Source organism: Saccopteryx bilineata, chromosome 6, assembly GCF_036850765.1.
Source record: "Saccopteryx bilineata isolate mSacBil1 chromosome 6, mSacBil1_pri_phased_curated, whole genome shotgun sequence".
Lineage (NCBI taxonomy): Eukaryota > Metazoa > Chordata > Mammalia > Chiroptera > Emballonuridae > Saccopteryx > Saccopteryx bilineata.
Window position 1 is genome coordinate 177,158,148 of NC_089495.1, and position 72,089 is coordinate 177,230,236.

Here is a 72,089-nt window from a genome sequence, read left to right on the forward strand (position 1 = left end):
GGAGATATTCTCTTACCTGCAAATAAACACTTCTTGGAAAATGTCTTCAAAAGGTCTAACACTCCCTATGTGCTGTGCCGCACAGCTTTTAGAGTAAGTTTCTGAGAAAACCCCGCTGATACTGAGCACAGGAGGCAGCTGATGTGCTGGAACCCTTCTACACCATTTGTCGCTCATTAACAAAGCAGCTCTGAAATACTTCCTAAAAATTCAGTTAAAATACGAGAATTCCATAATACAGCTCTTTGTAGCTCTTACTCCCTAGCTATTGACCATAGTGATTTAAAGGAACCGCAACAAAATGACTTTTTGTCATTGTCTGCATTGATAGTTTGTTAAATCAGTGTGCAAACTAGAAGTAAACTGACTTTCATGAGGGCATATATGAGGCAAATGCATGGGTTTAATTTGTGGCCTTTTATATTGTTCCACTTAATACTTAAATGGCACTTCCTATTTGCCAGGTACAGTTACAAAGTGCTTTAGAAATACTGACTTATGTACCTGTCATAATAACCCTGTGAGCAAGGTGCTATTGTTACCATTGTCTTTCTTGAGAGAACTGAGGCTCAGAGAGATTAAGTAACTTGCCTTAAGTCACAGGCAGGTATAGTCTGTAATTAACCAGCACACTGTCATCTCTCTTGTGTTCTCTCTCCCCTCAAAGAATCTTAAGATAAAGGGTAGGTACCTATAAACTCATTACCTACTGACAATAGTAAAAATGATTCTTTCTCATAAAGGTAAGGCAAGAGGTCTTACTCCAACTCTGGCAAGACCTCTCTCTCTCTCTTTTTTTTGGTAATTTTCTGAAGTTGGAAACAGGTAGGCAGTCAGACAGACTCCCGCATGCGTCCGACCGGGATCCACCTGGCACGCCTACCAGGGGGCGATGCTCTGCCCATCTGGGGCGTCGCTCTGTTGCAACCAGAGCCATTCTAGCACCTGAGGCAGAGGCCACAGAGCCATCCCCAGCACCCGGGCCAACTTTGCTCCAATGGAGCCTTGGCTGCGGGAGGGGAAGAGAGAGACAGAGGAAGGAGAGGGGGAGGGGTGGAGAAGGAGATGTGTGCCTCTCCTGTGTGCCTTGGCCAGGAATCGAACCTGGGACTCCTGCACGCCAGGCCGACGCTCTACCACTGAGCCAACTGGCCAGGGCCTGACAAGACCCCTTTTAACAAGATGTGACAGCCACTGCCCCCGAGGGATTTCCCCTTCTCGCCTCTACAGTCCTTACACTTCTCCCTTGCCTCCGTCCTCGTCCTCATCCTCGGCCCCTTCGGTCCTCCTCTGCACCACTCCCAGCCCTCACCTCTCCTCCTGCCTCCCGACTGATCCAGTTCATTCTTCCTAGAGTTCAAGAAAGATGTTCCTGAAACACACCACTGTGGTCTCATCTACCTCTAATCTCTTCAACGTCACTGCTTTATTCTGTGGATAAAAGCCAGAGATTTTAGCCTAAGAGATGAAGCACTTCCCGTCCCTGCCCTGTTCATTATCACGCTACATACCTGGCACAGTCAGCGGCCTTGTCCTTATACGTGTACCCTTCACTTGGACCCAAACTTAACTGAGCCCTTTGCCCTCTGTCTCTCCTGCTGTTTTCCTTCTGCAATTCCCTAAATCCCCAACCCCTCCCTCCCACTGGCATCATCAGTCTTCACTGGTTAATTCTAATGCATCCTTCAAAACCCAGCCCAGGCATTCTTTTTAATCCCACCCCAAACTGAAATAGATGCCCCTTCTCCATGCTCAGGTAGTTGTAAAGGCATTTCTATACCACTCCTTAGCAATGTGGATTGCTGGACAGGCTCCTGCCCCACACAGCTGGATAATTCAGCTCCCCGGGGGAGGAAAGAAAACATACAGGTAGCCTGTGGTCTACTGAATCATTCCAAGGGTTAACTCAAGGTAATTCACCACCCATCCTTTGCTTTATATTAGGCAGTAGGAGACATGCCAGGGAGCCACAAAACACTAAATATTCTTTACTGTATTAATGCCTCCAAATATTCTCCGAACTAGAATTTTTCTTTCTTTCTTCTTTCTTTCTCTTTCTTTCTCTTTCTTTCTTTCTTTTTCTCTTTCTTTCTTTCTTTCTTTCTTTCTTTCTTTCTTTCTCTTTCTTTCTTTCTCCTTCCTTCCTTCCTTCCTTCCTTCCTTCCTTCCTTCCTTCCTTCCTTCCTTCCCTCCCTCCCTCCCTCCCTCCCTCCCTCCCTCCCTCCCTCCCTCCTTTCTTTCTTTCTTTCTTTCTTTCTTTCTTTCTTACTTTTTTGTGTTTTTCTGAAGCTGGAAACGGGAAGAGACAGACTCCCGCATGCGCCCGACCGGGATCCACCTAGCACGCCCACCAGGGGCGTTGCTCTGTTGCGACCAGAGCCACTCTAGCGCCTGGGGCAGAGGCCAAGGAGCCATCCCCAGCGCCCGGGCCATCTTTGCTTCAATGGAGCCTTGGCTGCGGGAGGGGAAGAGAGAGACAGAGAGGAAGGAGGGGGTGGGGGTGGAGAAGCAAATGGGCGCTTCTCCTATGTGCCCTGGCCGGCAATCGAACTCGGGTCCCCTGCACGCCAGGCCGACGTTCTAGCGCTGAGCCAACCGGCCAGGGCCTATATTTGTCCCTCTTGATTTCCCTTACCCCACCCCCTCCCTCTGGTAACTACTTCATTTTGTCTATGTCTACAAGTCTCATTTTTATATCCCACCTGTGTGTGAAATCATGATGTTCTTAGTTTTTTCGGATTTACTTATTTCACTTAGCATAATGTTCTCAAGGACCTTGAGGACCTTGCCATTCTTTAAAAAGTCATTTCTTTCCACCATATTTTAAATCTAGTAATTTAGGGAGGAAACTGCAAATTGCATAGCCACAGTAAAGACTGCTGCATATCACAGTAGTATCTCATAGACTTTTCTAGTCTCTCACAAAAGTCTTTATGTCATATGCTGCTCCTAAGTATTTTTTGTTGTCCTTCAAGTTAGAATGAACAAGACCACTAGTGTGACTTAGTTTAGAAGTATTTCAGTTGTAATTTCAACCCTTTAAAACAAACTGATGTAAAGGAGATAGTCTATGAAGTATAAACTATTCACCAAAGTCATAAAAACAAGAGAATGCCTTGATTTTGAAATGATTTTATGTACTGTTGTTACCTGACGTAAAAAAGGGCACCATCCTTGAAGTCCACCAGAGCCCCTGCTCCATACCACTCAGACTGGTCACTACCAAGAACAGCATCAAGAAAACTCAGTAGGAAGAAACTAAAGTTTAAGTACTAGTACTTTAATTATATCCTGTACAGATTTGTTTACAAAGTAAAGATTTGACAAATAAAAGAGTGGGTGTTTTAACCATGTACCTTGAGGTTAGGGATTTTTCCGATGGTAGAAATTGTGGCATTCTGCCTTGAAACTGCTGTCCAATGGACATGTAGGTAAATAGGCAAACAGGAAACAACAGCTATGAAGTCCTCCAGGGTCTACAGAAGTGGGGATCACACCCTCCCCACCGCCAGTTTCAGAAGAGGCAACAGGGGTGAGATGCCCAAGCTGGCGAAATGCCCCCAGAGTTTCTTCTGAGGTGGGTCTACAGCTGCTGGCCTCTTCCACTGCTGTGTGTGTGTGTGTGTGTGTGTGTGTGCGCGCGCGCGCGCGCGACCAATTAATTATCTTCGTCTCTCCTCACAGAGATTTTCCTCCCACTTACCTGACAATGTCTTGGCTGAGAAGCTCTTTCCATTAGTGCTTATGTTTGTTATGGTTAACTTAACGAAGAAATTCTATTTTTGAAAATTTGCCCTGGTTCTAGTTTCGGGAGAGGATATATCCTAAGAAGTGGAGGATAATGGCAAGTGTTCAGCAAAGGCAGTAGCTGGTCAACAACTACACACACGGCTCAGAGAAAAAGGGTGAAATGTGTGAATGAGGAGTGTAGGCAGCTCGAGGCCCCACGAGGGAGGCAAAGGCCTCCTTCACCACGCAGGGTGCTGCAGGCTTCCAGGGCCACTGCTCTGACTTTGAAGTGTCATATTCTCCAGCTCTCCAGGAATGCTTTCCTGCTTTGTTTTCTCCCCCAAGTTTAAGTCCTTGACTTGTAGGCTTGCCAGCGAGTCCCAGAGTCAACTGGGAAGAAAGTGTTATTTCAGTGACACGTTGATCCCGAGTGCTGACAAAGGAGGGAGGTCACTGCCAAGTGTCTTGGGATTTTGAAAACAAACATATTGCGGCTTCAGCTTAAGACAGCAGCACTGAGGAGAGAATGGCTAAGACTCTCCTGGACGAAAGAGCTCTGCAATCCAGGTTCTCTCTGCAATCACGCTGACGGGGATGTGTACTTCCAGTTCTCCTCGTCGCTGAAACAACTCTGAAAGGCCTTGAGCAGGCATGCTAGAGAAACTGAAGTGGTCAAGCAAAGACTCAAGGCTTCACAATAAACTCTGCTGTGAAAGCAACAGAAAGTTACAGAAACATAATATATGTACATGTGCATATAATTATAAATGTGCGTGTATTAGTGTACTTGATATGGGGAAATAAAAAACTAGTTCAACACAAAAATTATATTCAAAATTCTTATATGATATATATATATATATATATATATATATATGGTGACAGAGAGAGGAACAAATAGGGACAGACAGACAGGAGGGAGAGAGATGAGAAGCATCAATTATTAGTTTTTTGTTGTGGTACTTTAGTTGTTCATTGATTGCTCTCTCATATGTGCCTTGACCGTGGGCCTTCAGCAGACCGAGTGACCCCTTGCTCGAACCAGCGACCTTGGGTCCAAGCTGGTGAGCTTTGCTCAAACCAGATGAGCCCGTGCTTAAGCTGGTGACCTCGGGGTCTTGAATCTGAGTCCTCTGCATCCCAGTCCGACGCTCTATTCACTGTGCCACCGCCTGGTCAGGCTATATATACATTTTTAATTCCTAGACTTCAACTACTATAATTGGGCAGGAACTAGCAGCACTGGTCACATCTAAAGCTAGATGTATTCAGTATCACCCCCTTAGTATTTTATACAACCAGAGCCACAGACATTTGAGCAACTACAGCACCTGAATGCCAGCCAATTACAAATTCCATAAGGGAAACATAAATGCATCCATCAACTCCTTCTCATTAACTTAAGAGTCAGGCTTTGAACACGCAATTGATTAACACAGTCATTGCCTCAAATTCTTACTTCTTCAGGGATCAGAGATATCTGAATACTCAGCAAGCAAATGCTCCCGCAAACATCTCTGGAAATGTATCAGCACCAAAAGTATTAGAAGTAATTTTTTTTTTTAATATTTCAAGGGACCTACAAAAATGCTCAGGAAAACAAATTTATGAATCAGTTTTATTTTTATTTGCATTTAACATGATTATACACATTCATGTGTCTAACAAGATCTGCACTGTTACATTAAAAATACAGTACAATAACATTCAAAATGAGGTACTTCATATTTATATATTTTCCTTCATAAATAATGCTGTAAGCTACATAAATTCAAGCACTCTGATGCGTAAGTGGCTAGTGGCTTGAATTAGCCGAGCTTATTTCAACACCTTAAAAAACAAAAAAGACAGTTCAGTGCAATAATGATGTAGAAATGAGACCACTGACTTAAATACTATATTAAGATATACTTAAAGAATGTTACATTAGAACTGCTAGCCTAATTCCCCTTCGTCCCCAGCATGAATGACCACAAAGACTGCCAGACACATTGGGAGAAGCATCTACAGAGTACTTTGTTAATAAAGTTGTGTTTATATGCTAGAGTTGCCTGCCTCATCGGAACAATAGTTTCTAGTTTTAAAAGCTGTAAAATTTAAGATTACGAAAGAAAATAAAGCAAGCACATTAGCCTTTATACCATGTTGCTGTAAATGCAGAAAGGAGACTAGGATTTAAAATAGAACATTTCTTACTATAAATACAATTTTCAAATTTAATCCACAGCTCTCGGCACTAGCCAATCAGGTAGGTGGTAAATGTGTCTTTTATTTTAAGTAACAGTGATGAACAGAAAGTTAGGTTCTTCTACACCCAGTGTTCAGGCTCTCGAGTAGCTTTCGGCCATGTGGAGGCAGCTAGGGAACAGGAGCACTGACAGGAAGTGCTGCTGAGCGAACCAGCTTTGCTCTGAGGTTATCGTGCCCACCTCACAATCCAATGTGATGAAATTAGTGCTAAATAAAGTTTCTTCTCCTCTGGCTTAAAAATGAGTGCCTTCTAATCAGGTATGGAATCTACCAATTTGCATGGTAGCGATGAATTCCTGAAATGTTTAATCATAATTTAAAACTAAAATCATTTGTAGAGTATTTTTAAATTGAAAATGTACCTGTGTTTCAGAGATACTTTGCCAAAACTGCTGTCATTTCCTTAATAAGAAATAATTGTTAGATAATTTTGGAAAGCTGTCCTGGGAGCACTCATTTATAATTACCAGTTAACAGCTTCTGATCATCTATGCTAACAGACATAGGTAATGGCAAAGATGATTAAAACATTTCCCATAATCCAGTGTTCTCCTCCATCAGGGAAGCCGGCCAAAAGCAACAAGCCCTTGTCTACAGGGGGAGTCGTGGCCCAGAAACGCAGTAAATGTGATAAGGGCAGTCACTCACTGGGGCCTTGCTGGGGCCAGCAGGGGGAACACTTCTGTCCCACCTCTCGCTGGCCGGGCAGGGAGGAGGCAGCTCCTGAGTAGGCAAGCGCACTTGCATGCACATGGGCACCACGCACACACAGCCACCCCAGGACTAACCCCTGGCTCCAGGCAAGCCGGCCTCAGGCTTGCAGAGCAGGAGAAGGAGGCGGCCAGGGACCACACTCTGGGTGGCGAGGGAAGCCATCTCAGGATCACACTGAGCAGAACAGCTGCGCAGAAGCACTTGGACACTTGACCTGGAAGTGAACATGCTGGACACTACCAGGGTCATGGTCATGGGCACTAAAAACCATCACAAGCCATTGTTGAAGGAGAATTTTTTGATGAGCTTTTCTGTCCTTTGTTTACATTATTCATGGACAAATAAGAGAGCTGGATGTGATGCTGATGCAGATAATATTAGGTAGAATCAGGTGTGAAGCTGCAGATCATTTTTTTTTAAACCCTGCAGGCACATATTGGCACTTTAAGATGGCCAGAGGCCAGCTTCTAGCAGTCCAGAAACAAAACAGAATTATAATTAAGAAGATAGTATGTGATCAAAGTAGAACAGGTAAAATATTTTTCAAATTTAAAAAAAAATATCAATGAATAAAGGTATTTTATTCTATTAACATGTAGTGCTACAAAACTAATTGTTCTTCCATTCATCTAAAGAATTGTTTGGTCCTCTTTTCATAACAACAACAAAAAAACCCACAAAAAAACAAAAGGGAATAGGAATCGTGTACAGTACAACTGATGAAAAGAAGCCACCGGTGGGTCAGGAGCTCAGTGGAGAGAAGAGTCTGACTGTTCACTGTGCATTCTACTGTGCCACCAATTAACCCATCTGTAGGATGGGACAGTTTTAGGTTTCCTTTTTCACCTGCTTTAGTTTAAAATAATAGCCCTGCAACGTTTTTCTAATGACAACAAAATTTTAAAATAGTGTCTGTATTGCAATATTTTGTCTTCTGATCTAAAAGAATGTACCATCTGCTAATAGCAGAAGTCATGGCCTAAATAAACATCCAATTTCTTATTTTCCCTCTTAACACAGACACTTTGCAGTGGTTCACATTTAACAATGTTACAAATTTAGGATTTAAGAAAAAGCCATGCACAGAAGTAAAATATTTAAAAGAAAATATAATGAGCTAAACATGACTACGGTTTACTCTCTAAATTATTACTTATTATGAAGCAAAACTTCTTTCAAAATTGTACACTGAGGTTTATCTGTTTTTTGGGGGGGGGGTTCTGTTTAAAAATAACTCTTGTCGATATTATTTTAGACTATTTATTTCTATCTGACAAAATAAAGCCCTAAAGGAAATTTGAGGTGATCCAAAAATTCTCTTCAGCGGGACAGGACGGGAGGTGGGGGCGGGGCAGCAGGGAAGATGCACAGCTCTCCCAGCCGTACAGACGACGCGATTCTAAAACCCACAAAACCCTAGCAAGAACTTGGCTCTTTTAAGCATATAGTTATAAGCTGAATGCTGCATTTTACCTGTACATAATTAAAAAGTTGAAAGAAATTAGGAATTGCCTATAGCTCACTCATTACAAATTACCTGCGCTGATCATGTATCTGCGGATGAGCTAAGCATCAAGCGAGCAGGAACCAGATGTGCACCTCCGAGCTCACACTGCTGGGGAGGTGTCGTCAAGCATAGAAGATAAGTTCAGGGATCTGCCCTCCCTGTACCCCGGTGCCATTGGTGCTGTCCGAGGAGCACTGAAACTGGACGGTCACTTTGCCGCACTGAACCTCTGTCATGCCTTCCTGTCCGAAGTAGCTGAGTTCATTGCCGTCCAGTATCACGCTGGCTGTGTAGAAGGTGTCTGGCTCGATCTGCACCGGGTACTCAAACCACACGGGGAAGGTGTTGCTGGAGCCGTCCGAGAAGTACTTGCTCAAGTTCTGCCCCAGAACCACGCCCTGCCGCTTGAGTTCGATCTTGGCGCTGTACTCCGCGGAGCCGCAGCTGGAGCCATACAGCCCGAAGCCAGCAATGAACACTCGCTTGTCCACCGCAAACTGGATGCTGTCACAGCGGCCCCGGTAGCGCCACTGATTGCTCCGATAGGCACACGACTGGAACCGGTGGCAGCGCTGGGGGACGAGGCCCTTGCGGGCTTTGCTCACAAACTGCAGCTCGGGCTTTTTGGCCGCAGTGTACCAGAGGAAGATGTCGTTGGTCTCATTGAGAGTGAGAACTCCGGACTGCGCAGCACCATTTGCAAAATCATCCAGGGCCATCGTAGGTATGCGGATCAAGTAAAGCGCCTTGCCCAGGACCTTGCGTTTATTTTCAATGCTCAGAGCAAGATCCTGCCGCTGGCATTCGACCTCAGCCCAGTTGAGAGCTGCCTCAAAAACAACGATTTCTTTGGCATTCAGAGTTTCCCTGCGAAGGATACTTTCTAGTGTCTGGAAGTCGATATCACAGAATCCCTCCGACTTGAGCGCTAACTCAGCCTGGGCGTCGATCACCTCCCAGCAACGCTGCGTCAGGTCTGGCTCCTCGAACAAGCAGCTCTGGGACAGGAGCACGCAGGCGTTCTTGGCACTCAGGCTGGTCTCCAGGAAATTAACGCAGGCTCTGGCCAGGTGAGGGACAATGTACTTTTTGGCAGCATAGAGAGTAGCCAGCACTGTGTCAGCAGCCAAGTCAATTTCATCACAATAGATATATCTGAAAGAAAGTGCAGAGCATGTAAATGGAATTTTCACAAAATGGGTACATCCAGCAAGAAAGATGCAACTACTTGCGGGCTAGTTCCAAAAAAGTAATCTTCAGTGACAATTATTACAAAGATGATTAGGGATTTAAAAACATCTGAAATATGTTGATAAATTAATATTTCAACTCAGTGGTAAGTTTGTATAATTAAAGACATTAACTTTGTGTCATCATTCTAGCCTCTATGTTATTAACTGCATTTACTGTCTTTTCAAAAAAAATTAAAAGACACTAGAATGGCATATCAGAAATAGTTAATATTATTATAAAACCAGCAAAATTCTATTACATGTACTACTTTGTATTTAATGAAAAAAAAAACTCCTCTGTTTCAGAAGCAATATATATATGTTTTACTTTAAATTTTTTCTGTACATTCAAATAAAAACAAATGCTTTTAATACTACGTTAGCAACGACTGTATCTTGATACTTTTAACTAAGTATGACTTGAATTTCTCCTAAACATAAAATAAAACCTGAGATTAAATAAGATATTTTTCAAATAGTTCCAAGTTCAATGGATTATAAAATACGGACTTCAGCGCTATCTTCCAGTTACCTTTACACAGACTCCAATATAGGCTTTGTAGTTGGGTTTTTTTAACTTTAAACTCTCTTCCCCCCAACACGTTCCTTCCACCTTCAGAATTAGAGACTATACTGTTTCCAGATATACTTGATTAAAATATAAAGGCTGCCTCTGCACTATTTCTGTGATCCTGTGAAGCACCCCAGTGTCAGCAGAGAGAACCCCTCTTGGTGTGTCAGGGGCAGTGCCGTATCTCGGAATGGCATGCAGATGCAGAAATCATCGGCTTCTTTTAGCTTGCTGTGGTTCACCACGTGAATCCATGAGAGCTACATACGATGAAAAATACATGCTGATAACACTTTATTTGTAAATCTGTCTAGCTACCCTTAGCTACTCTTTCTAGCTACTTGCTGTGACGTCTTCCTTCAGTTATATTTCAACTTAGTGAAACACACATAACAAGAAATTAGTAGTGGCTTCTGTAAGAAAGTCACACACAGTAACGGCAATAAGAAAAATGTCCACAATCACAAGTGGAACCAGCAGTTTTGCTCTCAGGAAGCGTTTTCTCTTCTCTGATCAGCTAAGCCATCTACCACTGTCAAGACCTCTTGACAAAATAGCTGGAGCTTAGAGACACTCTAACCAGAGAACCAGGACTTCGGGGAAGATTCTGAAGCACAAGTGGCATCTGGCTCTTACCCTGGAACTGTCAACTGAGCAGTCTTCCCTTTTTCTTGACAGCCCCTTTCCAGGACTGCTAGCTCCTCAGCCACCGTGCAGGTGTGAGGAAAACCTGACCTCCACTATACTGGGACAACGTGGTAATGGTCAACTCTGGCACAACAGGCGCCACACTGCTTTTCTGACTTTTACCACCTTATGTAGATGGCACGTCTAACTTTATAAGTTATATTGAGATATACTTCCTCTGTGAGAAAGATGCTTGTTAAATAACCAATCAAATGACTTAGGTGGAAATATAAGTCTAATTCTTACTCATGGTTCCTAATTATGTAGACATCTGGAATGACACAACACTGCTCATACTGTAATGGAGTAAATATGCTAAAATAATGTTAGCAATCCCCTCTGCAACAGATAATGTTAAATACACAAAGCTGACTTGACGAAGAAAAAAAAAAGTCTTGCAGGTAGAATCAGTTCCTATGTTTTTATCTCTAAAAGACTACAAAGGTCATGAAGTACTGGTTAGTTAAAAAGTGGTGGATTAGTTTATATTTTATGCTCACTTGCCTTTAATTTCCCTACCTTCTTCTGTGAACATTCAAGTTAGCAGCAATTAGATTTCAAAAGTATAATGCAGATAAATAATTAAATACCCTAGAACTCTAGAACTCTAACAGAAATGCTAGGCCTCTCCGACTTCATCTTGTTCCAGCCTGCTTTGTTGCCATGGCCTTTAGGTTAGTAGCTTCTACTTAATCTTGCATACATATACGCTGCCAATCATTAGAGGAATTCTGCTTGTGGCTTGAGATTTATAAAAACAGCCTTACCAGAAACTGCCTCACCTGAGGAGATAAAGGGAGAATGTACAAAAATAATGTTTACTACAGACTTGTAGGAACCTAACCTAATGACCAGACTCACACCAACTAGGGTCAACATACTAAGAACAATGAAGTTTCACAATCTTTCTCAAACCCCTGCTGGTGCCCAGATGTCTACAGTCATCAATCACCTCTTGCCTCTCCTGTTACCCTCTTCCCTAGACTTAAAAGAAGCCTGAATTCTGCACTTTCTTAAGTAGATCTTTAGGACAGTAGTCTGACATGTTCTTGGCTTTCTTTGCCCCAACTCTTTGACACTCCACTCATTGACTGTCATGCTGGAAGCTTGGACTTAGTTACAAAACTAACCACACTATTTATTTTTCAGTAGGCAGCAGGCAATATACAGCAACATTTTAACCATTTGTAAGATAACTGTCCAATCTGTTGACCCACTGAATAATTTTTTCTCAACAAACATTTATTCTGGTGAACTGAAATTCCTACAGCAGCTGATAACCTTGAACTCCGTTATACCTAGTGTGCTAGAGTAAGTATTTAACAACAAATTATATAAACATGATTTAGAATAATCACTGGACTTGAGTAACATGGTAGACTATCACTGCCTAGCACCAGAACATGTAAAGCAGTAGATTCTACTTACCTAATTAACATGTACTGGATTCTGAAAGACCCTGAGATATAAAACTATTTTTTAATGAATGTATACCTTATAGCTTTATATTGCTATATTACCAATTAACATTATTATGTATAAATGCATATAAAACTACAGCCAAACATTCATATCACTCAAATTTCTCCTCTCTTATCAAATGCAAACGCTTATCTTTGAGAAAGGGTACCTGATTTTATGTAAGAGTACGTGCATGTGCGCAAAGATGAGATTATTTCAACAAAGAAGCTTATGTGTGCTAGTAGAAAACAGCTCCTAAAATAAATTTAGAAATCTCTTAATTGGTGGTATTTAAACAAGGTATATATTCCCAGAATTGTGAAGCAGAAACATACTTTATCTTTAAGAGTTCCTCACACACAGTGCTTTCACAGAGGACATCCTCAATTAGATAATGCCCACGCTAGGGAGTTATTTTTCTTTAATTCTAAGTTGTTAAAAAATCAAACCACAAGCCCCCTGCCCCCGAATCCCAGGCTAAGGTGTGATCAGAAATGACTGCAGCATTCCACATGCGTTCCACTCAAGGGTGCACAGTTTCCTCCAAAAACATTTACAAGGTAAGCAGCACCCTCTTTCTTCACCAGTCTCCCTTCTCTGCTACACAGAACTTTAATTAACTGCGAAACCAGCAGAGTACAAACACAGCATAAACAAACTCTCTCCAAACATACGAATGATGCTTACTTCAGCATAGCGAGAAAAGCAGCAGGTTCGACATCTGGTATACGGATTTCATCTTTGTCCTCAGCAAGTTCTCCGTAAAACATTGCATGGAACACAGAGCTCCCAACAGCTAAAACATACTGTGGAGAAAGGGAAATCTTATTTCATGCTCTAAATTGAAGCATTTTCAGCAAATCAACCCAGAAAAACAACTTGAAGCCATCAGGTTCAGTGGACACAGGGCACCTAAACCTGCTTGTGTCAAAGCCAAGGCACAATGTATCTTGCTGTGATGTGTAAGATAGATGTTCATGCAAATCAGTCTCTATGATGCTAATTATCTCAAGGCTTTCACAGATTAATGTAAAAGTTCCCTCATTACAAAATAAATAAAAGGAAAGCTTATCTAACTGATTTCTAGGGGAAGAGTAAACATGTGACTTTCCTGACCTGTCACAACAAGTCCCATGGTGGGAGAGTTAAACGGGCATGGTTTTGTGCAAGATAGAAAGCAGGGGAAGAGGAACAAAGAAAAAATTAAGCGTGGCCAAAGCCCTTTGGAGAAGCTGAGCTTTCAGTGACCAGGTGAAACCCGCGCCGCGTGCCATCCCCACGCTGCCCACCCCAGGCTGCAGGTGGACAGAGAGGGTCCCTCTTTGTAAATCTCAGGACTAAACCGGTAATGCAGCTGTTGCTTACTTTGTGTCCTGGCAACCGCTGAGTCCCACCTGGTGGCCCAACCACAAAATGTACATCTGCCATCAAATCATTATTGAACATCACCGCATTTCTATAAACAGAGGCAATTCATTAATTCACAGTGGCCAGCGTTTTTAATACCCCCTCCCCAATACACAGAACCCACAGAGAAGATTCGCAAGCTAAGCAACAGTTTAATAACTTCAGGGTAAAACTACAAATAAAGGCTCCAACTAACAACTGTGTTTGTAGTCACTGCAAGCACAGGGGAAGTAACTCAAGGTTAAAAAAAAGTTATCCAAACTTCATCAGACTAGGACAAAATAAAAGGTTTCTGTCTTCCATGGCCCACAGACATCCCCCTGTCATTTAAATGTTACAGCTTGCAAAAACATTTTTATCTAAGAGGAAAACAGCTGTCCTGTTTTGGAAAAGGCACAGGCAGTTTTCCATTACCAATAAAGCTGCCGGGAGAAGAGGAAACACAGATTTACGTTAAAATACAGAACGGGTTGTGCAAAAGCAGAAACTTCAACACAGGAAAACTTTTAAAGTAAATACGCTGGCCAGGCACTTACCTTTCTCTGATGGTAGGATAAAGACCCTGCCAATTCGGGGCCGGGATAAGGTTGTTGTTACTGAGGTTCTGCTGGTGGTACTGCTGGACAGTGGTGCTGCTGGAGTTGGCTGGTTTTTTGCGGGGAAATATATCAGCAGCCATCTTCTTCTTCTTTTTAGTCTTCAAGGTAATTATTTCATAACAAACTGGAGGCAACTTGCTGATGCTGCTGCTGCTGCTGCTGTTGCTGCTGCTGCTGCTACTGCTGCCGCCGCCGCTGCCGCTGCTGCTGGTATTTGTTTTCTTCGAGCTTTTCTTGGACCTGTTCTTTACCGTCTCTGGAAGCATCAAGAAGAAGGTGAGACATTTCATGTTCTTTTCCTTGTCATCTACCATGAGTACAGTATGTCTCTCTTTAGAGCTAGATATCCCAAGTAGGTACGAACATCAAGGAAAACAGGCTGGAACGAGCTAAGATGCTAACAGAAACCAACAAGCTGATATTTTGCTTCTTTTTTCAGCTGGGCAAGGTGACCTTTTCACTATGTTGAATAGTAACTGGCTTTAAGTTTTATCCAGTACAAGGTCTGTTAAATAAATGCCCATCATGATTGCTGTTTCTCTTATTTGTTCATAAAAATAACCCAGTTTCCTGGATCACCTGAAAATGCTACAGTGAGCAAAGATGACAGGCAGAGAGCTGGAGCACTTGTTTTCTGAATTAGGTTAGCAAGATGTGCGGGAGCTGCGCGAGTCTGTTCAGCCAGCTGAAGTTGTGTGGTGAATGGATCAGAGAGTAGGTATTACAGCCCTGCAGATGGAGTCAGACAGCCAGTGCTCGGAGCCAATAGCTGAAGTCACCAATCATGATTGGACCAAGCAAAACAGTGACACCTATTGTAACGTGCACAGTTCTGATATTAAAGGAACAGCAGTTGCATTTTCTTGTCTACTGTATTGTTGCATATTTAAGTAAGATAAACAGCCTATGAAACACATTTGAAAACAGGAAGAGTTTATGCTCACAAATTTCTCTTCAGTAGACATACACTTTTTATTTCCCCAAACGAGCAGGATTAATTAGCACAGGGCAGGGACTGACGTCTATCCTGTATTACCAGTAAAATCTCTGTCCCGGCAGCATATAGTTTCAAACACTTCAAACAAAAACCTCCATTCTACCAGCTAAGAGGAATTATTAATAGCAAAGCCATACTAAACACATTTATCACAGCTTAATGGAAAAAAACATTATTTTTCTTTTCCTTTTTTCAGTCTCTTTGAATGTAAATTATAATCTAGTGCAAAATAAGAGATGAGGTCATGCATTCATTTTACCTCCTGGTGTTTCCTAGCTTCTGTAATGATTTTTGACAGGAGTCCCAGATCCCAAAATACTGTTAATAAGACTAACGTTATACAAGTAGGCTTAACTGCACCAAAACACCGACCAATTCTAGATGTAAAAATAAGATTCAAATGAGACAAATCTAAATTTGGTAATCAGTGTTTAAAAGTTGTAATTCACTAAAAATATATCAGATGGGGCCTTGCTTAGGATTTCAAAATGCAACAGAAATATTATACCCTTGGCATAATTTTAAGGAATATAACCCACAATATCTAACACAAAACCAATAATAAGGCTATTCAAAATGGTAAATGTTCTGATGCTACTTAGTTAAAACGCAAACAGGTTCTTTCTGCTTTGAGTCAGAAGAAAATAAAACTACTATGTGGTTTTTATAGACAAGAATCCTCCAACAATTTCTACCTTTAGTGAGTTATGAAAAAAACAGAAACACCTGCTGTAGTCCCGCACATGCTTATTACTTCCTAATGAGGTCCTAAAGGAGAGTTCATCTCACCTCCATCTATCTGCTCCCAGTGGAGCAGCCGTTTCTACCCTGCAACCGAATGCACCCTCATGACCACAGCCCTGCTTGTTGCACGACATTCATTGGAACAAGTTCTCAACAGAGTGAGGGCTCAACAAATGGGAGCTTTGACTGTTGTTATAACTGATAATCTACCAAAGATAACACAGCAGAAGTCAGACATTAGATCCCGAGGACCCAAAATCATTAATTGATCTAAGGAACATCGTCTTTATTGTCGTTATTCCTAAAACTGCAAAGCCACTATAAGACAGACTGTGAATGTAAGAGAACCATGGTCTTCAGCAGGTATTTATGCCCATTTTCCAAGGACCATGTAAAGCAGTGGTAGTCAGTCAACCTGGTCCCTACCGCCCACTAGTGGGCATTCCAGCTTTCATGGTGGGTGGTAGCGGAGCAACCAAAGTATAAATAAAAAGATAGATTTAACTATAGTAAGTTGTTTTATAAAGATTTATTCTGCCAAACTTAGCGAAAGTCCAACATAAAGTACTTGGTAAGTAATTATTATTATATGCTTTAACTTGCTGTAACTCTGCTTTATAAATTTTATAAGTAAAGTTACACTCCTACTTTATAAATCACCATTACTGTGGAACCGGTGGGCGGTTAGAAAATTTTACTACTAACAGAGATACAAAAGTGGGCGGTAGGTATAAAAAGGTTGACTACCCCTGATATAAAGGGTCCTTATTTATTACAGTCATCACGGGGCTACTTACCACATACACGCATATACGCACACTTCCAAGTAACTTTCAAACACTTTTTAACCCACAATGAGAGAGAAAGAGAGCATCTAGAAAGTAGTTTTTAAAAGCACATGGTAAAAGGCATGAAAAAGAAACAAGTGAGTTCCTATGTGAGCTAACTATTCAGGATATGATTTAAAAAAATAAATCAAAGGATTTCTCTCCTTCTTACCTGCTCCTAAACTTTTTGCCTACTACCCTCCTAAGAAAGCCACCAGGACTGGGAGGTCCTTCTGACAGGTCAGACAGTAATCAATTTGAATGGAAAGGGAAATGAGCTGCTTTGAGATAGACACACTAATAATTGGCAGCTGGACAGACAAAACAGAAAAACCATAAAGAGCAGGCCCAAGAACTCAGAAGGCTCTGTGGTTTTTATACATACTGTATACAGTTCAACACTTTTTACTAAGAAAGCCTCCAACATACACTGCTCTTATACCAGTGAAATAAAGAAAACATGCACAGAACCAGTTAAGAAAGAAAATTACATATTTTAGAAAATCTTTCTGAGATTGAGGTTTCAGTTATTTGGAAAATTAAGTTTTTGAAAAAGCCCCAGTCTGCCTGTGAAGTGCCATAGTGCTAAACCGGAATCACCCAGAACTGTGTGGAGAAGAGGGGCCTTTCACTTGGATAGGACTAGGAGGCTGGCTGTTTACAAAGATAAGATCTTCACTACAGAAAGTAATCGAATTAAAATGACATTTAAATTAGTGTAGCCAATTTGAAAAGTATGAAAATGTTAATAAAGCCGAGAGGACGGGAAACTTATGGAGAAGGACCTTTTCTTACAGAAGTCCTTGCTGCTGAAGGCAGGGCCCAAGGAGCGGCAGCAGGTGCTCTCTTTGAGCCTGTTAGAAACCCAGGTCTCAGCCACATTCTGCATCAGAATCTGTTTTTTTAAACAAGACCCTCCAGGTAATTTGTATGACACTTAAATTTGAGAAAACCTTATATAAATAACTGAGGAATGCTACAGGTTCTACGGAATTATCTAGCACCAACCTCTGGCATCACATTTTCCATTCAATTATCAAAGTGAATGAAGAAATCATTTAAAATAATTTAATCCGGGTCCTGGCTTGTTGGCTCAATGGATAAAGCGTCGGACTGGCATGCAGACAGCCCGGGTTTGATACCTGGTCAGGGCACACATGAGAAGCAACCATCTGCTTCTCTTCCCCTCCCAGAGCCAGTGGCTCGATTAGTTTGAGGGTGGCCCTGGATGCTAAAGATAGCTCGATGGGTCCGAGTATCATCCTCAGGCACTAAAAATAGTTCAGCTGATTCAGCATCAGCTCCAGATTGGGGTTGCTGGGTGGATCCTGTTTGAGGCACATGCAGGAGTCTGTCTCACTATCTCTTCTCCTCTCACTTAAAAGTTAATTTATTTCATTTGGTTTGGACATAAAACATTAACAACCTTCATGTCTTGTTCTGAAATTCTTCTGATTTAAGCCCTAAATGTCAAAATTCAGGTGTGTAAACAGCCAACTGAGAGGGTCCTCAACATTTTTCCATCTCTGGAAAGAAAGCTCAAGCCCAGACTCATTTAAAGGACAATAACAGAGATGACATTAGTGGGGAGAGTAAAGGATTAAAAACTGCCAAGTGCGAAAGACATGAACTACGTAATATTTTTAAATAATCTACTTCACAATTTTATTTCAAAAAACTAGTACTGTAGCATAGCAAAACTGGCAATCAAGCAATGTGGCTGAGTCCTGGCTCAGCCACAAAAAATTAAAGTGTATGTGTGTTGGTGAGTGGGGGTCCCGAACAAATCATTTAGCCTTTAAGCGCCTCAGCTTCTTCGGCTATAAAATGAAGAGGTGCATCAAGAATAGATGAGTGTTAATCAAACTTCACCCTCAATCACAGCACAAAACCCATTCTACATTCAGACTTGTTACTAAGGCACCAGCACTCACATACATTTACAAATGGAAAGACAGGTCACAAAATTAACTCTTAACATGTTATGATAAACTCGAATATTTCCTACTTTATTCTTTTCTTTTTAATGTTGTTCTTGGTTCATTTCATTGATTTCATGAGTACAGTATAATACAGTTAGTCTAAATAACAACAGTCTTAATGGTTTCTTTTCAAGGTTTAACATTCTATCGAGAATTTGGACTTGGGAATAAGAAAGAAGTCGAGACTACACCAGCTCAGTGGAGCCTATGAAAGCCCTCCAACTGCGTGCACGCCGGGAGTGTGCGTGATGCTCTGGAGAGGAAAGCCAGAGCTGCGTCTGTCCCTCAGAGTCATCCATAACCCAGAGCGCAGTGAGCTGTTATAAAACTATCTAAGACTGCTTTGAAAACACAGGAGAGTCATGGGACTTTATTCTCTGCTTTCATTTTTATAGTCGTCTATCTCAGGGGTCCCCAAACATTTTACACAGGGGGCCAGTTCACTGTCCCTCAGACCGTTGGAGGGCCAGACTATAAAAAAAAACTATGAACAAATCCCTATGCACACTGCACATATCTTATTTTAAAGTAAGAAAACAAAACGGGAACAAATACAATATTTAAAATAAAGAACAAGTAAATTTAAATCAACAAACTGACCAGTATTTCAATGGGAACTATGGGCCTACTTTTGGCTAATGAGATGGTCAATGTGCTCCTCTCACTGACCACCAATGAAAGAGGTGCCTCTTCCGGAAGTGCGGCGGGGGCGGATAAATGGCCTCAGAGGGCCGCAGTTTGGGGACCCCTGGTCTGTCTCATTAAACACAAATTATGGCTTCTTCTCCTTCTTCCTGAAATTCAATAGAAAAGGTTAAAACCTCCTTTATTAAATCTGTAACCCAGAAACACCACCCACTGGGTTGAAGGGTAATCACGGACACCAGTTCTGTATCTATTGACAAATTTCACCTCAAAAATGTCTAATATTATATCACTTGTTCCTATACCTTCTGAATTTCAAAGCTGTTATGAGACATGGTTAACCTGCTCCAATGAAGTAAATAAGTCAAAAAGCCCATCAATCCAGAGCATTCTCAAAATACACCATGTATTAGGTGTTGGGCACATAATGGAGAGCAGATTAGGAACCAAGCTTAAAAGGTTGTAAGCTGGCCCTGGCCAATTTGCTCAGTGGTAGAGCGTCGGCCTGGCGTGCAGGAGTCCCGGGTTAGATTCCCGGCCAGTGCACACAGGAGAAGCGCCATCTGCTTCTCTACCCCTCCCCCTCTCCTTCCTCTCTGTCTCTCTCTTCCCCTCCCGCAGCCAAGGCTCCACTGGAACAAAGTTGGCCCGGGCGCTGAGGATGGCTCCAGGGCCTCTGCCTCAGGCGCTAGAATGGCTCTGGTTGCAGCAGAGCAACGCCCTAGATGGGCAGAGCATCGCCCCTGATGGGCATGCTGGGTGGATCCCGGTCGGGCGCATGAGAAAGTCTTTCTGACTGCCTCCCCGTTTCCAGCTTTGGAAAAATACAAAAAAAAAAAAAAAAGGTTATAAGCTAACAACAGAGGGTTTCAGATGATTTTCATCATTGCCAGAAAATTTAATGACCTTTGTCTCTTTTCATTCAATTCCCAACAACAAAATTATCAATTTAAGCTTATTATATCATCCTCTTCATTCACCAATAGGAGATTTGCCAGATATCCTACCTTTATTTAGTATTATCATACATGTTTAGTTTGGAAACTTGAATGAGGTTTGGAACTAAAAGAAACCCTAGAAATCATTTAAGGCAATTCTGCTCCACAGATACTGTAACCAGGTGCCCAAAAGAAGAAGAGCTTTGTGGAAAGTCCAGTTAAATAGTGAAGCAATGCCTGGACTAGAACGCAGATTTGCTGACTGCTTGCTAATCACCCACAGTAATTACCCTACATCTTACATAATGCTTTATCTTCACATTTCTATTCTATATAAAATAAGAATATATGTGCAGAATTTATAGACATGAAAACCAGGAACACACATACTCAGCACCCTGCAGGAGGCACACTCTAGAAGAATGCAAGAAAGACGCTTTCTGAAAAGAAATGGAGAGAAACTGGAACAAGGAGGAGCACAAGCAGAACAGTCAGGAGCAAGCTTCTCAAAAACAGAAGAGACTCCAGGTAAAATGAAAGTTTGAAAACCAGCCATTCACAGTTAACACCAACAAATCCTATGTCGATAATGCTGGCAACTCTTGTTTAACCTGTTCTAACTCTGGACTATTTGTCTGGACTTGTATTTGGTTTACTACAAGACACCTGAACAGCTTCAGCAGTGAAGTCAACTGAGGTTTAAACAAGGTAGTGCAGACTGAAGAAATGAGTTAGCACTCCCACAAATTAATAGTACATAACAGAGAAATTTAACCTGATAAGTCAAAATGAAATAGTGTTTTGTTTCTGCTTCTTTTGTGCATTAATACTGCATGAAAGTTGTGTGATTTGGAAGGTAAAAAAGATAAGCCACAAAATATTGGCAGTCCCCTAAAGATAGCATCAGCTGCTGGAGAACAGACTATATGCTTTCTAAATTTGGAAGTAAATATGGAGTCCAGCACTGACCGCATGGTATGGTGAAAAAAAACCTGGAACCAATAACTAGTTCCATTAAGGTTAGTGACTTAGTATCTGTGAGCCTCATTTTCTCATCTGCCAAATGGGGTAATTATAGCCAGTTCATTCCTCTCCAGTCTATTGTGAAGGCAAGATTACATGTCTGTGAAAGCACTTTGATAAAGGTTGCAAACACTCTGCAAAAGGTAAGTTTTCACTATTAGCAACAATTGTACCCAAAGCAGGAAACATTTGTGATACAATCTTCCAAAACACTAAACCCAAAGATTAATCTGGCTATCTGCCCTTGGAATCTTCCAGGCTTCACAGCTACTGACATTTCATCCCATTCCCAGGCTTTTCCAGTTCCACCCAAGAGCCTAACAGGTCCCGAACTGCTCAGGTTTTGCAGGTGAGGTTCAATGGTCAAGATTTGTGTTGTACATGGTGATCAGGACCCCACCCGAGGCCCAAATCTGCACCTGGAACTCACACTCCAGGCTGTGTCCACTGGACTTCATTCAAACCTCCATGAGATCACGAGTTGGCAAAGGCCCTGCTGTACCCACCTCCTCAAAGCCCAAAGCTGCAAGTAGTCATTCTGGCCAATCGGCAACGTCTACACTAGCAACTCAATTTGGCTTCTCTCTCAGCCAGTACTCAGTTGAATTCTAGCAAGAACATGCTCAAGAACAGTTTCACTAAATCTTTTTCTTTTCATCACACAGAGCTACAATTAACCTTGACTTGTACGACTTGTACTTTAAATCGGGGGGGGGGGGGTATGCCCAATGAATGTGACAGTTTGTTTTTGTTTTTTTTGCTTTCTACTTTTTTTAATTTTTAAAATTATTATGTTAACATGGATTCAAGTGGTGATAGTTCTTTAGAAGCAGGAATGATTCTTCTTAAAATTCCATATGGGCCTGACCAGGCGGTGGCACAGTGGATAGAGTGTTGGACTGGGACCCAGAGGACCCAGTTTCAAAACCCCAACGTCATCGACTTGAGCACAGGCTCATCGGGCTCGAGCATAGGCTCACCAGCTTGAGCGCTGGGTTGCTGGCTTGAGCACTAGGTTGTTGGCTTGAGCGTGGGATCATAGATGTGACCCCATGATAGCTGGCTTGAGCCCAAAGGTTGCTGGCTTGAGCAAGGGGTCACTCGCTCTGCTGTAGCCTCTCCCACCCCCCATCAAGGCACATATGAGAAAGCAATCAATGAACAACTAAGGTGCCGCAATGAAGAATTGATGCTTCTCATCTCTTTCCCTTCCTGTCTGTCTGCACCTATCTGTCCCTCTCTGTCTCTCTCTCTTGTCTCTGTCATTATATATATATATATATATATATATATTCCATATGGTATTAACATATTTGGTGATTATAGCTATGTCTGTAACTTGTCTGAAATACTAAACAACTCATCTAACTACCAAATCATTATCACATATTAAATGAGATGATCTTGAAAGGTTATATATAAAATGTATAATAAGATATACCTTGATGATAGCTATTTAAAGAAATGCTACTATGAATTCTTTTTTAACATCTAAGATACTTTGGTAAGCAAGGTAAATAAATTGCAGTTTAAGGATCTGACAGTAAGTTTCCTGGCATGTAAGAGTTGATTACATAATTTCTTACCTTTTCCAATTCTATACTTCTAAGATTAAAGAATCTGTATAATGATGTTCAACAAAATTGATTTATTTAAAAGTTTTCTTTACATTTTAATACTATGGTTTTGATCAATACCCAACTAACATTCTATGTATATATATGTGCATTTTAATGATTTAAAATCCCCCTCCATGTTTTAAAACATAGTTGAAATTGGGTTGTCCCTTAAAATTGATAGCATCACCTAAGTATAACTATTGGAATTTTTTTCCTTTCTTGTTGGTACATAAAATAATAGCATGTCTTACAATTGATGGCACCTCACAGGCAGAAATATATATATAATTCAAGAGAGAGAAAGGATTCTTTTTTAGGTTGGTTAATTATTCCTCTAGCCGGGCAAGATGATGGCTCAGAATTCCAAATAAACTCCATTAGAGTAACTGAGCTTTCATCAAGTGGTCATTTTATAAAGTGCATAATCACAATTCTCCAGAAGGCACTAAGGCTGCTACAGTGACAGCCACCGATATGGTAGAAAACCTAGATGAAAACTGCAAAATGAGAATTTCCATTGCCAGGACTGGTCAGAGTTCTAGCATTAATAAAATGCATTTCTAATACTCTTCTCATGGCATACAACTATACATGTACATAAAACTGATTAATGGAAAACTATTAACTCTCTGGGTAATATCTGCTGAAGAAATTTTATCAATCAATCTCAGATTTATCAATTTATAACAACATTATACATAGATTAAACCTGAAGCTAAATGTCTGTTTAGAAATTATTGTTTGCAAAGAAAATCTATACTAAAATGTTAGTTTAAAAAGGAGAAATACCATGTTACAATGATCATTATATGTATGACTTTCTCCTAGATATTTGAAAACAATTTATCCAAAGAAAAGTAAAATCAGGCCTCAGGAGGTCTCTTCTGAGAAAGCCGGAGGGGAGATTGTTCGGATCCAACAGGGGACATTATCCCTACTGGAAATGCTGGAATGGAACAGTTTTGCCCAACAACTGCCACGGCTTACTCTAGGTTGTTTGTTGGCTTTAGTTGACAGAGAAAAATAATGTATTTTAGTCCAAAAAAAATTTATAGGTATTTTTTACTTTAGCTGGATATATGTTTTTCTGGTATTAGGAGGGAAATAACCAAACACATCTCCACAGTCAGATCACTAAATTCCAAAGCCTCTCTTCACTTACATCCTTAACTAAAAGATGCACTACTTTGAGAAAGTTACCCTTTCCAACAGCATGTGGAACGAGAAGAAAAAATTCAGACAACCCTCAAGTCACCAGATACGCTATATTAATTCTGATTATTAATGGGGCTCATGGACCAATTTCCCCAACATTCACAACTCTTAGTGAAAAAGCTCAACAAGACCAAAAAAAAAAAAAAAAGAATTCCTAAATACAAGTCATCTAAATGTGTTATTCTGTTATTCTAATGATCACTCCTTAAAAATGAATACTACTCTTTTATAATTCAATTTATTACCACTACCCCCACTGAACCAAGTGAAGTTATAACAAATTATTTTATATTTAACATTTTTATTACTGTAGAATGAACAAATTAGGTTTGGAAAAGGCAAGGTCAGGAGAAAAAAAAGTCATTTTTAAAAAAAAATTTTTTTTAAAAATGAGACTTACTAGTTTATTTATTTATTTATTTAGTGGCAGAGATAGAGAGAGTCAGAGAGAGGAACACATAGGTACAGACAGGAAGGGAGACAGATAAGAAACATCAATTCTTCGTTGTGGCTCCTTAGTTGTTCATTGATTGATTTCTTATATGTGCCTTGACCGGGGAGCCACAGCAGACCAAGTGACCTCTTGCTCGAGCCAGCGACCGGGTCCAAGCTGGTGAGCTTTGCTCAAACCAGATGAGCCCGCGCTCAAGCTGGCAACCTCGGTGTCTCGAACCTGGGTCCTCCACATCCCGGTCCGATGCTCTATCCACTGTGCCACCGCCCGGTCAGGCTAATTTCTTATTTTAGCAAAACCACATAGAAAAGTTCACTTGCCAATTTTGCAATTTGACCATATTATACACACATGCACAATGAGCAATGATTAACTACAATTTAATTAAATGCCTTCTTTCATTTTTATATAAATAATATATGTGACTAGAATAAAATATAGTTATTTTAAGCCAACAATATAAGACCTAAAAGTAAGAGATCTGTTACAGAGAAAAAAAATTGTGTAAATATGTAGTTACAAGACACCTTTGCACCCAATTTCTAACATCTCTTTCTGGAGGAGAGAGTCACCAGAGGAAAATGAAAATGGCACATGCATTTATTTCTAAACGGAGTCACAAAGATATTGCTTAACAAAATATCCAAATAGAATTAAAAGCCTGTGACAGAGGGTTATTATAGAAACCAGCTTCTGGCAAAAATTCGAAGTAAAAATCTGTTCAAAGTCCAAATCAAAAAATATGTTTTATACTACTTTTAATTAGCTTTAAAGTATGTAATTCCTCGTGACAGTTGTGAAGGACACACTATAAAGGCACACTGTCCTGTAAACGCTGGAATAACCTTAACTACAGTAGCACATCAACACCGACGCACAGTCTGGGCTGCCTCCGTCTGCTGCAGAAAGTAACTCAGCACCGATAAAGGTCTCCCTTGTTGCTTCCCCGTCTCACGCTGGTGTAATCGGAATAAAAGTTGAGGGTTTCTATACTTAGCTTCATTACACATGTCAGAACTAAGAAAATAAGGTATTTCAAACAAAAATACAATTCTAATAATACATTCAGCAATTCTTCTTTTCAATTAAGAGCTACTATATATATAAGTAGGCCACCACTTGAATTGCCCAGAGGTACAGAATAAAATAACCTAATTGCTCATAAAATAATGTTAAAAATAAATCTCACTTAGAAAATCAAAAGTAGTCATAAAAATAACTTCTTAAATTTGGGCTTCCCGAATCTCTGCATTATATTAACAAACAATAGGTATATAGTATTTATATATGTATGTACCTTAAATATAATAAACAGAATAAAAACATTCAAGTCAAAACATCTTTAAAAAATGGCAACCCAACTGTTAGTACTATACATATATTTTTAAATAACAAACAGAGAAGCAACCGTTTCACCAGAGTTATGAACTACATGGACTCATACAAGATCCTCTATAACAGTGGTCCCCAACCCCCAAACCACGGACCGATACCAGTCCATGGGCCATTTGGTACCGGTCCACAGAGAAAGAATAAATAACTTACATTATTTCCGTTTTATTTATATAACATATTTAAGTCTGAACGATGTTTTATTTTTTAAAAATGACCAGATTCCCTCTGTTACATCCATCTAAGACTCACTCTTGACACTTGTCTCAGTCATGTGATACGTTTATCCATCCCACCCTAAAGGCCAGTCCGTGGCCCAAAAAAGGTTGGGGACCACTGCTCTATAATGATGATGGATAGAACAAGGCCAAGGAAGAACAGATTAGGAAAGTGGTGATCAAAACATAAGCATTTTTGCCTGACCGGGTGGTGGCTCAGTGGGTAGAGCATCAACCTGGGACACTAAGGTCCCAGGTTCAAAACCCTGATGTCTCTGCCTTAAGCACGGGCTCACCCAGCTTGAGTGCAGGATCGCTGGCTTGAGAGTAAGATGCTTGCCTGGAGCCTGAACCCCAATCGAGGCACATATGAGAAGCAATCAATGAACAACTGCAGTGCTGCAACTACAAGTTAAGGCTTCTCATCCCCTCTCCTCCATATAAAAGCATTTTCACTAGCCAGGAATAAGGATCATATGAGAGACCTGGCTGATGTCAGTACTTCTTAAGGTTAACACTCCCTTCTCATAAAATTAAAAATGTCACCACAAAAAGAAAACAAAAAGGGATCTTTATTAAGGGGCATGTGACCAAGTCTTAACCAACTACTGATTCTATGCTGCTCTCCCTAAAGAAGTAATTAAGTGAAGAAAGATCTCTTCTGCTCTATCAAAAGTCAGGACTACAGACCAAGTATCTACCCAGAAAAAGAAATTCTGTTTGGATCTCCATGGTCTGGCTCCAGGCTTTTTGCCTCATGCTCTTCACACACTCACAATACAAACAAGACTACAGCTGACCCTTGAACAACACAGGTATGGAAAATGTGGCTCCACTTATATACGGACTTTTTTCAATAAATACCGTTATTTTCTCTTCCTTATGACTTTCTTAATAACATTTCCTTTTTTTTAGCTTACTTTACTGTAAGAATACAGTATATAATACATTTAACATATATGTGTTAATTGACAGTTATTGGTAAGTCAACAGTAGTTACAGTTTTAGGGATTCAAAGGTGATATGCAGATTTTCAACTGTGCAGTGGGCCAGTGCCCAACCTCCATGTTGTTCAAGGGTCAACGGCATTCCCATAGCGCAAATGAGCCCATTGCTTCCTGCCATTCTCACTGCCTGCCCTTTTCCCTACAAACCTACCTGTCAGAAGCCTGAGAAGCCTTCACAGAACATTCCAAAGATACCTCAAAGGTTTCCCAGCACTTCCTGACTTCCTGCATCACTTTCTCACATTTCATCTTGCCTTAAGTGGTCTGATTAGACCGAGTTCTCTGAAGGCTGCATCTCCTTATCTCCCAACAAGAGCTAACAGCACCATACCCACACCTGGCTTTCAATTAGTAAGTAACAAGAAGGACTGAGTCCAACACTTCCAAGTCTATCTAGAACCCTAGACTGCTGGAGTGCAACTGGTCCTGGCTAAAATGGTCTGCAAATGAGGTCTCGGGTGTATTCAGCTGTCTGAGATACAGGTCTCTGCAGGCACCGTGGTAAAGAACCTAGACATCTATTAATGTGTCCCGAGGCTCTACTGAACATGTCTAAACACAAATGTGGTTTCATAATATTGCACTCCACTTGCAGCTAGGCCAACTAAAAATACTAAAGCTTGACTAAAGCACGTCTCCACATGTACTCAAAGCAAGACTTTATTTCATTAAAAGTCTAAAACTTTTTTTTTATTAAGTGAGAGGCAGGGAGACAGAGAGAAAGACTCCCAAATGTGCCCTGATTGAGATCCACCCTGAAAGCCCTCTATTGGGGCGATGGTCTGCCCATCCGGGACCACTGCTCTGTTGCTCAGGAACCCAGCTATTTTAACACCTGAGGTGAGGCCATGGAGCCATCCTCAGCACCTGAGGCCAATTTTTGCTTGAATTTTGCCATTTGAACTTTGGCTACGGAAGGTGGAGGAAGAGGGAGAGGAGGAGAGAGTCAGGGGAGAGAGAGAGAGGGAAGCAGATGGTCGCTTCTCCTGTGTGCCCTGACCTAGAATCAAACCTGGGACTTCCAAACGTTGGGGCCCATGCTCTACCGCTGAGCCAACTGGCCAGGACCAAAGTCTAAAGCTTAATGTAACATATTCACATATTCAAAGAGAAGTCTGGGTAAACCAGGAGCAAGATCCCGTCCGTTACTAGGACAAAGCTGCCTTTATCAACTTGTCCCAATTCATGGTCTGGCATATTTATTTATAGCACCAGTAGAGAATTTTAGTGATTTAATGAACTGGAAAAGATAATAAATGCTAGCAATTCATATAAAAGGAGGAAAGCAGTCATATGAATAATCTTAAAAAAAATGGATAATTAAAGAGACTTTAATATGTGGCTTTAAAATGTGTTTCGTCTCTACTTAACATTGAATAGATGAATTTCCACTACATTAGATGCTCCCCATCTTAAAACAAAGTAATAAAGCAGGCCTGTGTGTACTGCGCTGACTGAACAGTGTCGAATGTCATGCCCACCCGCAAACAAGCGCACATTCCCAACAGGAGAAGACAGCACAGGCAGGCACTTACACGCATGCGTCTCCGTGCCACGCTTCACCGAGAACCGGAGCATTAAGAAATTTAGTATTTTTCCACCCAAAATAGGAAACTCTCAACCTCTACCTAGAGTTAGAATAAATGGGGCCAGCTGAATATCCTAGTCATGACTGGAAAGTCTCTTGCTTGGCTGGTGTGTTTATGAAAGGAAACGTTTACCGCCAGCAATGATTTTTAAAAATTTTCAGTCGAGTTGATAATGTAAATAAACTATTATAAAATAATGGCTTTAACTGTGTGTTGGGAAAAAATAAAAGCTTGAATTTCCAAGTAAGCTCCACTATTTTTTCTTTATAAAAGTGTATGTTTTGGAAGGTGCAATGAGGGAAATACATCTATTTTGCACCCACTGTTTAAACTACGAATGATTTTAATGTAGTAAGCATTGCCGGCAGTTTTGAACTGCAGTTCAGAAGGTATCTGACGCTGGTACAGTGTCTGAAGCGCTCTGTGAGGTCCCAGTGGCGTCTGCGTGAGGCGTACCCCAAAGCCCTGGCGGAAGCCCTCCGCCCCACAGTAAAGGGAGGGTTTTCTCCCAGAGCTCCAACCTGTAAACACTGGTTCACAGTCCGACATTTTGGTGGCGCAGTGGATAAAGCATAGACCTGGAAATGCTGAGGTCGCCGGTTCGAAACCCTGCTTGCCTGGGCAAGGCACATATGGGAGTTGATGCTTCCAGCTCCTCCCCCCTTCTCTCTCTCTCTGTCTTTCCTCTCTCTCTCTCTCTCTCTCTCTCTCTCTCTCCCTCTCCTCTGTAAAATGAATAAATAAAAAAAATTAAAAAAACTAATGATGCAACTGGTTCCTAAGCCACCCGAAGGTCACTTCAGTAGACCCTGAGCAGCCAAAGGGAGCAGGCACCAAAGGACTGGGTCAAGTCGCCTTGCCTTCCCCATTCACACCTCAGGAATTTAAGAACAGTGGTGGAACAGCTCAGGTGGGCGCAGGCGAGGTGCTGTGCACTTCTCTGCCATAATCCACGTTCTGTTCCATGAGGACTCTCTGGGAGACAAGCATAAAGATTGTTGATTTCATCAAATCTCGACCCTTGAGTATATCTTTTTAATACTCTGTGTGATGAATGAGAAGTATGCTTTAAAGCATTTCTGGTGATACCGAATTAGAATTATCGTCTTGAGAAAAAATATTTGTGCAACTATTGTGTTAGAACTGAACTAGCCACTTTTGTTCAGGGAACACCACTATACTTGAGAAAATAGGCAATGTGTGCTTATTCACACTTAGGTATGGATGGAGTAGCCATTTTCTCAAAAATAAATGAAGTGAGCCTGTCACTTTTAGGAAAACAATTGCCAGTGATAACATTCAAATCTCCAAGCAAATATTAGAATCTTGAAAATATTGATTACACTAGTGTTTTTCAACCACTGGTCCGCGAATCGGTCTGCCAGAAATTTTGTGCTGGTCTGCTAAAGAGTTAACCACCCTGACGTTATATGAAGATTATATAGAACCAGTAATCTTAGTCAAATTCACTTATGCTCAGGGTAATTTCTGCCTCAGCAGTCCCTGAAGTAATTTTATTTTTATTGGTTCCAAGTGTAAAAAAGCAGAAAACCACTGGATTATGCCACTATGAGCTTGCTAGCTTCCCAATGCTTAATGACTGTTTCTGATGAGATTGGTAATGACATTAAATAAATATAATTTTTTGATATTGTATAATGAAACATCACTATTTGAGAGAGTTGCATAACTCATTGAACCAATGTTTTCTAATAACAATGCAATTATATTATAGAATCATGCACAGGTGAAGAGTCCATTCATAGTGTAAGACAGACCAATGGATTCTCGTAAACAAGAGCAAAATTCACTGATGGTTTTAGATTCCGCATGACAATTAACTTTTAAGAAACCAGCATTCAAGTTTTGATGAGGTATCAAATAACAACCAGGATTATCTGAAAAGGCTATTAAAATACCCCTTCCATTTCCAGCTACATATCTGGGTGAGGCCAAATTTTCATCATAGGCTCCAACCAACACATTTGTTTATTTTTAAACAAATAAATATTGTTTTAAAGATTTTCTGTTTTCACTTTTACTCCAGTAAGTAGCAATAGACATAATAAAAGCTCTCTGGGCTTCTCAAAATATTTAAGCATGTAAGAATTCAGAGACCAAAAAGTAGAACTACCAACATCATAAGGAGTTTGGATTTTACTGTGACTGGTAGTAAGTAAGCCACTGAAGATTTTCAACAAAGATTATAAAATAGATATAAGGGGTCCTTGGGTTATGACAGCCTCAACATATGTTTCGAGTTTATGACATTCACTCCCATAAAAACTTAACAACTGAGACGTGTTTTGGCTTACACCATTAGCGTTGTACTTACGACTACGGACTACGTGGAAGAACTAGTTCCAGACAATCCTGGAATAATTCTTTAGGAAGGCAGAGAGGCCTGCAACAGGTCCTGTACCCTCTACATCAGCTGCTTCTCAGACGAAACACCTGTAGTACAGGTAGAATCATCTCCAGCGTCTCCTGCATGTTCCTTAGGCAATCCTGATTCACCTGACCCAGTATCTCCAGCACCTTCTGCAGGTTCTCCTGCCTCTCCAGCTTCCTCTTCCCAATAGGTCACTCTCTCCCGCCTTGCAATGCCCCTTCCAGTGTGCAAGTCAACCGCAGGAATAAAGGTAAAGAATTTTTTACACTCATTTTTTGTTATTTTTTTCTGCTACCACAGTACAGTATATTTACGTCCTTTTCCTTTTCCTGTGGCTTAACTGTGTTTTTATTTATTTATTTTTATTTTTTTTATTTTTTTGTATTTTTCTGAAGCTGGAAACGGGGAGAGACAGTCAGTCTCCAGCAGGTGCCCAACCGGGATCCACCCGGCACGCCCACCAAGGGGCGATGCTCTGCCCCTCTGGGGTGTCGCTCTGCTGCAACTAGAGCCACTCTAGCGCCTGGGGCAGAGGCCAAGGAGCCATCCCCAGCGCCCGGGCCATCTTTGCTCCAATGGAGCCCCGCTGCGGGAGGGGAAGAGAGAGACAGAGAGGAAGGAGGGGGGAGGGGTGAAGAAGCAAATGGGCGCGTCTCCTGTGTGCCCTGGCCGGGAATCGAACCCGGAACTTCTGCACGCCAGGCCGACGCTCTACCACTGAGCCAACTGGCCAGGGCCTTAACTGTGTTTTTATGTTGTAATTATGATTTTACAACTGTGTTATATAGGTAAGTGACTTGGGCTAGGGTAGTGGTTCTCAAAAGAGTGTGCCCTATAAGATTTCCAGGTGCATCCCATGGTATTCCAGAGAAATGTGTCCCTGTTGGGGACCAAAAAACTAACAGAGTTTTTGAAGTTTAGACTTTTTGGGGACAGAGGTGTGGGGAATTGGCTGTAAGCTGAGAGTCTGCCCAACACCCATCTCACTTGCCTGATTAGGTTGCAAAAGGCTGTTAAGCTGTGGTGCTGGATTGTTTACACTACCCCCCCCCCATGTTCCCGGGAAAGACTGCAGGCAAGTTCCTTCCATGCTTTGTTTAGTGTCAAGTTAAGACCATAGGTATGGTGGGGGTTTTGGATTGATGATTAAACATAAGGAATTGTCTCTTGAAGCCTTTTGGATTTCTATAAAAGAAGAATGAGGCAATATCTAAAATAGCTTTGAACATTTTTCTACAATTTTCAACATCCTATTTATGTGAATTAAGATTTTCTATCCTCAACACAATTAAGAGTAAAAAGAGAGGAATTCTTCACTGTATTGATGAGGAAATGAGATTTTACCTTTCAATATATGCCCAAACATTGAAGAAATCACTAGGACACATCAGACTCATGTTTCTCATAAACACAAGAATGAAAAAACTTAACACATTCGCACCAGGAACTGCCAGATTTACTAAATCTTACTAAGAATGTATATATAAAAAGATAACATTTTGTCATTTTTTTAATTTTTTAACCCCTCTTTTTTACAAATTCTAAAAAGCATAACTCAAAAAATGTAACATAAAAATGTTTTTTATGTCAGAATAAATTTAATTTTGTTTTGGTTAATTACCATAAAAGCACGCTTGGATTTTATATTTTTTTCTTCAATATTTGACTTATTATAACATTTCTCAGAAATTTGTATATAGTGTGCCTACAATTATTTGTAGGATTTTAAATGCGCCCCAACTTCAAAAGGTTTGAGAACCACTGGGCTAGGGTGTGTTCTGACTTACACCAAAATTCAGGTTACATCACTGTCATAGGAATGGAACTGTGTCACAATCAGAGGACCCTCTGTAAATAAAAGTAAAAATAAAAAAAAGAAAAGTATAAGTGATCAGGGAAGGTTTCTATACATACCTGCTTTTTTGGCTTTACTCTTCTATAAAACAGTAACTAATTCTCAAAGCATAATTTTCAACCATTCACTGCAAAGAGTCTTTTATACATTAGGAAGACAGAATGAAGAAACATGACAATCTCTGTCACAAAAATTTAATTCTATTTGTTCATGATATTGTTTGATACCTTAGCATTGCCCAAACCTAAAACTCACAGGATACAAGGTACAAGATATAGCAATTGACAACACCTTCTTTGAAGATCTTAAGAGAAAATTTTAAATGGACTTTGAGTAGACACTGTCCCTAGAAACATCATATAAACCAGCAAAAAAGCAGCAAATACTTCTGATACTTTACTTTCTCCTGCATCACATTTCCATAGCAACCTCTGCTGTTCCCCTAAGCCTGAATGCCAACATTTAGAGAATTTGTTGTTGACTTTTTCCTTCATTTAAGAGAGGCATATTAGGTAGAACCTGCCTTCTTCCACATCATTTTAATACCTTTCTCCATACTACTTCATACAGTAGTGTTTGATGTCACATAACATTAGAATTTTCCTATACGTACATTAAATAGTAGAAAACAGTTTATTGGAAATAAAATTTAGATTAGGATTTTGCAGAAGTCCAAAGGAAATATTTAATCTATCAAAAGTAACTTTCCATTTTAAAATAGCCTTTTATTAAAGAGCTGGTGTTCAACACATTCTCAGCTTCATTTTAAAAAAAGATAATAGAGGTTGCACATGTCAGTAGGGTTGCTATCCTCATAATTACTTTATACTCACTAATTACAAACAAGTTTAGAAAACCTATAAAATCAAAATCCAGGTTGAACTGACCTTGAGCATCTGATTTCCCTCTAACCCAAACACCACTACACAGTGACATCCCAACCAACAGCCACTTGGAAGAGTGTAGCAGGGCCTGGTGACCATTTTGAGCACATGCCAGGAGATGTTTACTAACCAAGAGTCCAGGATCAATTCTGGCACTATGAGGACTCTTTCATGGCACTGACAAGAGAAAGTAGATCATAGAGTAACCCAGACTTTTCGGTAAGCATGGGCTACGTCATCAGTTCCACAGAAATACTTGAATAGGATTAAATTAACTAGGAAATGTACTAATTCACATAAGGAATTTCGGGGAAGGTGAGAAACCGAGTAACACCAGAAGTGACTGTTCCTGTGCCCTCTCCCTCCTGTCCACTCTCCAGCAGACGGGAGCCAGCTTCTAGCACTTCCTCTAGCTCCTGAGGCCCAGGACAGGGTGACGGATGAAACCACATACCCGTCAGAGGGGAGTCTTACATGGGGTGTCTGGAGGGGCTGTGTATGTAGCCAGCAGCAGCTGTCTGGAGTCTGAACTTGCATCTTGGGCAGAAGCTACTACTCCTGGGTAGCTTCTCACCATTTTTAATGTTGAAAATAAGATTATTTTGGGAAGAGATACATGCTGTAATCTTATTTAAGAATTTTATCATTTTCTAAACTTTCCAGGAATGTCGATAATTCCTGAATAAGCCTCCAATAACACATCTAGATGTAGTTTGACTACTACACTCAATTTTTCACTACATTTTCCATGAACCAAAGGTATGAAAAATAGGTGGCAGCTATATATATGTAAGCCCTAGTCTATCCGGACACATGCAGTATAATAAAAGCTAAAAGCCAAAATGAGCCCCTCAATATAGAGAAGGTATGTTTGCTGGTGTGGGGTAGGCAAGAGAACCACTTCCAAAAAACTGAGTGAAGATAAGCAAGCTATCAATGAAAATATCTACATACAAAACATAAACTTACACAAGTCCCGAAACCAAGCAGAGAACTGTAAAAACGAGGTGTGTATTCTAAATGGGCTACCTATTAATAACCTAAACTAAGGGATAGTTTGTGATTCAGCAGCAGAAATGCAAGTCAGTGCTTTCCACCCAGCTTTGGCAATAGGACTGACTGTTCAAAGTTCAAAATAAAAGATTGTAACCGTGATATGTGCAAAAGAATGAGTCTTCACAACAAAACCCAGATACAATGCTACATAGCGGTTCAAAGGCAAGGCAAATTCACACTGTAGCTGCATTCATATTAGTAGTGCTAGGGAAATTTCATTTCTAGTATGTGTGGTAATCATGACTAAAATGTTGATACCCTCTAACTGAATGTGGGACGACCCTTGCTCATACCCAGGGTGGGGCAAAAGTAGGTTTACAATTGTGAGGACATGAAACAAAGCTTACTCTTGTATTATTATTTATTAATTATTGTGTTATTTTTCCATATGAATTGTAAACCTACTTTTGCCGCACCCTGTACCATTACAGGAAAATTAAGTAGTTAAAAAAAAACAAACTAGATATAACTTGAGGAAAAAACATGTACACTGAAGAAATGTTCATATTTTTATGCTTTTAGGCAGCAGCTACTACTGGGTTTATGACTGTATAGAGATACATATATATTTGGTTTGCCATCTATTCGATGACCAGAAGATCTCTAATAATCATCTAGTCTTGCACACTGACACCATTTATTTGCATAGCGATCGCAACAGTACAAACCATACAAATATGTCTTGCTCTATAAAAAAGAAGAGGAAAGGTAGTCTGATGTTTTTAAGATATTCTTGGATTTGAAGGACACAAAAGAAGACTAGAAAACCTGCAAGCAAAACTTTAAAATGACTGCTGCAGGGATGACTGCCAGGTGCTCTTGTCTGGGAAACGGAAGGGAAAGACCCGGGAGCCTTTGATTTTCCAGCTTTAGTTTTGAATACAGTTATATGCTTTTGTGGCTCTGAGGGTTTCAAAACCACCTTATAAAAGAACTTACTTCAGCTAGAATCTCAGAGAAAGAAAGAATTAAAGGGGACATGAGAGATGGAGAAGTATCCTGAACAGCAAGAAAGCACAGAAGAAAACAAATGGTCACAGTCCGCTTTAAGAAATCAGTTAAAGAATAAATACTGTAACAGTACATCACTGATATTTACCAGGGGGCTCAGGCACCAATTTGGAAAGTTCCCAAGATGAAGTCACTGCACAACTTTTCACTGAAAAACTGAAATCCAAAGAGAGCAGGTTCTAGAATACAATTTATGTCCTTCAGATATGAATCCAGGCAAGTGGCTAGGCTTGTCTGACAGTTAGGTGACCTTCCCCTACACTGGCACAGTTTAGCACTTCACAGACAGGGTCCTCATTAGTCCTCACAAACTCTCTATGTGTTACATCCATTATAAACGGTACACGTTCTGGCACTTCTCTCCCTTGCTGGTGGGATGCTAAATAACCAATGATGGATCCACAGAGGCGGAAGCACTGTGTACTGTGCCGCTTCCTGAGAAATTCATTGGGGCGGTGTGTGTGTGGGGGGCAGACTACATTTATTCATTCAAACCTATTTATTGAGTAACTTCTATGTACCTGACACTTGGAACACATTAATGAACAGATAAAAAAAATACTCCCCAACATGGAACTTACAGTCTAGAAGTAGGGGAAAGAGACAAGTCACCAAACAAGTCATCTAGTAATTTAGACGGTAAATCAATGCTGCAGAGTAAGTAGGGTATTGCAAGAGGGATACAAGGCGAAGCTTGCAATTATAAAGAACACTGACAAGGTGTAATTTTAGTGAAGACTCAGATGAGGTGAGCGAGTTGGCCATAGATCTATCTGCGGAGAATCTCTTACAGGCAGAGGGAAACCAAGCACAATGACAGGGAAGGGGGACCGTGCCTGACATGTCCCCAGATGAGCAAGGAGGTGAGTGAGGATGGCGGGTGGAAGGAGAGTAGGAGAAGGAGGGAAGCGAAAGAGGTCGTGTTAGCGGTGACCAGACCATATTCGGCTTTGTGAATCTTTATGAGAAATCTGATTTTTATTCTGAGTATATTTTAAGTATAACCTGATTGTTTTTGTTTTGTTTTGAATCACTCTGGTTGTTAAACTGATAACAAATTAAAGGGTAGCCAGAAAAGGAGAAAGAACAGGCTGCTGCAGTAATTCAGGCAAGAGATACTGGACACTTGGATAAGAAGCACGCAGTAGGGGCGGGAAAAGGGGTTGAACTCCAGAATCTATTTGAAGGCAAGACTTTGGATACATTCTGAAGAGAAAGCAGCAGGATTTGCTGACAGCCTGGACGCAGAGGGGGGGAGAAAAAGAAGAATTAGGATGATTCCAAGGTTTCTGGCTAAATAAATGAAAAAATGGAGCCAAGTCAGAGCAGGTTACAGGAAAAAGCAGGTCTGCAGAGGAAGAGAATTATTCAGTTTTTGTTCTGTTAAAATTGAGGTACAGGCCCTGGCTGGTTGGCTCAGTGGTAGAGCGTCGGCCTGGCGTGCAGGAGTCCCGGGTTCGATTCCCGGCCAGGGCACACAGGAGAAGCACCCATCTGCTTCTCCACCCCTCCCCCTCTCCTTCCTCTCTGTCTCTCTCTTCCCCTCCCGCAGCAAGGCTCCATTGGAGCAAAGATGACCCGGGCACTGAGGATGGCGCTGTGGCCTCTGCCTCAGGAGCTAGAATGGCTCTGGATGCAACAGAGCGACGTCCCAGAGGGGCAGAGCATCGCCCCTGGTGGGCATGCTGGGTGGATCCCGGTCGGGCGCATGCGGGAGTCTGTCTGACTGCCTCCCCGTTTCCAGCTTTGGAAAAATGAAAAAAAAATTGAGGTACATTTTATATACCCAAGTGAAAAAGTCAAAAAAGTAGTTAGGTATGTGTGGCAGGAGTTTAAGAGTGGTGCCCCAGCTGGAAACACACATTTGGGAGTCCTAAGCAGCTCCGTGCAGTTTATGGAAGTCTTACAACCGTGACAAGTGTCCTGTAAGAACTGAGCCTTGAATAGGTTGGCAAGAAAAGAAAACCAACACAAATTTTAAGAAACAACTGAAAAAGAAAAATATCCAGTGGGTCAATGGTATAGTAGGAAAAGTAGGAGTGTGGTATCCACAAAATTAAATGAAGAAAGCATATATTTAGAAAAAAGAGAGGGAATGATTCATTATATTCAATGTTTCTAACAAGTACAGACAGAGAAATCACTGCTGGATTTAGCAACTTGGAATAGTTTCTCTTGAAAAAGCCTGGTGACTATATCCCACCCTAACCCTACCCTAGAAGACATGATTATGAACTAAACATAGTACCTTTCAATTTTCTCATGAATTGAATTTGTTTTTCTAAAGAATTATTCAAAAGGAAGATTTACTCCAGTTTAATATTTGGGACTCAAATCAATAAATAGGTTTGTTATGAAATACTAGTGACAAACTTTAGTTACTACCATTAATCTGTTAATATTCAATTCCTGTCCCTTAAAAAAATACAAATACCTCTATGTAAATTGGAAATAAAAGGCTAGATTTCCTGTCCTCATGAGGCGCTCTAAAACCAAAAGCCGCCTGACCTGTGGTGGCGTAGTGGATAAAGCGTCGACCTGGAAATGCTGAGGTCGCCGGTTCGAAACCCTAGGTTTGCCTGGTCAAGGCACATATGGGAGTTGATGCTTCCTGCTCCTCCCCCCTGTCTCTCTCTTCTCTCTCTCTCTCTCCCTCTCTCTTCTCTCTAAAAATGAATAAAAAAAAAAAAAAAAAACTTAAAACCAAAAGCCAATCATGTAGCACTGTTTTTCCTGTTACAGTAAAGAACAACACACTCTGTACATTATTACCATTACTATTTGATTATCTTCCAAAATGCCAACACTAGTCCAGCCTGCCAGAATACCAAAATAAAAGGTAAAATTATTAGAAAAAAGTAGACACGAGTGTCATTATCTGCAATTGATTATATAACTAGGAACCAAGAAAATAAACTGCAAAATTCCTAGAATAAGAGCCAGCTATAAAATAAATATACTAAAATCAACAACTATCTTATACGAGCAAAGTCAATACGAAGAACCCATCACAACAGCAACAAAAACATAAATACCTAAGCACCCTAACAAGAAATATTTGGACTTACATGCAAAAAAAAAAAAAAAAAAAAGAGGTATATATACCTCTGCTATGATAGAATGACCTTTTATGTCCCTGAATAGAAAGTGACTACTATCCATGTAGATGAGTCCTTGCCAGAATAAAAATGCAATGTAACTGGTTATTTCTTAGTTCTAAGGATTCATCAACAAGGGTCTTCCATATGAAGATGGCAGGTTTAACAAATATTCAAGTATAACCTTTCTCTCAACTCCACTAAGATGGCAGTAAGGACGTCTTTCTAGAAGACACAGACCCACGGACTTAAGGAACAGGAGTGAAACTAAGCACAATCATGGAGGTGGAGAGCAGAATGATGAGAAGCACCCTCGCAGACCTGAGAGAGTGCAGTTTGACGGGGTCAGTGAGGAAAGCTGAGCAGCACTCTGGACCACTCAAAAACTGGATGTGAAAGGGTGGTGGGCTAACAGAAGGTTGGCAAAGGCTGTGGGAGAAGCCCTGTCTTCCTCTGTGCCCTTCCCACCTCCTCCCTGTAGAGCACTGGCTTACTGGCCGTCCCAAGAGCCCACTAAGACTTAACGCTGATTTTTGGGAGAGTAGGTGAAACAGGTAAGTCTGAACTGTGTGACTACACAAACAGGCTGCTGCCATAGCAGACAGATGCTTCCTCGAACACTGGCAGCTGGACTCCGCCTCAGTGCACGGTGCTGGAAGACCACTCTCTGACCAATCCAGAGGAAAGATCTTACAAATGGCCCCAGTTAAACACTCGGAAGAAAACTTTTTAGTCAATAGTCAGAAGGCTGCCACTGGGGAGCAGACTAAGGATGTTGGGGGCAGAGGGGCTTAAAGAGTTGGGGACCCCTTCTTTCACAGTAAGCCTTTCAATATTCTTAAATTTATATGATATGCATGTATTTATGAAAAGAAGATAATACTCTTTATCTAAGATAGATGAATGTAATTACAGTTTGTTTTTAACTAGTGTGACCTGCTCTACCAGGTATTTCTATGTATTCTAAATCTACTTTAAAAAGACATGGCATTGATAAAGATTAGAGATTAATGCATAGGTAAGTAAGGCCTAATACAGAACTAGACACCAAAACTAGTTAAGATCTTAAAATATAATAAAGGAAAAACTACTAACCAGTAAGGTAAGGATGGACTATTTATACTTAACAAATGATGCTGGTAGAATTGGCGCTTTGGGGAGAAGGTGGTATAAGACAATTCATATCGATACACTAATATAAAATTAAATGTAAAAACCTAATATATTTCCAAAATTTTCTTTCATTTACTTTGGCTGTGGGTTTTCCAAACATAACTGTTCACAAAGAAAAATCATAAAGAACAAGGTATGGAGAGATGACTACATAAAAATGAAAATATTCTGTTGTTTGGGAAAACATCATAAAGTAAAAGACAAATTACAACCTGGGGGTGGGAAAATCACGGCAAATATGAAAAAGGCACAATACTCTTTACATAAAACAGATTTTAAAATTATTTCTAAAAATTATCAAGTAAGAGTATGATGGGCAAAATAGCTGACTAAACTCTCAAAACGTAAAACAAAAAACAAATGACTAATTTCACTAGCTACCAAAAATGTCAATTAAGGTAGTAAGACCACAAACATTGGAATGCTGACATCATGGGATGACCATTCTGCACTTGCGGGAATCACTGTGTCTAAGCATTAGCAATTGGGCAATAACTCCTCAAGAGTCATAAAAGTCTTCACCTTTGCCTGAGGAATTCTCTTTAAATCCAACCCAAACAGGTCAGACATACTGAGACTTTCAAATAAAGGCATTTATCACAGCTCTGCCTGCATGTCTATTACCTTCTGAACCTATGTCCTCTGACAGACTCTGCTGAGGACCTTCCTTTATTTGGTTCACTGCATCTCTCTGAAACTACACCGCTGCCACCATTATTACCCTCACGCTATGCAATCACAAGTAAATGCAATGAAAAAATTAGGTAGTTAAGGTCACTTAGATCAAAAGTAGCCAGGCTCAGATTTGCAGTCACCATTTAATACCATATTCTCAACTACTAAAAATGGAAATGTGTCAAACAATAGAAAACAGGTTGAACTCAGGCATACCTACCATTAAACATTGTACTTCCAAGGAAGATTTAAAGGCATAGGAAATCTGTGATACATTAAGTGAAAGTACAGTACTCAAACCTACAGATGAAATTAAAAGGCCAATTGTGTTTAAAAACATGTCTCTGCAGACAAATAAAAAGACTAATAGCAAAACTTCATCCCATGAGTAGTTATTTATTTCTGAAAAATGTGATTGTTATTTTCTTAATTTTTTTAATAACTCAAAAAAATGTCTACAATAGGGATAAATGCTTTTTATTTTTTAATGTTTAAAAACCATAGAAACAATAGAAATTCTTAGTTGCACCTGCTTCAGAGGCCTCAATTTTTAAACAAGCAATGAAAACAGGGACAATTAGGTGAGCAGTTACTATCTTAGCAACATGGCATTATTGATGAACTAAAAGGTCCATCAAATGAGAGAGCTTTCCATCATTATTCTTTTCAAGACTTTATTTATTTATTCATTTTAGAGAGGAGAGAGAGAGAGAGAGAGAGAAGGGAGGAGCAGGAAGCATCAACTCCCATATGTGCCTTGACCAGGCAAGCCCAGGGTTTTGAACCAGCGACCTCAGCATTCCAGGTCGATGCTTTATCCACTGCGCCACCACAGGTCAGACCATCATTATTCTTTTCTTAAAGTGAAATGGGAAAAAATTAGCCTTATAGAACTTGCTTGATAGTGCAGTTAACTGAAACCTAACTAGTACACAAAACAAGAGATATGAGCAAGAGAAAACCTCTTCAACACCCAATGCCCCAAACACTGGACTACTAAAAGCACTTTGGAATTCACTGACTGAATTGCGTTATATCACAGTATAAAGTTAGGTTTCAAAATAATAATAATAAATAATAATAATAATAAAAGCCTAACACAAGTAAGTGATATATTTCTACACTATTTTTTTCCTAACAGTTTTAACAGTTCCTTGCAAGGCAAACTGGAATTAGATGACTAGCAAATATCTATCTGTTTTGGGCACAAAAGAACTAACATGTTTAGAAAGCATCTTTGGATGTATGTGGGTTGGGGAAGAGGAGTGGGCAAATATGTAGACAAACTGTACCTTTCCTTTGTTACTTTGAAGTCGAACAGTACAAGTGACATAACTTTCTGTAAAGAATCAGTACTTTCTAGGAAAAAAACCAACTTGAAACTTACATACAATATGGGCATTGTTTTTCTGCCACAAATTACCCAAAGATTTTTTTTGCAAAGCTGTAGGATTATATTTCACTTTTAAATTTTAACTGTAAGGTCTTAGGACTCGAGAGAAACGATGATACAATTCTTAGGTTTGTGTACTGCAAAGGAAAACTGGTTTTTGTTTTTGTTTTATTGTTTCACTTCATTTTCGAACTTTGTTAAACAAGTTTTCAGAGAAAAAAACTGGGGAAAATGAATACTAAATATTCTGGAAAAACAACAGAGCCACGTGCAGTATGAGCATTATTAAATAATTCTGTAAAACTTAGAAAAACTGGAACTGCGTGCTCACCATTACCTGCGCTGAGACCAAGAAGTGAAAATAGTGATTCAAAATCTTCAGAAAAGGTAGCCAGTCCTATTCAGAAATCCAAAGATAAGGGCCCGCCCACTTCCCCTGGAGAACTGGTTGCTAGGGAAACCCGCAATAACCCTTTAGAGCCAGAACAGTCTGCGCGAGGAGGATCCTCCCACAGGCTGGGAATGGTTAAAAGAGGAGAGTGAGAGGAGGGAGAAGTGGAGTAGAGAGAGTTTTAAAAGACGACGAATCATCTGGCTGTGGCAGGGTCCAGAGAAAGCGGGCTTAGTAACCCCAACAGAAATTCAAAACACCAGATAGAACACTGTTCTGGACGCTGGAGTCACATTAGAGTTCAGCTAAAGTTTGAAACAGTAGAGACGCTTCCCTCTGTCCCCAGTGAGAGAAACAAACCACCCTTTGTGAGTTGCTGTCTCTGGAAAATGAAGCTATAGAGTTTCATCTCACCAACTACAAACTGATATTTTGTGCAATTAAAATCTTGACTTTCTTATATTAAACCTGTGGTTCCCAAACTGCTGCTTAAAGAAGCCACCTAGGGAGCTTTAAAATATACATTGCGTTTTAATTGATCTGGAGCGTGATTTGAGCCGAGTTTGAAAACTCCCCAGTGTTTCACTTGTGCAGCCACTTTTGGGAATTACTGTATGCCATGATTTGGCGAGGTGGCTTTAGAGTACTGTCAAAAAAGAAAGAAAAAGCACAATCATCTCCCTTTGTGTTTTTAAGGCTAATAATAGAATTAACTGCCTTTTTCCAAGCACACACAGGACAATAGTCTGCTTCATAAATAGGAATCCCCAGCATGCCTGAACAATACTTTCTTTGAAATAGAGACCAAGCAGTTTAAGTCTTTTCATCCCAAGAGAGCAAACATCCTTCTTAGTAAAACGCCAAACTCATGGGTCTAGTTTAACAGCGAATGGGCCACGAATACCGCTAAGAACCTGGTGAACCAGCTCAAGGAGCAAAAGGAAACTGAACTCCCAGGATCCCACCATCAATCGCCGGGATCCTGTGACGACCAGGGCTGGGGCGTCGGTCCCTGGAGCACCCTCCATAAAGTTACTCGAGGGAAGTTTGCTCCCGTTTGCTCCTCCGGCGAGGGGCGCGGCCCCCACCACCTGCTCCGCTGCACCGCTCCCCGACCGCGCCCCCTCGCTGGACCTCCGCCACCTCGGAGGTCGCGCACTCCGCGGACGCCCGCGCGGCCGGTGGAGCCCGGGGAACCGCCTCTTCCTTCCCCGGGGTAGCTGGGCTGCAGCCGGCTCAGCCCCCGGGGCTGGGGCACCGGACCCCCGCGCGGACCGGCACCGTCCCCGCTGAAACCCCTAAGGAAGCATGCTCGCGCGCCCGGAGTCTCAAAAGCTAGGGCAGGGGTTCCAGGCGCCCCGCACCCCGAACCCCACGCCGGTCCCGGTCCCGGCCCGGCCCCGGCCCGGTCCAACCCCGCTTGGCCCCTCCGACCCGCAGACGGGAGCGCGCCCCTGGCCAGGCGGTCTGGCGCTGCGCACGCGCGGAGGCACCCGCCCGCTCGCTCGCGGCGCCCTCACTCACCGCCCGCGTCCTCTACGCCTCGGACGTCGCCGCCGCCGCCGCCAACGCTGCTCGCCGCTGGCCGCTCCGGCCCGGTGCCCACTCCTGAGGCCCCGGCCCAGGCACTCGGGAATCTAGCGCCCGGCGGGCTCGGCGGACACCCGCACGCAGAGCACGCTCCGCGGGGGTCGCGCGCGCGCGCGCCCGCGCCCTGAACGGGGAGGGACCAAGCGGGCGGTGTTCCCTAAGGCGGCTGTGGGTACGGAGCATGCGCGCTGCCAGTCCCTTCTGGGCTCGGGTCGCTGAATGGGCGGTGATCCTGAACCAGTGAAGCGGAGAAAAGCAGAAAAGGGCCAGGAGCCCCCCCTTAGTGAGGGGCGAGTTTGCCCTTGTTCCACCAACTGAAGTTTCTTAATCTGGTTTATTCATTAATTGATGTGTTAAACATTTATTTAGCATCTACTTTGGCAGAGCCTCTGTGCAGGATACAGGGCATCCTCTACTAATGAGGAACCGATTACATTTGGGTTTGGAATTCAATTTCCGGAACTGATTCCAGCCCTCTGCACAGATTAGGAGAGTGCATTAAAAAAGATCATGCAATACCTAAAACTGCAAACCTTAGCTACAATTGAGGGAAGGGACTTTGCTACTGGCTAGGGTGAAGATAAGAACTTCTTTGAGAAGCCTGGAAGAAGAGCTGGAGTCAGAAATTAAGTTCACCTGGCAAGAAAGATGAAGATAGAAGCATAGATGGCAAAAAACAAAACAAAAAAACTAGAGACATGAAATGTGGTAGTTATACTCTAGGTAAGAAGTGGTAGGGTACTAAATTTAAGTGTTGGCACCAGGAATGGGGAAGCATAGAAACGTCAGTGATTGTCAAGAACAGGAGGATTCCCTAGCTTTATGATAGACACCTGCTTCTTGGTCGTCAGCCTTGGTATTTATTAGTAAACAAATTAGACCTCTAAAATATATAGCTTCAGTCACTAAATGATTCTTTTAACATGAATTTGGACCTGAAAAAACTTATTTCTATTCAATCAAAAAACTGAATTTGAGGCCCTGGCTGGTTGGCTCAGCAGTAGAGCATCACCCGGTGTGTGGAAGTCCTGGTTCGATTCCCGGTCAGGGCACACAGGAGAAGCACCCATCTGCTTCTCCACCCTTCCCCCTCTTCTTTCTATCTATCTCTCTCTTCCCCGCCCCCAGCCAAGGCTCCATTGGGGCAAAGTTGGCCCGGATGCTGAGGACCCCGCTCCATGGCCTCCAGTGCCTCAGGCACTGGAATGGCTCAGGTTGCAACGAAGCAGCTGCCCAGATGGGTATTGCATCGCCCCCTAGTGGGCTTGACAGGTGGATCTCAGTCGGGAGCATGTGGGAGTCTGTCTGCTTCCCGACTTCTCACTTTAGAAAAATACAAATCAAAAACAAACTGAATTTGAGAGAAAGTATATATAGTGAAAGACACATGGGCTTTGGAATACAGAAACCCCTTGTATAAAATCCAGATGCTCCAAACTAAATGGTTTGATACTGTACAAATCACTTAAATCACTTATAGTACTCATCTATAACATGGCATCGTGATGTTTACCTTGTTGATGATTAATTTTTTTTTTTTTTTTTTTACAGAGAGAGAGAGAGTCACAGAGGGGGATAGATAGGGATAGACAGGAACGGAGAGAGATGAGAAGCATCAATCATTAGTTTTTCATTGCGCGTTGCAACACCTTAGTTGTTCATTGATTGCTTTCTCATATGTGCCTTGACCGCGGGCCTTCAGCAAACCGAATGACACCTTGCTGGAGCCAGCGACCTTGGGTTCAAGCTGGTGGGCTTTTTCCTCAAACCAGATGGGCCCGCACTCAAGCTGGCGACCTCGGGGTCCTGAACCCGGGTCCTCTGTATCCCAGTCCGACGCTCTATCCACTGCGCCACCGCCTGGTCAGGCTGATGATTAATTTTATGTGTCAATTTGGCTTGTCACAGTATTCAGATATTTTGGTCCAACATATTCCAGATGTTACCATAAAGGTAGCTTTTAAAGGTGAGATTACCATTTAAATCTGCAGACTCTGGGTCACTGAAGGGCTGAATAGAGAAAAATGTACCTATCATGAACAAAAAAGAATTCTTCCAGCAGACTGCTTTTGGACTCGAACTGCAATTCTTCCCTGGGTCTCCAGCCTGCTCGACCTCCCTTCAGTTTTTGGACTTGCCAGCCTCCATAATCAAGTGAGTCAATTTCTTATAATAAGTGTTATTTCTCTATATATGGATGGATGGATGGATGGATGGATGAATGGATGGATGGATGGATGGATGGATGGATAGATGGATGGATGGATGGATGGATATTGGTTCTGTTTCTCTGGAGTATCCTGATTAATATACCTTGCAAGGATATAAAGTTCACGTAAGTTAATTACATCTGAATCTGAAACATGTAACTTGTAACATTATAAAAAATCCAATAAAAGTGGGTAAAGCCCCCAATACACAGTAGAGTCTGAATAAATGGAAACTACTATTATGTGTGAACCAACATCAGAGGCAAAAACAATGGAGCAAGTAGGCTGGATATTAGCACTGTGAAAGCATTTTCTCAGTCTGCTGGGTAATAACATTAAATTTAAAAACATATTTAAGAGATAATAGAAAATTTTGGTCTTCCAAGCTCTGACATGCTGAAAAGGTAATAACATATGAATATTTTAATTATTTTGAAATAAATGCCAACAGAGCCATTAAGATACAGACTCCAGCTGTACTCTGAAATCACCAGACATGCAAAGCAGAGCTATAAATTCACATCTGAACATTTTCTTCCAATGTAAGTGCCAATTCAATTCACTCTGCTTGCTACTATGAAGGAGAAGCCTAAGAAAAACTTACTTTTGAAATAATTCCCAGTCTCAGACTAGGTGCATGATATAGCACTCAAACAATGTGTTTATTGAATTTCTTCTGGGCATGCCTATAGCTATTGGGAATGAGTAAAAATGGGTAAAATATTCCCTTTAAGCTACAAATATTGCCATTTATTATGTCCTAGGCAACAACCCTGTCCTGAGGGAATTTATCAAATAGCCTAGAAAAAGATAAATAACTTTAACTATAAAGCAGAATGCGCTAAGTCTTGGAAGAGGAACAGTTGTCTCTTGTTCGGGAGGTTGGTGATGGGGGCTCACTCTCACATTCCTGCCTCCATTGTTGCCCCCAGCTTCGCACAGTTTGGAGTAGTGCAAACCAGCGGAGCAGAGCAACATCTTTTAAAAATGTTTTGAGCAAAGCTGATAAATATTAATTAAAATAACACTTTCCTTCCACTGACTCACTTGCTTCAGAGTTTATAGGATACAGTAAGAGAGGGGCAGAAAAGGCATTTACAACCCGTTCAAATCTAAAAGTTTCTTTGTTCTTTGTTTTCTCTTTACTGTCCTGGAGTTTTTTGTTTGTTTGTTTTTGTTTTTTTAAGAAAATTTAAATTTAGCGTTAGAAATAGAAAACTGAGATAAATATTCCTGACCTAATGGAGATTTATGAGAAAAATACATAAAAACTAACATGAAAATAATAAAAGGTGGGGATTTGGGTTTATAAAAAGACAGGGAATGATTGAGTTGGAAACCATTAACCAGGGGAACAAAAATGACAGTCGTTTGTTCTCTAACCAGTGTTGTCATAATGTGACCTTTTTCCTTTTGGCTAAGAATGAAATATTCCCTCATGGATGAGAGTAAACCAACTCCACAGTAGACAAAATCAAGTGATTTGGGGAAAATGCACGGCATTTCAGTCCTGTTTAAATAATCAGGATGCTGTTTTATTAAGAGAATTCATGAAGATATTCATTTCAGGAGCTTTGACACAGAGAATGGGAAGTAAATTAATCTGGGCTTAAAGGAAACCCTATACCAGAAAAGGAAGAGTTTTAATAAAATCAAAAGAAATGGCCTCCAACCATGGATGTTAATTATCGTCTGATGAATAATAATGATGGTAACAGGAGATGTGAGGTAAGTTAAAATACATCCTAGACCAGATTTTTTTTTAAAAAAATATATGATCTGGAATAGTGCCTTGTAAACTTAACCAATGGACTAGCATTAAATAGTTTAAAATTAGACTTAACAACCCAATTAGCTCGACACTATTCCTATGCAGCATTTTCCCCTCCATGACTTTCTTTATTAATGCTATTCAAAAGGATTCAGCCTGAACAGTTTCAGAAGCAGAGTGCTGCCCACTCAGTAAAGAGAATGGCAATATAAGTATTTCTTATTACAAGAATATTTGATCAGGAAAAATGAAAATTTAATAAGATGGTTAGCAGGCACAATATTTGTTCTTCCTCACAGGTTCTATCTCCCTCTTCCTTTTAATATTTTATCCCACTGACAAAATGTGATTGACTGACAGATTTTTTTTTTTTTTTTTTGTATTTTTCTGAAGCTGGAAACGGGGAGAGAGAGTCAGACAGACTCCCGCATGCGCCCGACAGGGATCCACCCGGCATGCCCACCAGGGGCGACGCTCTGCCCACCAGGGGGCGATGCTCTGCCCCTCCGGGGCGTGGAGCCTTGGCTGCAGGAGGGGAAGAGAGAGACAGAGAGGAAGGAGGGAGGGGGTGGAGAAGCAAATGGGCGCCTCTCCTATGTGCCCTGGCCCGGAGTCGAACCCGGGTCCCCCGCACGCCAGGTCTACGCTCTACCGCTGAGCCAACCGGCCAGGGCCTGACTGACAGAGATTTTTAATAAGCTGACTTTTGCACATTTAGTTACACCTGTAATTTTGCTTACTGAATAAACTTTACATCAGTATGACATTTAGAAGAAAAAGAATTCAATCATGAAGTTAAATGTATATAAATAACTTTGCATAAGCAATGACAAAAATAGTGCAACAAACTCAGTATTGGGTAACAGAGCTGTTTTTTTTTTTTTTAAATGAACCTTCTACAGAACATTACGTCCAGTTTTCCAGAATGTAAGCATACACTTCATTAAGCACGGTTTTGTAAAGTGACATGAATAGTAAAATCATTATTATTTTTTTTTTTTCTCATTTTTCTGAAGCCGGAAACAGGGAGAGACAGTCAGACAGACTCCCGCATGCACCCGACCGGGATCCACCCGGCAGGCCCACCAGGGGTGATGCTCTGCCCACCAGGGGGCGATGCTCTGCCCATCCTGGGCGTCGCCATGTTGCGACCAGAGCCACTCTAGCGCCTGGGGCAGAGGCCACAGAGCCATCCCCAGCGCCCGGGCCATCTTTGCTCCAATGGAGCCTTGGCTGCGGGAGGGGAAGAGAGAGACAGAGAGGAAAGCGCAGCGGAGGGGTGGAGAAGCAAATGGGCGCTTCTCCTGTGTGCCCTGGCCGGGAATCGAACCCGGGTCCTCCGCACGCTAGGCCGACGCTCTACCGCTGAGCCAACCGGCCAGGGCTAAAATCATTATTTACCTACTTTATATTCTAGTTTAGTGGAACAGTGTTACCTAATAGAAAGAAACATTAGCCACAAATACAAGGAACATACATAATTTAAAATTTTCTAGTATTCACATTAAAAAGTAAAACAAAACAGGTGAAATTAACTTTAATAATGCACTTAATCCAAATATCAAAAATATTATTATTGTAACATGATAAGTATAAAAAAGTATTAATGACTTTTAATATTTGTTTTGATAATTACATCTTCAAAATCAGGTGCGTATTTTTAACTTACAACTCATCTCAATTTGGACTAATCAAGTTTAAAACGGCTTTCATACTGGACAGCACAGATCAAGGACTAGGTCATTGGTTTTCCAACTTGGCTGCACATTGGAATCACCTGCAAAACTTGAAAAATTTTGATGCCTGAGTCATTATCCCATGATTCTTGTGTATTTACTCTGGGGTGCCACCTGAGTATTGAAATTTTTTTTTAATTCTTCCAGTGATTCAAATATGCAGCAAAGTTGGAGAATCACCAGCCTCACTTATATTTGTTTTTTAAAAAAAGCATTATCAAAACTTTACTATTATGAAACCAGTGGCAAACTTTTTTTTTTACCTGAAACCAATAGCATTTAAAAATCATGGTGAACCCTGTTGATAGTGTAACATATTGGATACAGCATACATGACATAAGCACATCACAGGTATTTTTTAATATAATTAATCATTGCTAATAAATTTCTAAGCTTTCGACTACATATTATATGATTTCAACTGTGGGGCCAGGAAAAAGATCAGCGATCACCAGGGGTTAGTGAGGGAGAAAGAGATGAGCACAGAGGATTTTTAGGGCAGTAAAACTATTCTGTATGATACTAACATGTTCTAGTGGTAGGTAAATACCATTAGATATTTGTCCAAACCCCTACACCGAGAGTAACCCTGATGTGAACTATAGACTTTGGGTGACTAGGATGTGCTCATGTCGGTTCATTGATTGTAACCAATACACCGCTCTGGTGGGGGATGTTGAAGATTGGAGAAGCTATGCACATGAGGGTAAGAAGCACATGGGCAATCTCTTGTCACTTCCACTTAATTTGGTTGTGAACCTAGAACCACTCTAAAAAATAAGGTCTATTTTATAAAAACGAGGTAATGAAACCTTTCTATGCTGCCTACATTTATTTAATATATTTAACTTTTGTGGCTAGTATTCTATTGCAAGTATAAGAGCAAACCCACATTCATGAGAGATATTTTCCAGTGATTATTGGTTATTAGTACCTAATATATTGGATGTATCTAAAATTGCATAGTAACAAAGGGCTCTTAAGATTTTCATGGCTTTAAAATAACAACCTTTTCTACTTACATCAAACCTATAGGTCTGCTGTGCAGTTTTGTTTCTGACCCAGACTTGGCTAATCTTGCTGGAGCTCTCTCAAGCATCCACATTTAGCTGGCGTGGCGCCTGCAGGCAGGTTCGTCTAGGACAGTGGTCGGCAAACTGCGGCTCGCAAGCCAAATGCGGCTCTTTAACCAGCTTAGGAGTACCCTAATTAAGTTAATAACACTGTACCTACCTACCTATATAGTTTAAAAAATTTGGCTCTCAAAAGAAATTTCAGTCGTTGTGCCGTTGATATCTGGCTCCGTTGACTAATGAGTTTGACGACCACGGGGACTCTAGGATGGTGTGTAGAGCAAGAGCAGAGCAAACTTTTTGGATACCTTTGGACAATTCAAGATGGAGTCACTGTCAGCCATGACAGTGATGTCAAGTGGCTATATGCTCACAAAGAAGTAATGGAAGAACCCTCAATACCCAAAACTCAAGTCTGTATACTCAGATGAGGACTCCATCTGGACACTTGATATGAGTGGGACTATCACCCATTGTGGGCTATAAGAACTCAAAGCTACAACCATTGGATACTGGAGCTTAGTTGTACGTGTCCCACTTGGAGCCCAACAGGACTTCAGCTCCACAGGACGCGTCCTATCACTGTAGCCACCTGGCTTGGCACTGGGGGCCTGCCAGTGACCAGAGACTTGGTGCCAGACACTTGCTCCATCGCATAAGCTTACTCTCTCTCTGTGTAACCTGCATTTAACTCTACTGGCTTATTGGGGAGGTATCCCCTATTAAACCTGGCATTGCAGAAAGACACAAACATGTGTGAGTGACTCCTTTTGGGGGTGTTCCCTTGCTCACGACAGATAGTCTCACCTGCAGCCACTCAGCTTTGTTCCTCATGACCCCTAACCTGTAGCAGGCTAGCCTAATTCTCAAAGGTGTGGTGGGCTTCCAGAGATGATGTAAAAATATGAAAGCACTGTTTCAAACTTTCGAGTGCATCAAGTTGACACTATTTCACTGGCCAAAGTAAGCGGCATGGGCAAGCCCAGAGTCAGTGTGGGAGGCGTTACCAGCGGGCATGGAAATAGGCATGCATGCATTCAATCTGCCATACACAGTGCTTTCTTGAACTAGTTCTATCATGTTTTGTTCTGTTTGTTTTCCAATCATTCTTACTCAACCACATTATTATTAGTTTTTAATCTATTTTAGCTATTGCAGTGTCGAACATCTCTCCCTGTTGTAAATGGAATCTCTCTCTAAGTTTTATTAGTATTCTATTGTTTTACAATGTTTCTTTGTGGTTTAGTCATTTTATGCTTTTAAAATGTCTTTTTAAATTTGATAATGTGGATAAATAATAAAAATGAATATCATCTATGATGGACTAAATGATCAGTAAAGATGCAGTGACTTTAAAAGCCTATGCATTGTCACGAGTTCCAACAAGGGTTTAAACATTCTATATTTTGTCAAAATTATAAATTTGATTTCAAGATAAAATCAAGTAAATAAGTGCTTATATGCCTGCGCTATTGATGAACACTCATTTCTCGCTTGTCCGTTATCTATTGAACATTTGTAGTTCACACGTGGGTTTTTCACTGCATTCCTTCACAATGATGGCCTAATTTGTCATGTAAAATCATTCCTGATTAAATTCTGAGGGAAATATACTAAAAAGTCATATATGGAGATATTCTTAAACCCACATATCAAAGTAAAAGCCATTGTATTTTATCAATTGGTTATATGACTAAGCTATATTTTTAAGAAATAAAACAAGTACATTTTCTTCTCTGAGGTTACTTATTTGGCATCTGTGGAGGTCAGAGTCCTATAGAAACCTTTTTTTCTTTTTCCCTTTAAACAGGCATTCTGAGTTGTTTTTTACTAGATCATAATCTTATAAGAGTAAATTATAGTTTATAGAGCTTTGAATTGCCATGCGACATTTTGTCCCTACATGCATAAATGATAAAAATAGACTAAGAAACACTACCTACTTACCATTAAGCTGTTTGCCCTTTTAAAAAGGGTTATTACTGTGTAATTCCCCAGAAAGCTGGAGAAGGTATTCTTTTTGATCAAATAACTTGGACCAGAAGAAGGCCTGTTGGTTCTAATTCTCCCAAGGTTAGCTTTGGGGGGTTGCAATATTGCAGAACCTAACATGATAGTGTGAAGGCTTATCCTCTTGCTTTGATTTTCTTCAGAACCAGACCTCCAAACAGAATTCAAGTGCAAGTAGTTTATTTGGAAATCATCTGCGGAAACACTGGTGGTGACATAGGGATGTTAAACAGTGAAAGGGAGGCAGCCAAATACTATTGATAGATAGAGCTCAATCGGGCAACTCTGGGAGCCAGTGAAGAATGCCCAGCTCAGGGATCTCGGAGGACCCAGAGAGCTGGCATCTTTATCCACTTGCTTCCATTCCTTCAGGGGCAGGAGAGCTGGGATCATCATCCACCAATTCCTGTCTAGTCTATCAGAGACTGAGGGTTGCTCCCAGGAAAACTGATTTCCCTGCACTTTCATTCAGTCCTTGCTCATGAGTTGAATGTAGTTCTGTGGCCATAAAGAAGTCAACGAATCTTGGCCCTGGCCGGTTGGCTCAGTGGTAGAGTGTTGGCCTGTCGTGCAGGAGTCCCGGTTTTGATTCCAGGCCAGGGCACACAGGAGAAGCACCCATCTGCTCCTCCAGCCCTCCCTTTCTCCTTCCTCTCTGTCTCTCTCTTCCCCTCCTGCAGCCGAAGCTTTATTGGAGCAAAGTTGGCCCAGGCGCTGAGAAGGCTCTATGGCCTCTGCCTCAGGCACTAGAATGGCTCTGGTTGCAACAGAGCAATGCCTCAGATGGGCAGAGCATCGCCTCCTGGTGGGCATGCCAGATGGATCCCAGTTGAGCACATGTGGGAGTCTGTCTGACTGCCTCCCCATACAAAAAAAAAAAAAAAAAGTCAACAAATCTCAATTCTGCCAATTGGAAGTCAGGTATCTTATACTAGTAAGTATATGGGAATATGAGCAGGGCAGCACACATGTGTACCAGGTACATAGGGGCGCCAAGTAACTTCAAGAGGTCCGTTCTCAGGCAGACCTGAATATTATCTTCACCCCTTCATGATGGCCTCTTTTGGCATGTTACAAGTCAGATAAGTGCTTCCATTAGGACCATGGAAAATTCGGTGGAAATCTAATAACTCTTACATGGAGCATTCACTCACAGCATTTCAGAATTAGGTCATCTGTTTAGGCAGGTACTCAGAACTTAACAGAACAATGTGAAAGAAAAAAATTTTTCCTGAAATAAAATGTCTAAAGAGAGTGATAAACTTATTTGCTGTCCCTTTCAAGTATAATTGATTTGCTAATTAGAGTCCATAATAAGTTTTCATTTCTTTCCCATAGTAATATAAATTTATAAGAAAATTCAAGATTGATGTATTTTCTTGAGCAGAAGATAGTCAGGCTATATAAATGAAGAAAGGGCTCGAGACTATGAAGTTTGCCCCTTTATAAAGGCAGCGGCGACTTTTCAGTCCCTGTCTATAGTTGTCATGTGGTCTCATGTTATCAGACCTTCTGAGGATTCAAGAAAGATTGGAATTTGAACACTTGCAGTATTAAAGTGTCAATTATTAAACTCTGTGCTAGCACAACCTCACAAATAACAAACATATTATTTCTCAACAGAATACACTATGAAGTTATTGCTTACTTTGAAGTTATTATTCTATTAAAATTTATAATTAACCTTTGGTATGGAAATAAATTTGATTTACTGTTTAGTTTTTTTCTTTATTGACTTTCTTCTCACATCTGTTCATACTGAGTGTTATAATTATTATATTCTTAGTATAAACCTCATCCCTTAACCTATATCTGTTAACGCTTGCTTTGTTTTCTGGGGATTCCAATGTTAGAAACATCCTTACCATACAGAGATGTTCATGTGGACCACTATGAACGTCTGAAATCGGTGGCCAACAGGCCAGTGAAAAGAACAATAACCACATCCCAAATTGGTATTCCGTTTCTGGATAACCCCCTTTTCCTCGCCTGTGAAGATGGAGGTGACATTGATTACTACAAAGCAAGAGTTAAAGGCTTTAGAGAGGTAGGAAAAGCCTCTTTTGAATTTGAGAATCTCTATAAACTTTCTGATCTAAAACTTTATACTTACTAATAGAAAGCAGAAATTTGCCATGGTCTCTTATTTTGCTCCAGTACAAATTTAATTCAGTTCAATTATTTAACAAAAACATGCAAAGGAGTATTTTACTTTATGGATTAGCAAATATTAGAAAGATTAAAAATACCCACTTCTGATGTGCATCTGAGTATTGTGTTCTTTTTCACTGCAGGAGGAAGTGTAAATTGCTGTAACTTTCAGAAACTCAGTTCAGTAACATATTATCAAATGAAAAAATACACACACACATGTCCTTTTATTTAGCAATTCTACTTTTTGGAAGTGTATTGTAGCATTGTTCATACTGTAAAAAAAAGCAACATCTTAAATGTGTTTTTTTTTAAATATGAATCATTGTATGAATGTTGACACAGCCAGTCAGTGGAATATTTTGCATTCACTAAATGCAAAATGGTGTATATTTATGTTTATTGACATGGAAATAATATATCAGGTGTAAAGCTGAAAGCATTCAAAACAACGTAGGATTCAAAACAACGTTTCTATTTATATTATGGTACCATTTATGTACCATTTATATTATGTGGATGGGATAATAAGAGATAGAGGAGAGAGAAAGAGAGAAAGAATGAATGAAAAAAAATAACAAAAAATAACAGGGGTCATCGGGTTATAACTCAGTTCCATTCCTATGACAGTGACAGTGACATAACCTGAATTTAATGTAAGTTGAAACACACCCTAGCCTAACACAGACGAAACACTTGTACTTTAACAGTCCAAAATGGTGTAGGTAAGCGTACTGGGGGATGCCCACTCCCTCTTTCACACGCTATGTTAGTGTGTTCTCCTACTTCGTGCAACCAAACCAGTTCACCCTTGTAGTCTGTAAGTATGACGCTAATGGCATAAGCCAAAACACTCACATCTCAATTTTTTTAAGTTTTTATGAAAGTGAGTGTCATAAACTCAAAAAAAAGAAAGAAAGAAAAAGGATGAATGAAAGAAATATAGTCAGCCCTTCCTCTGCATGCTAGTGTGGATCTATAAAACTGACTGAGCAAGTTGTTTCCTACTATCTATGATAAGTGTGTACAGAAATGAAAAAAAAGCAAAATTAGTATCTATTTTTAGTGTGCTCTAATGTAAAACCTTAGAAGCATTGGGAATTAAAGTGTTTTAGTTTTCAATAAAAAATTATCAAGAGTAGTTTGAATAGTACTTGCCTTTTCCTTGTCACATAACATATGGTATGGAGAAGCATCTTTTCTATGCTGTGGCCTGTTGTCACCCTTGTTAAGTTTGGGTTATCTTTAATGTTTTATGCTTTGCACTGCCCAAGTCATGAAATAACTCTGAACATTTCTTTAATGGAAAGATTTTTGCTGGCATCACTTCCTCAGGGGCATCACTTCCTCAGGGGCAGGTTCATCCTTTCATCACAACCACATTCCTCACGTATGTGTATAAGTTTGTCTTCACCCAGTTCCTCCTCAATAGCAGCACTATCAATGTAGCAAAGGTCAGCTTTTTCTTCTCTAACTCCATTTACATTCTGTTTGAATTTCACTTCTAACAGCTTCACGTCTTTTTATGCTGAACTTTCATTTTGTTAGCCAAATTGCCTCTTTCAATAATTCATTTTCCTAAAACATCACATGAGTTTATCACTGGGAACAAGGAGGCAATACAGTCACAAGCTTTGCTGTCTATGTGTGAACAGAATAACATATGGGCAGTGTCCAATCACTGACAGACTTCGAAGGAGGTTAGGATGCACTGCTGTTATTTGGGAAGTGATTGGTGGACCAAAGAACTACAAACAGCGTTTGTACCTTATGCATTTACTTGCTGTTGACACAACATAGAAACCAAAATGTGAACCATTTTGTTAGGGGACTGAGTTATAAATGAACTGTGGAAACTGGGATTTGCATATCAGCACATGCAGATCAAGGACTGCAAACAGAAAAAACCTTGGAGAGCATGCAACAAAATATTAATTGTGAGTGGCTCTCCTGGGTCTTGCATTTGCAGATAGTTTTATTAAATTAAAAAAAATTCTTATATGTATTCTGTGAATTCCTGCTATTAATGTACAGTTGACCTTTGAACAGCATGGGTTTGAACTGTGAGAGTTTACTTATACGTGGATTTTTTTTTTAATAAGTTCATGTTCTTGGAAAGAAAGACCAGACATTGTAATAGACTATTTTCTTCTTAAATTAATTTAACCAAATGTATTCATTCATATCAAAACCAATTTCAATCCAGTTTTCCATCCATAGTTGGGAGTGTGGCCAAGTGTGTGCCTTGATCTATGCCATCTAATGTAAAGGACTTGAGCATCTCCGGACTTTAGTATCTGCCAGGTGTCCTGGAAAAAATTCCCTATTGATACCAGGGCAACTTGGGTTTTGGGGGAAATCAAAAGTTACATGTAAATTTTTGACTGCATGGGGGTTGGTGTTCCTAACCCCCATGATGTTCAAGGGTTAGCAGTATATTGTATGTATAATACAAAAATAAACAAGGGCTGTTTCCAGATCTTTGCTATTGTGAACAATGCTGCCATAAACATGAGGGTGCATTTCTTCTTTTCATACAGTGCTATTGTGTTCTTGGGGTCTGGAAACAGCCCAAGTGTCCGTCAGAGGACGAGTGGATTAAAAAGCTTTGGTACATATATACTATGGAATACTACTCAGCCATAAGAAATGATGACATCGGATCATTTACAACAACATGGATGAACCTTGACAACATTATATTGAGCGAAATAAGTAAATCAGAAAAAACTAAGAACTATATGATTCCGTACATAGGTGGGACATAAAAATGAGACTCAGAGATATGGACAAGAGTTTGGGGGTTACAGGGTGAGGGGGAGGAGAGGGAGGGGGTTGGGGGAAGGGAGGGGCACAAAGAAAACCAGTTAGAAGGTGACAAAAGACAATTGGACTTTGGGTGATGGGAATGCAGCATAAGCAAATGTCAAAATAACCTAGAGCTGTTTTCTCTGAACATTTGTACCCTGATTTATCAATGTCACCCCATTAAAATTAATAAAAAACAACAAAAAATAAAATAAACAAGAAAAGAATGTAGTACTTAATTTTTACTCCTATAAAATCTAATTAGGTTTTGATGTAAAACAAAATCAATTTGATTCAGATAACTTAAGGATAATTCAGTTAATAAAGTTTTAAAAGTAATCTTTTAAACTTCCTCTCTCTGAAATTGGTTTTGATATGAATGAATACATTTGGTTAAATTAATTTAAGAAGAAAATAGTCTATTACAATGTCTAGTCTTTCTTTCCAAGAACATTGACTGATGTCTCTCCGTGTATGTTTCTCTTTTTTTAAATTTCATTCAATAACATTGTATAGTGTTTTTTTTTAAATATTTTATTTATTGATTTTTTAGAGAGAGAGGAGTGAAAGAGAGAGACAGAGAGAGAGAGAAGGGGGAGGAACAGGAACCATCAACTCCCATATGTGCCTTGACCAGGCAAGCCCAAGGTTTCGAACCGGAGACCTCAGTGTTCCAGGTCGACGCTTTATCCCACTGCGCCACCACAGATCAGGCTGTATAGTGTTTTTTATTACAGTCTTTTATATAGTTTGTCTATTTCTATCTAGATGTATTTTCCCTATTGGTATTGAGAATGGGGATTCCCCTTATTAAATTTTTGAAAAGGGACTATTGATTTTGTATATTTAATCATGTAAGTTTTCATCATGATGATCTCTCTGTTAATAAAATTTATAACTTAAGATAGGCATATTTATTTATGCTTTAAGATAGGCATTATGTCAATCAGCAATCATAATCACTCATCTGATGGGTGAACTTCCGATGTTCCCATGTTCAATTCTGTGCTCAATGCCCTTCTTTCCTGCTTCAGTATCCCCTTCTTTTCTGCATCATCAAATTTTCTTTCCTTACTAGGTCATTCTCTTTATCCTTCAAACATCCCATAGTCACACCTATGAAAGATAAAATATAAGTCTTTGATATTCTATATTCTCTCTAGCTTCCAGCTGATTTCTCATGTCCCCTTTCAGCAAATTCATGAAGGAGATAAACTCTACTTGCTGAGTCTCTCCCCTTATGAAGAAGAGTGTTAAAATAGCAGATCAGACTGGAAAAGGCCTCCTTACAAGGGAGCATGGTTTTTGGAGGATTACTACCACCATTAATTCACTGGGGAACAATTTTTTTCTTCATTTTCTGTTGCATCAGGTTTTAGAACTTTTTCTATATATTTCTGCATCGCTGATTCCAAATCTGAAATCTGTTTTTTGGTGCATCCTCTAGTTTTTATGCAATTTTAATTTCTTTTTGTTGCAGTTAATGGCATGCACTGGTTTTGAAATTGGAGTTAAAGGGCAACGACTCTTGGATTGAACATAACCACAAGGCAATTAATGTTTTACAAACATCACTTTTACATAATTGTAGTTGTTTTTAAATGTAAAAAATTATCTGATAAAAACACCCTCTTATTTTGTTTTAAGATTGAATCATGGCTTCTTCGAGTAGGCGTAAATGTAAGAATAGTCCTGACACCTTCTGTTATATATGTGGCTGTTACACACTTCAACGTCAAAGGCGCAATATTTTATCATTTGTGACACGTGCATATATTGCCTATTTTCAAGTTCCCCTTGGCGATCAAGACAAGAATTGGGCTCCTCATATTGTGTGTCATAATTGTGAGGAAATGCTTCATGACTGGACAAAAGGAAAATGCAAAGGAATGCCTTTTGGTATTCCCATGGTTTGGCGTGAACCTAAGGACCACAGAAGTGACTGTTATTTTTGTCTGATCCATACAAAAGGCATCAGCAAAAAAAAAAAAAAATGGCATATGATCCTAATATTCCTTCAGCAATACGACCTATCACACACTCTGAAACACTCCCAGTTCCAGGTTTTAATGGTTTTATTTCTTCTAAGGATGAAGAAAGTGAACATGGTGATCAAATCTATTTTGATAAGATCATAAGGAAATGGTTGTAGAATCTGAAGGGTCTTCTTCTGGTGCCAAGCAGTCATTAACCCCTCAGCACTTTAGCCAACCCAAATTGTATGACTTAGTAAGAATGACATAAACATTGTCCTCGACTTCTGAAGTATGAGCATAACTGGATCATTTGTGTGGATCTTAAAATGGTAAATTTTCTGCTAGGACAACAGAGAGGTTTCACAAAGTATCCTTGCTTTCTGTGTTGGTGAGACAGCTGAACTCGGGAGAAACACTGGACACAGAGGAGTGGCTGAAACGTGAAGCTCTGGAAGTAGGGATGCAAAATATTGTGAATAAATCTGTAGTTAATCAAGACAGGATCCTTTTTTCCCCACTTCACATCAAACTTGGCTTAATGAAGCAATTTGTTTGGGTTTTGAGTAGAGAAAGCGAATGCTTTCAACATATTATTTCTGCTTTTCCTGCCTTGTCTTTGAAGAAGATAAAAGCAGGTGTATTCAATGGACCTCAAATTTGCACCCTCATATGTGATGAAGAATTTGCCAGGAAGATGAATGAGGAGAAAGCAGCATGGCAGTCACAAAGAACTTCCTTGTCAACAAAAAAGCAGAAAACTATAAATTTCAGGTTCAAAGGATGTTGTTGGCTTTCTGCAACATTGAATGTAACATGAGCATTAAGATTCACTTCCTGAACAGTCACCTTGATAAGTTTCCCAAAAATCTTGTAGCTGTTAGTGATGAGCAGACTACTGCTGGAGCATCAAATGAGATTGTCCTCAACAAGTACACAAACACAAGAGCTACAAATGCTAATTTTTTCCTGAATAGAATTTAAATAAGTTTTGTGCAAATTTTATGATTAAAATAAGTGTTTTAATATGTTCTGTTTCAAAATTGTAGACAAATTCTGATGCAATATATCTTTTAGTGTATTTACTGAATTATATAAATTATTATATTTCATAAGGATGATGCCCAAGAAGACATTCTACTTCATTATGTTAAACTAAATGTTGAAAATTTTACAATAAGATGAAAACCTAAAATCTTGAATTGCAAAAAAACTGTAGCTCACAGAGAAAAACTAATGTCTGATTTGAGATCAGCACACTCGAATTAGGTAAGAACATGTGTTTTTGTGGAAGCAATAAAAATTTTGTTCCCCAGTGTTATAGAAGTGGCTCACTATGTCTAAACAATTTTCATAAGCAGTATATTTTATGCCAAATACATGCTTTCTCTCTGGGAGTCTAGAATTTTAGTACCTGCCAGGCAGAGACTGCCATATGATCAACATCTAATAAAATTTGTGGGTTCTGAGCCTCCAACAAGCTTCTATGATTGGCACAATTTCACACACTTTGTCACAACTCATTGATGGGAGAATTAAACATGTTCTAAGTGACTCTGCGTGGAGAGGACCCTTGGAAGTTTGTACCTGGTTTTACCCACACTTCACCTTTTGTACCTTGTCCTTCTGCTCATTTTTTGTAGCCTGTCACTGCAATAAATCACAGATGTGCGTACAATTGTGCGTTCTATGAATACTCTGAGCAAATTGTTGAACCAATGAGTTGTCTTAGGGACTCTGTCATTCTCTTCACTTTCCATTCTCATTTGAACCTCCTCCTTTAAGTTTGTCATTCCACTGTCTCTGTGGAATCCACTCTTGTCACAGTCCCTCATGACTTCCCAGTTGCACAGTTCAAAGGTCATTTCTACCTCTCAGCAGCTTTTGAATCAAGTCATCATATTCTCCCTTTTGAGTTGCTTTCTTTTTTTGGTTTTTAGAGCAGCAGATGGTCTGGCTTTTTTCTGCTCTACTGGCATGTCCTTTTCAGTCTCCTTTGCTCTGCTTCCTAAACTTTACAGTAGAGGTATTTCTTATTATACCAGTATTCTTGGTGCACTGAGTGAGCACCTAATTCTGATGATTCAAAAAGGAAAAGAGAAATTAGAAGTAATATAAAGGAAGAGTAGACAATTTTTTTTCAGAGTTTTGCTGTAAGGGGAATACAACTGAGGTGCTGCATGGAGAGAGAAATGGGGCCAAGAAAATGTTTTTAGGGTAGGAGAAATTATATATTTGAATGCTGAAAAGAGTAATTCATTAAAGAGGAGGGGAAGACAGGATCCAGGAGAGAGGGTGAGAATTAAAGGCACCCAGGGAACAAGCAGAAGGTCAACGATAGACAGAAGGAGCAGAAATGCCATCTGCAATTAACAGAAAGGAAAGCAGAATACATGGGCCCCTTTGCTTCTGGATTTGTTGAGATGGTGGGAACTTGAGCGCTTCAGGGTCCTTCAGTTTTGTCACTGAAAGAAGTGAACTGTGGACTGCAGATCTGAGGATCAATGGGATGATGGAAGTAAAGCAAGCTACAGAACTTGGCAGCAGATGAAACGTGGTGACTGAAGGTTGTATAGATTTCCACCCACCTTTCCATTCTTCTGTTGGAGACACTTCCCAACTGGATGTCAGTGGATCTTCTTTGTTACTGATAAATCTGTTACAACTAGTTTATCAATCCCACAGATATCAGTTCAAATTTTCCTAATTGCTAGTTTGCAATCTACAATATGCAATATTTTGTAGACACATTTCAATATACTCTGAGAAGGGTAGGCTCATCTACTTTTACTGTACGTTATTTGATTTAGACCTTACTTGGCTAAAAAAAAAAAATTCTCGAAGATGCTAGAGTTTGAAGGAATTTGGAGCTCTCCAGATGGGCATGCAAGAAAGGAGGAAGATACTGGCATATTCAGGCCTGAGGGTCAGAGAGATGACCCGAGCTGGTACGAAAACTCTCTCTGAGTCATTTACTTATAGGTAGTCATTAAAACTGTGAGAGTAAGGCTTTGAGTAAGACTACAGTGGAACTGGCTAAAGCCTCATGGACCTTCTTATTTACTGACTGAGGAGAAAGGAACAAACCTGTAACGAAATCAGAAAAGGGGAATCTGAAGAGGTAAGTGGAGACCCAGAAAAGTGCAGGGAAGGTAGTATTTTAAGAAGGAGGGAATGGTCAAACACTTAGAATAGCTTGAGGGTTATGTTTGATGAGGTGTTAAAAGTCATTGGATTTATGCTCCAGAGGGCCATTCCTGACACAAAAACAATAGCAGCAAAGTCATGGTGAAGGAAGCCACACTGCAGTGGGTGAAGGCTGTGCTTTTCAAAATGAGATGCTAGTACCACTTGGCTGGATGGACACTCTCCAAGCATACGGAAGCAAATAGAAACAATGCTGTAAGAATTCTATGAAGCAGACAAGAGGGAGAAAGATGGAAGCTGAAGGGGAGATGTTGGTTGAAGGAGAGGTATGTTTTGAATGGGACAGACTTGAACACTATTCAAAGCTGTTGGGAAGAATATGGTTTAAGTAACTGATAATGTAAGACTCTTGAAAAACTGGCAGGGGATAGGAATGCTAGCATGGGTAGAAGGCTTGTCTTGGTTGGGAAGAGGGACAATCCTTCCATTGAATTGGAAGAGAGGGAGAGAGAATGAGTGCAGATGGATGTAGGTGTGTACAGTAGTCCCCCCTTATCTGCAGGGGATATGTTCCAAGATCCCCAGTGAGTTCCTGAAGCTGAAGATAGTACTGAACACTACATATACTGTGTTTTTTTCTATACTTACCTATGATAAAGTGTAATTTGTAAATTAGGTACAGTAAGAGATTAACAGCAATGACTAATAATAAAATAGAACAATTATAACATTATACTGTAATAAAAGGTAAGTGAATAATGCATTATTAAGTAAAATAAGGGTTACTTGAACATAAACACTGTGGTACTGAGACAGTCTATCTGATAACAGAGATGACTACTAAGTGATTAAGGGTGGATAGCGTACACAGCGCAGCAACACTAGACACACAGCGCAGCAACACTAGACAAAGGGATGATTTACTCACAGGTGGGATGCGGTGGGATTGGCACAGGATGGCATCACACTGCTCAGCCTGGTGCATAATTTTAAAGTGAGGTGGCACAAGATTTCATCACAGTACTCAGAATGGTGGACAATTTAAAACATGAATTGTTTATTTTTGGAATTTCTCATTTAATACTTGGGTTGACGTCTGGTAATGAAAACTTGGAAAGCAAGGATAAGGGAGGACTACTGTATAACTTCATATATTTTCTTCTCAAATGTGTTTTGTGCAATGGGGTTGAGCTTGAGATGCTTGAGATGCATCAGTGAATGACACCAGCAAAGATCTCATGGATTTTACATGTTAATGTGGCTGCCGTGTTTAATGGTCAAGCAATTGATATGAGGAAGCCGGCAGTGAGTTGGAGAGGCCCAAAGGAACGCCTGCAATCTTAGAGAATTTACAGATTCTTAGAGAACATTAGAGAATTTATGTCTCTGAGAGTTCAACGTATCAGTTAGATTAAATTTAATTAAAATACAGAGACTCTGATACTATATACAAGAACCTTGTCATTGAGAGCAGGCCAGAGAAACTTGCCCTGCTTGGGGGGAATATTGTTGAGGCCCTTTTGAAGTTGACATCTGTGTTTTTATGGAAAGATCATTGGTGTGAAGTTGCACACCTCTCTCCCGCTGAGTGTGGCTCCTGTGCATGGGTATAAAGAAAGCGGAGGAAGGCTCACTAGAAGACTCTTCCAATTAGACCTATTTTCCTCCATGTGCATATGGAGCCAATTTTATTTCTAATACTTGTTTATGTTTTATCTCTCCTTTTTCTTGAGTTCACTTGACAAAAGATTATGTATTTTATTGCTATGTTCAAATAATGGTCTTTCTTTCCCTTTTATCTCATTATATTTTGGGTTTTTTTTTTACACTGGTGAAATAATGTAGGTGACACAATTTCCATGTAGCAGAATCAATTAAGATTATATTTATGTCTTTACATGTGATTAAATTTTATAATTATTCCATAGAGAGATATTTAAAAATAATGTATATTGTTTATAGGGTTAAAACTTTGAACCTATTAGAAATTCAGTAAGTATTTGCTATACTAAGGATCACATTAGCTCATAGAAATATAGAACTAGATAGTTAGGATCCCTGTCCTGATGGAACCTAATCTTCTAGTGGAAGAGATCAGGGAGAAAGAAAAGTACATATCGACCCTAGCCGGTTGGCTCAGCGGTAGAGCATTGGCCTGGCGTGCAGGAGTCCCGGGTTCGATTCCCAGCCAGGGCACACAGGAGAAGCATCCATCTGCTTCTCCACCCCTCCCCCTCTCCTTCCTCTCTGTCTCTCTCTTCCCCTCCTGCAGCCGAGGCTCCATTGGAGTCAAGATGGCCCGGGCACTGAGGATGACTCTGTGGCCTCTGCCTCAGGCACTAGAATGGCTCTGGATGCTACAGAGCGACGCCCCAGAGGGGCAGAGCATCGCCTCCTGGTGGGCATGCCGGGTGGATCCTGGTTGGGTGCATGCAGGAGTCTGTCTGACTGCCTCCCCGTTTCCAGCTTCAGAAAAAGAAAAAAAGAAAAAAAGAAGAAAAGAAAAGTACATATCAAATAAAAATATATATAAGATGCTGCAAGTGTTATGAAAGAAGTAAGAATTGAAATAGAAGAACCAGGCTGCGCTTGGTTTGGAGGAAGTAGTCAGGAAAAGCCATCCAGAGGAGCAAATACCCAGGCAAGTCATCCTAAGGATGACAAGCTGTTAGTAGGTAAAAGTTTGGAAGGAATGCATTCCTTGGAGAGAGAATGGGAGAGAAAGAAGGAGCTAGGGGTATGTGCAGGGGAGGGATTCTGATGAGAAGTCATGAACCTCAGGTTGGACAGGGAAGGAAGATATAAATAATGGGGAGAAAGGGTGCCAGCATTTTGGAAGTCTCTAAAGAGCTGGAGGGTCTGTGAGTTAGTGAGCTAGAGAAAAGGTGGCAGACATTGCAGGATATTTAAGTGCAAGATTTTAGAGATAATGCAGATTTTGGTGACAGTATCTGAGATGGGACCTGGGAAGTATGTGACTAAGTTAGACTGGAGCAGAAGACATTGGCAATGAAGTAAGAATCCAGGGGTGTGGAACACTGAAAAGTTTATCTGTGCGAATGTCGTTGTATGACTTTGGGCTCAGAGGAAACCTGGAGGCGCAAACAAGCTTATTGCACATAGTATCAGATTGTCTGTATTTTAATTAATTTTAACCTAGTTAATTGTTAAATTTTTGGAGACATGTTCAGTTCTTTTGTGATTGTGATTTTTGTGCTTTATGCAGTCAATTCTCATTATTTGCGATAGTTATGTTCTGAAAGTCATCCTGAAGACTGAATTAGCAAATACTGAGTTAACTGCTAGGAGAAATGATAAGTTAGGTTCCTGCAAGCCTCTGGTCATATTTTCATCAACCAATCAACATATTATCTTGTTTTAGGTGTGTTCCTTTTTTAAAGACTTATCCAATATTTGCTGTTGATTCATTAACATTGAACTCACGGCCTATAGCTCGATAACTCACGTCTGAATGGACCTTATCTAACACGTATCTGCTCCATAGGCATATTCACCCTTCCTGCACTTACGAACATTAGCGCCACTTCAGTACTATGCTGGGGGTCATTTTAAACAGTGAACTCTCCAACAAAAAGCACAAAAGTGTGGCAAAACATGACACTAACTAGATCATGAAAAAGAGACTTGTGTATGGTACGACTGCTGAAAAGAGAAGGCAGGGAGGAGCAGAGCCATGCTAGACCTCAGCTGACAAATGCACACCTCCTGACTAAGTATTTTTGCCTCTCTGTGCATGTCTGTGAATGACAAGAAACATGCCACAAGTATTGATTTTAGAGTTACAAGTAAATTTTATCAAGTAGGCAAATTTATAAATACGGACTCTGTGAATAAAAAGAAACAATTGCATATTGTGAATTTACTGTTTGATTCATGATTATGCTATTGTCAACAAGGTTTTACAATTTTGGAAGATAAAATGAACCACCTGACCCAAAATAAAACTTTCTGTTTCAAATTTTATTTTGGTGTGCGCTTATATGGCTATTCTTTGTTTTGTTCTGTTTGTTGGCTTGTTTGTATTTTTTATTTCCTGGAACAACTTTCTCCCTCTATAGCTGAATTTTGTTTCTTGAAACAATCTAAGAATCACGGCCATAAAATAAACGTAACTAACAGCAGTTGTTGTCATTCTTTTGACTAATTTTATTTGTGCCGCCTTCTATTTTGATTTTCGAACTTCTAGGTTTTTTGAGATTTCTTCTTCCTTGCCCTGTGCTGTGTTGATCAAAATTTACTTGTTTTTCTTTTCTTTCTGTAATCATTTGAAAGTTGTAAGTCATAATTCTTTTCTACTAGTGATGACTCCAGCACTTGATTGCTGTTGTTTTTATCAAACAGGAGTAGATGTAAAAAAAAATAGTATAAAACATGAGGCGATAAAGAATAATACAATAAACACTCTAGTACCAGTCACTGAATTTGATAGATAGAACATTTCCATTAAAATTGAATTGCCCTGTGCCTGCCCCATTCTAATTTCTTCATCTATCTATCATCATCATCTCCTTCCAGCCAGCCTCTTCTTACATCTCAAAATTAAAAGAAAGTGAGCAAGAGACATAACAGGCACCTCAAACAGAAGAAAATAAAGATTTTGAGGACAATCTGATATTGTTTAGTAAAGGTGAAGATGCTCAGACCTTATACCCCAGCAACTTTTTCTTGAGAACACACCCTGAACCATTTCAGGGTGTTTGATAAAAACACACCTAGCTACCATTTCCCTCAGAGGTAGCTAGCTTAAATGTTGTGCTAGACCATTCTTCTGTTTCTGTTCTTCATTTTACCATGGATACTTATACGCCTAAACAACATGCTTTTTCATATTGCATGTTTTCAACTTTTTATCAATGGAATCAAACTCCAGGTATTTATTGGTCTATGACTTGCTTTTCTTCACTACCATTATGTTGAGATTTGTCCAAGTTGATACATTTAACTGTTCATTTTAACTAAAAAATTGAATTACACAACTGATTTATCCAATCTACTACTGTTGGAAATTTGTCTTGTTTTGTTTTGTTTGACAATGCTATAAACATTCTTGTATAAATCTCCTGCAGTGCAGGTATAATGGTTCAGGGTGTGTTCTCAAGAAAAAGTTGCTGGGGTATAAGGTCTGAGCATCTTCACCTTTACTAAACAATATCAGATTGTCCTCAAAATCTTTATTTTCTTCTGTTTGAGGTGCCTGTTATGTCTCTTGCTCACTTTCTTTTAATTTTGAGATGTAAGAAGAGGCTGGCTGGAAGGAGATGATGATGATAGATAGATGATAGATAGATATTCTAACCTTTTGGGTAAGTTATATGTGTTGCAAATATCTTCTCTGAGTTTTTATATTGAGTTTTCATTCTTTTTGATGTCTTTTTAAGAATTTTTATTTTATACACATTTACATAAAAATCCTATTGTAATTAACTTAATTATATTAACTCTATGATGGAGGTACTATCATCAATCGCACATTCTTTTGAGGAAAGAGAGTCAGAGAGTATAAGTAATTCACACTGGTAGCAAGTGACAGAGGCAGGATTCAAACCCTGGGCATTAGTTGCAGGCGTCCCCAACCACATGCAGCCCCCTGAGGCCATTTATCTGGCCCCCCACCACACTTCCGGAAGGGCCACCTCTTTCATTGGTGGTGAGAGGAGCACTTATGAGGCGGCCCTCCAACAGTGTGAGGGACAGTGAACTGGCCCTCTGTGTAAAAAGTTTGGGGACCCCTGTTAGAGTGTGAGATCCCATCTTTATCCTATGCTGCTCCTCTATGATCAACAGAAAAAAAATGAACTTTAATATATCCAAACTTACAATTTTTTTCTTCATTGATTAAACTTTATATAGCTTGTTTAAGAACATTTTCCTTTTTCTGATATAATAAACATGGTTCTCAGGACCATCATTTGAGATTTTTTATACTTTTGCTTTCCACAATCAAATTTTAAATCCATTGACAACTGTGTGTGTGAATATGTGTGCACATGTGAGCAGTAAAGGATTTAATTTTATTTTTCCCATAAACACACTTAATTGTTAAAATGTTAATCATTCCCTCTGATGTATAATATCATCTCTGTAATAAACATAGAATACAAATGACAAGACATAAGTGAATTAAGCATTGAACACTAAAACATGAAATAGAAAAAAGCAATAACATATAAACATGAAACACTTAAGAATAACTTTAACAAAGAAATATGTGATAGAATTGTATGATAAAATCTCCAAACACTGGTGAGGGAAATTAGAGAAGAACTAAATAAAAAAAAGAGATAAACCATTTTTAAGGATCAGGGGATTCAATGTTATTAATTTTTAAATTCTTCCCAAATAGATATACAGATTAAAAATAAAGTCAGTCAATATTGCAACTATCAGTTTTGTGGAACGTCACAGCCAGTACTTAATTTTCTTTTCTTTTTTTACATTTCTTTTTTTTTTAGATAACTGTAAGTTTGTTTGTTTGTTTTTTGTATTTTTCTGAAGCTGGAAACCGGGAGAGACAGTCAGACAGACTCCCACATGCGCCCGACCGGGATCCACCCAGCACGCCCACCAGGGGGCGATGCTCTGCCCCTCCGGGGCGTCGCTCTGTTGTGACCAGAGCCACTCTAGCGCCTGGGGCAGAGGCCAAGGAGCCATTCCCAGCGCCCGGGCCATCTTTGCTCCAATGGAGCCTCGCTGTGGGAGAAGAAGAGAGAGTCAGAGAGGAAGGAGAGGGGGAGGGGTGGAGAAGCAGATGGATGCTTCTCCTGTGTGCCCTGGCCGGGAATCGAACCCGGGACTTCTGCACGCCAGGCCGATGCTCTACCACTGAGCCAACTGGCCAGGGCTACATTTCTTTTTTTAAGCAAGAGGTGGGAGGCAGAGAGACAGACTCTGGCATACACCCCAACTAAGATCCACCTGGCAAACCCCCTACCAGGGAATATTGGGACCGCTGCTCTGTTGCCATGAAGCCATCTTCAACGCCCAGGGCCAACTTGCTCGAACCAGTCCAGCCATAGTTGCAAGAGGGGAAGAAAGATAGAGAGAGAGAGAGAGAGAGAGAGAGAGAGAGAAGGGAGAGGGGGAGGAGTGGAGAAGGCAATGGTCCCTTCTCCTGTATGCCCTGACCAGAAATCAAACCCGGGATTCCACACACCAGGCAACACTCTACTGCTAAGCCAATTGGTCAGGGTCCTAAATTTTATTTTCAATGTTTTTTGGCTACTTATGATTTCTATCTACTCTTGACAGTTTATAGAAATACAATTAAATTGTTTTGAGTTTGTTCAATAAACTGACTAAACTCTTTTTCATTCTAGTAATATATGTGTAGATTTGGAGTAAGTTTCTACAGACAATCATACAGGATTGGGCAAAAGTAGATCTCAAGTAATTAATAAATAAAACAAGAATAAACTCTGTTTCACCTATTCACAGCTATAATTACTTTTGCCCCACACTGTTTTAGCTTTAATTATGATAGATTTCTTTTTTTTTCTTCTAATCCTTATGCTTTCTAGTTCTTTGTTGCCTTATTTCACTAGATAATATTGAATACAAGTGATGATAATAGGGTTTCTTCTCCTGTTCTTAAGCACTGTAAAATTTTCACACGAAAATAAGTGTTTGTTATCCTCAGTCCTTTCTTCCTTTCCCTTAAGATACTGTTTATCAAATGAATGCAATTTCTTTCTATTCCTAATTTCTTCAGAAGTTTTTTTCAGCAAATACAGTAAATGTGAACTTAGTTTTAGGTATCCCCCTTTTTTTAGAGGGAGGGGGACAAACAAGGACAAACAGGAATAGAGAGAGATGAGAAGCATTAATTCTTTGTTGCAACACCTTAGTTGTTTATTGATTGCTTTCTCCTATGTGCCTTGACTGGAGGGCTCCAGCAGAGTGAGTGACTTTTTGCTCAAGCCAGCGATCTAGCAACCTTGGGCTTCAAGCCAGCGACCTTTGGGCTCAAGCCAGCGACCATGGGGTCATGTCTATTACTCTGTGCTCAAGCCAGCGACCCCATGCTCAAGCTGGTGAGCCCACGCTCAAACCAGCAACCTCAAGGTTTTGAACCCAGGGCCTCAGCATCCCAGGCCAATGCTCTATTCACTGTGCCACTACCTGGTCCGGCATATGCAGCATCCTTCTTAAATCTATTGAGATATTTTAATATTTTTTTCTTTTTCTTTTTTTAAGTGAGAGGAGAGGAAATAGAGACAGACTCCCACATGTGCCCCAACCCATATCCACCCAGCAACCCCAGTCAAGGCCTATTTTTTTCTTTTTAAATTGTTTCCCTTTAATTATTTTTCCTCTCATGCTCTTCTTTTTTTTATTTAGATCTAAGTTTCCAATCCATAATATTTTCCTTCTCGCTAAAGAACTTCTTTTAACATTTCTTTCAAGTTCTAGTCACAATGAATTTCTTCAATTTATGTGTTTGAAGTTTTATAGAAAATGGAATTCCTGGTTGGTGTTTTTTTTTTCTTCTTCTTCTTTCAACATTTTAAATATTTCACTTCCCTCTCTACTTACATGGTTTTTCAGGAGAAGTCAGTTATTATTCTCATCTTTGTTCTTTATAGGAAAAGTAATTTTATTTTCCCCCCTGGCTTCTGTCAAGATTTTTTTTTTTTTTTTTTTTTTTTATAATTTTATTTTTTTAATGGGGTGACATCAATAAATCAGGATACATATATTCAAAGATAACAAGTCCAGGTTATCTTGTCGTTCAATTATGTTGCATACCCACCACCCAAAGTCAGATTGTCCTCTGTCACCTTCTATCTTGTTTTCTTTGTGCCCCTCCCCACCCCCTATCCCTCTCCCATTCCCCCCTCCCCCCCGTAACCACCACACTCTTGTC

At 40.3% G+C, this 72,089-nt stretch overlaps 1 protein-coding gene across 2 annotated transcripts; it reads right to left on the bottom strand.

Moving 5' to 3' along the window:
- Nucleotides 1-5,776: 5,776 nt before the first annotated feature.
- BTBD3 (BTB domain containing 3) lies at nt 5,777-44,471 on the bottom strand. Of its 2 annotated transcripts, XM_066234821.1 has the most exons (5): nt 44,260-44,471; nt 14,095-14,413; nt 13,517-13,607; nt 12,839-12,957; nt 5,777-9,355 (listed from the first exon to the last, which is right to left on the bottom strand). In XM_066234821.1, the coding sequence occupies exons 2-5, from the start codon at nt 14,235-14,237 to the stop codon at nt 8,323-8,325; spliced, it is 1,386 nt and encodes a 461-aa protein (XP_066090918.1). In that variant the 5' UTR covers nt 14,238-14,413; nt 44,260-44,471; the 3' UTR covers nt 5,777-8,322. The 2 variants fall into 2 exon arrangements, with proteins under 2 accessions (XP_066090918.1, XP_066090917.1); XM_066234820.1 differs by lacking the exon at nt 44,260-44,471 and having other exon boundaries at nt 14,095-14,866.
- Between the last annotated feature and the right edge of the window lie 27,618 nt (nt 44,472-72,089).

What these genes read in the sequence shown, in the direction of transcription:
- BTBD3 (XM_066234820.1), bottom strand. Translation starts at nt 14,471, where the DNA reads ATGGTAGATGACAAGGAAAAGAACATGAAATGTCTCACCTTCTTCTTG. An exon ending in AGCGGTTGCCAGGACACAAA is followed by an intron (nt 12,958 to 13,516) that starts GTAAGCAACAGC and finishes CTTTCTCCACAG; the next exon opens with TATGTTTTAGCTGTTGGGAG. An exon ending in GCTTTTCTCGCTATGCTGAA is followed by an intron (nt 9,356 to 12,838) that starts GTAAGCATCATT and finishes ACTTTCTTTCAG; the next exon opens with ATATATCTATTGTGATGAAA.